Source organism: Sarcophilus harrisii, chromosome 1 (genome assembly GCF_902635505.1).
Source record: "Sarcophilus harrisii chromosome 1, mSarHar1.11, whole genome shotgun sequence".
In the NCBI taxonomy this organism is placed as follows: Eukaryota; Metazoa; Chordata; class Mammalia; order Dasyuromorphia; family Dasyuridae; genus Sarcophilus; species Sarcophilus harrisii.
The window spans coordinates 430,236,135-430,304,752 of NC_045426.1; the positions used below are offsets into that span (position 1 = coordinate 430,236,135).

General features: G+C 36.9%; 2 protein-coding genes across 4 annotated transcripts; both read left to right on the forward strand.

Annotated features, from left to right (window-relative positions):
• Positions 1-7,377: 7,377 nt before the first annotated feature.
• On the forward strand, positions 7,378-25,185 carry LOC100914021 (serpin B6-like). The gene is made up of 5 exons (XM_031946396.1): positions 7,378-7,794; positions 9,117-9,234; positions 13,318-13,460; positions 22,618-22,767; positions 24,293-25,185. The coding sequence occupies exons 1-5, from the start codon at positions 7,438-7,440 to the stop codon at positions 24,689-24,691; spliced, it is 1,167 nt and encodes a 388-aa protein (XP_031802256.1). The 5' UTR covers positions 7,378-7,437; the 3' UTR covers positions 24,692-25,185.
• Positions 25,186-35,878: 10,693 nt separating this feature from the next.
• Positions 35,879-54,730, forward strand: LOC111719513 (serpin B6). Of its 3 annotated transcripts, XM_031946191.1 has the most exons (7): positions 35,883-36,003; positions 39,263-39,440; positions 40,010-40,147; positions 40,874-40,991; positions 49,446-49,588; positions 51,909-52,064; positions 53,854-54,252. In XM_031946191.1, the coding sequence occupies exons 2-7, from the start codon at positions 39,273-39,275 to the stop codon at positions 54,250-54,252; spliced, it is 1,122 nt and encodes a 373-aa protein (XP_031802051.1). In that variant the 5' UTR covers positions 35,883-36,003; positions 39,263-39,272. The 3 variants fall into 3 exon arrangements, with proteins under 3 accessions (XP_031802053.1, XP_031802051.1, XP_031802052.1); XM_031946193.1 differs by lacking the exon at positions 39,263-39,440 and having other exon boundaries at positions 35,879-36,003; XM_031946192.1 differs by lacking the exon at positions 35,883-36,003 and having other exon boundaries at positions 39,273-39,440; positions 53,854-54,730.
• Positions 54,731-68,618: the final 13,888 nt, after the last annotated feature.

The window sequence follows — 68,618 nt, forward strand, 5'->3', positions numbered from 1 at the left end:
CAGAAAATAATCTAAGCAGTAGGAGGTATTAGCCTCTATAGGACTCCTTCCCCAGTCCAAAGATATTTATCCCTAAACCCTGGGATGGCTCAATCTTCCAGGAATCATCCCATAGGGGTCCTCAAACTACAGTCCGTGGGCCAGATGCGGCAGCTGAGGACGTTTATCTCCCTCACCCAGGGCTATGAAGTTTCTTTATTTAAAGGCCCACAAAACAAAGTTTTTGTTTTTACTCTAGTCTGGTCCTCCAACAGTCTGAGGGACAGTGAACTGGCCCCCTATTTAAAAAGTTTGAGGACCCCTGCCCTAGAGCATAAACAGGATTCACCCAGGGTTTAAACAACAGGACTTCTATCCAAACTCTGAGATTAGCTGGAGCAGCTGCACTTAAGGTCTCCTCTACAGCAAAGGCAGATAAGTGGAGGCCGATTGAGCTACTCTACAATCATCTGTGATTCCTTCCTCCTACAGCTGAGTACTGGGAGGGAGTGAGTGTCAGAGCAGGATTCTCCGCAGTACACAGAGGGCCCAAGCGGAGAGGGACTCTGATTTGGAGTCTACCTCCCTGCGACTTTGGTGGCCCCTGTGTGTCTGGGTTTTGAAACCAGAGAGAAAGTTCATGGACCAGAACCCATCCCGGCGCCAAGAGTGCGATAGGTAGCTTGTAGCTTCTGATTGCGAGGACTTAGTAACACTAGCCTGGCATGGAAACCCAACAGAAGTGTGTGAGTTGTGAACGCTTTCTTAGAATCTCTCGATTGGGAATGAGGATAGTACTTTTCTCCACTTCCCAGCTTCTCTTGTCACACTGGGGCACGTCTTCCGAGCCTGTCCTGCTGTTCATGAATTATGCATGGGACTGTTGAGGAGCAGCCAGCTGAATTGAGGGATCCTCCAACCTTTCTAATATTGGGGTTCAGGGGTTTTGGAACCCACAAAATATATTTGAGTTACGGGCCAGTGTTGGGAGGTTTCTCAAAAGAATTTCTAGGTAAATCAAGAGGAAGAATTTTATTTATCTACTAAAAGAGGAATGTATCCATAAGGGTTTTAGCAATTAACAGGGGGAGAGGACAAATCCCCTGGAAGTAACAAGGAAGAAGACTCTTTAAGCTAGGATTACATCTACTGGAGGGTTAAACTTAAAGGGGACTTAGCAAGTTAGAGAGGTACAGTTAAGTTCTTTTATTGAAGAAATGTAACAGAGGGCTTTGATATAATTTGGGTGTCTGATTAGATAAGGTAATGATGGAATTGTTGGTTTCTTCCAACATCAAAGCTAAGAATTCTATCAGAATCAGAACTTAATCAGAACTTCATCTTAGAGTGTGGAACTGTCATAATGGTGCATTTAAAGAAACCCAATTAAGATCAAAATGTCTAGAAAATCATTCCTTCTCCTTGTTTGCCTCTGCTTTTGCAGCATCTCCTCTCTATCTTGCTAAGTTGTCCAAGATCTAGGGCTACACCCTAATCACTTCCTTTTTGTCAATGCTGTGGTGGGGGAGGAAAACCAAGGGGATTTCTGAAAGCCCTAATGGGGGCAGAGAAATGTGAGGAAAGAGGAAGTGAACCTACAGAAGACTCCTTATAGCATCGATGCATGGGGGGATAATTGGTTATTCATACAATTTTAAAGTTGTCCATAAACACAGAAGACATGGGGATGAATAGCTCAGAAGGGCTGAATAGTCTAGTCAAGGTTACACAGCTAGTTAGTAGCAGAGCCTCAAATAGAAATCATGTTCTGAATCCCAACCCTGGGCTCTTTCTGGCTTCAGCCCTATGGATCATATGAGGTGTCCCAGCCCTAAGTAGAAGCTGTAAATCCTAAAAGTGAATTGAACATAAAAATAGAAACTGAAGGCTTTGTGATTATGATGATCAGGTTTCACATGGAGACTATCTTTTGCCTCTTCTTGTATCCCTAGCACTTATTACACTGTTTGATTTAGTGTTGGACATTCAAAAATATTTATTGATTGACTAATCATTAAACTCTGGCTGAGGCATTGCCATAGAACTTATCTACTAAGAGGAAGAAATTCTTCCTGAGGAAATCACTGAGCCTTTTCCTGCAGGATAAAATTAGCACAATTTTGTGGCTTTGACCAACATATTCTCAGCAGTTGGGAAGCAGAATTTCAATAACTAAATGTTTAAAGTTATCAAAGATTAGGGTTTGAGAAGCTGTAAATGAAAAATATTCAAGGGAACAGTTTTAATTCCTTAAAGAATTGCTGTGGTGTGAGTTGAGAATTATATAGAAAGACAAGTAAAGTCAGAGTGAGGAATATACATTGGAATCAGAAGAAAGGGTTAAAGGATTGTTGGAGAAAGAGCGACGTCAAAGAGGAGCTCCCTATAAATTGTTGGCTGTCTTAAAAGATTAATGTATATGAGCCCTTTGATCTCAGAGGTGAGATGAATGAGGCAGGAGACTCAGAGAGTGTGAAAAGAGCTCCAATTGATTATTCCCTACAAGCTTATTAATATACATTTTTGCAATGGGAATCAGCAGGTAAACAGTATGCAATCCCCAATCAACATTCAGAGAAGCAGCTCATGGGCTTTGCCTATGCATGGTATCTGCCAATGGGATGAGAGTCAATCCAGCAATTCACCACCTGGATCACAGGCAAGAAGCCCTGTTCTGGCCCCTGCTTACAGAGCCACTAGCTGTGACCCTCAAACCAAACCCATTCCTATGGTCACAAATCATTGTTCCTTGCTCAACAAGGGCAGTTCTGCAATGTGGCAGAAAACTTATTGTGCACCAAAGGTCGAGGTGGTCTCTGTACTCCTTCTCGGCAGAGTCCCATACCTCAGCAATAAATGGAGTTTGGGGGTAGATAGGAAAGATAGGAGCTGTAATTAGGAAGTAGAATTTCAGAGGGCTACATTTATTTGGAGTGATGTTATATGGTTATAAAATAGTGTGGAGATGGAGATTGTGGGAGTACAAAAAGTTGAATTGTAATATTAGTATCACAAGGACTGGTATGAATATATATGAAAGTTTTTGAAAATCATGGCAGGAAAAGTGAGTCAGGTGATCCTAGCAGTATAATCCAAATTAAAGTGTCAGGGAAAAGAGCGGTCCAAAAGAAAACTTTAAAAGAAGAAAGGCTAACAATTGCTATTCTGGAATGGTTCACAAACTGCAGTGGAGACTAACTTCTAGTCCTCCCTGGAAAGTCAAATTCTAGTTTTTGCTAGGAAGTGTGAAAAGATGTTCTAGAATCCCAGAATCACTGATTTAGATATAGATAGGTCATTTAATGTAACCTTATTTTTCAAATGAGGGAACAAATGCCCAGAAAGATATCACTTCCCCAGAGTGACAGATTAACAGGAACAAATGCCCAGAAAGATAATATCACTTCCCCAGAGTGACAGATTAATAGGAACAAATGCCCAGAAAGATAATATCACTTCCCTAGGATGACACAGTTAAAGGGAACAAATATCCAGAAAGATAATATCACTTTCCCAGGGTGACACAGGTAGGAAGTAACTAAACCAGGACATGAATTTTAGGTCTCCGAATCTAAAGCCAGTGCATGTCACACTGAAGAGAAATGTAGGGAAATATGAAGTGTTCAAGAAAACAGTGAACCCAGGGAGAATGGGACTAGGAAAGAATAGAGTTGGTACAAATAGGTTTATAAGGATACAGAGGAAAATAATAGATGCATATCATTTCTGTCTGTAGCAAAACACTCTGAAAGGGTGGAGAAGAATTAGGTGAGAGGGTTTTGTTAGCAGCAGCAGGGGAAAATAATTAAATTGCTTACCAAATAGATCATAGTTTGGAGGAGCAAAAAGAATTACTTGGAGCAAACATTCTAATTTGATTATTTGTAGGGCAGGATGCTGACATGAACCAGGATTACTGAAGTGAGTTCTGCTTTTTACCATGATTTTAAAAATATCACAGATTGTGACTCTGGAATTCCATCAGCCAATTATTTTGGGTCCTAAGGGTATAGTTTTCCGGACTGAGGAATAGGCCCTCATCTAGAGCAGCTGAGTGCTCTTTGCTGTCTCCATCAGTTGTTGTGCTTCATTCCTGAAGAAGTTCAAAGGGACATCACTATGTTAGAGTCTTTAGTGTTGCTGACTGTGGCTGATCAAACCAATATGAATGTGGAACTTTCTGCCAGGGGTTGGACATAAATAGATCTTTTGAACAATTGGAGTGGATTCTCTAACTTTGCACATCTCACATGTCTTCTGAGCTAAGTCAATTCTGCTCTGCTCAGCTCCTTCTCTGATGATGGCAAGACACATTGAGTGGTCCCGAGCCAATGTCTTCCATGACAAAAAGTGTCCTTGGATTGCTTTTCTGACCACCTTGTGAGTACTTGCCCTGTGTGAGCTCTCCATAAAAAAGTCTTTTTGGTAAGCATATTTGATATTCAAAAACTGTGAGCAGCCCAACAGAGTTGTGCCCTCTATAGCAAAGTCTAAATGCTAGGCAGTTAAGTTTGAGAAAAGATCTCAGTTTCTGGTATCTTTCCCTGCCATGGAATCTTCAGGATCTTCCCAAAACAATTCAAAAGGAAGTGATTCAGTTTCTTGATTCAGGTACACTGTCCAGGTTTCACAGCCATGCAGCAAAGAGATCAGCTCTGTAGACCTTCAGTTTGGTAGTCAGTCTAATCCTCCTCTTCCACACTTTCTCTGTTGACCTCCCAGACACTGAGTTAGATTCTGCAACCTTTGTGTCAAGCTCATTATCAGTATTTGCATCTCTGCAATGTATACTGTCATAGAAAGTCAACTTATTGACAGCATTCAAAACTCCATTTGCTATAACAAATGGTTCCTCATGTGGAGGCTGTGGTGCTGGCTGATGGAGCACCTGGGTTTTCTTGGTGTTACTTGTTAGGACAAAATTATTCCAAGCAGCATTGAATCTATCCATGCTTTGTTGCATTTCAGCTTCAGAGTCTGCACTGAGTGCCCAGTCATCTGCAAACAAAAAATCATGCACCCAAACTCCCTCCACTTTAGTTTTCTTTTGTGGCCTTTTCAAATTGAAGAATTGACCACTAGAGTAGCAGCTGACTTTGATGCCATGTTCCTAAAGGCTTTTGAAGGCTTTTGACACTATGACGGAAAGCATCATGCTAAAAAACATGGGAGCAAGCTCACAGCCTTGTTTCCCATCCCTGGTGACAGAGAAAGCTCAAGAGCATCGTCCATTGTCCAGAACCTGGGCAGGGATGCCATCATGTAATTTACAGACTATTGCATCATCATCTTCCAACTGACAATTTTTGTTCTGTCATTTACAAGTAGTGCAAGAAATCAAGTTCATCGATACAAGAAAAATTTGTAGAACTAGTTAGTGGTTCCATGAAAAAAAATCTGAGGATTTTGTAGATAGAGAGTTCAATATGAGTCACCAATGTGTACAAACATTAGAAAAACTAATACAAGCATAGGCTGCTTTAGGAGAGGCACCTCCTGCAACGGGAAGGCAGTAACAGCTACACTTTGGCGGTGATCGTGTTCAAGCTCCTCATTTTGCAGATAAGGAAATTGAGATGAAATACCAAGTCCAAGGACATATTGATAGTGAGTGCAGAGCTGGGACTTGAAACCCCTTCTCCTGACTGGATCTATCCCACTGCTATGCTGCTGCCTTCCTGCTCTGGACAGGCTACATCTAGAACACTGTCACTGGTTCTGAGGATCACATCTGCATGTCCAGGGGGAGGTGAACTGGGTAGAAAAAGGAAGAAGGTACTTGCAAGAAGGAACTAGGGATGTTTAGTTTGGAAGAGAGAGGGTAGTAGACACAGGAGAGCTATCTTCAAGTGTTTGAAAGATTGGTAAGAGAGAATGATTAGACTTAACTCTGCTTAGTCTGAGAGGGCAGAACTCAGAGTAAAAGTTGAGGTTACAAAGAGGTAGGTTTAGGCTTAATGTAGTAAAAACATCACAGCAACTGAAATTGTCTAAAATTGCAATGTGTTGCACTGAGAGAAAATCATTCCCTCCAGTGAAATGACAACTTTTTTGATATGGGTTTGACTGGATAACTATAGACTTCTCTTCTATCTCTTCTGTGATTCTTTGATTCTGTGATTCTTGGCTTTGGGCTGACATAGATGCTGTAAGAAGTGTGACTTATCTCAGTAATCACTCTGGTTCTGAAGAGAGGAATGATTCCTCCCTGACTTTGCTTCCTTTTCTATACATAATACATGTCCAGCTTTCAGTATATAACAATACAGGGAGTAAATAGCTTCTTTGCTAAAATCAGAATTCCCTACTCCTGTTAGTTATTGAGACTTCTTTAGACTGTCTGATTAGTCTAGACTCTGCTTTCTGACCTTAACACAAGTTTCTTTCTGCTTTTGATTTGCCTGGTGTCCACCTTATACGTACTTACACCTGTGGTTTGTTTGTTTGTTTTTTTCCTTTTATGATACAACTTTCTGAACTTGACTTTTTTCTAGCAGCAGAAGAGAACATTGTAAATCTTTTCTATTCTTTTGCTACTTTCCCATTTGTTGACCCAAGCTATAATATCTGCCCAATTCCCACAGTGCCCTTGTCCTTACCCTCTTGGACATATAATCCTGTTGCTTCCCTTGGGGCAAAAGAAATAGCCCTTGCCTTTCCAGAAGAGATCTTACGGAAGTGTTATCCACCTAAGTATTAACTAGACAAAAAATTGTGGAGTAAGTGCCAGATGATGTATCTAGGCACTTTTTGTAAGTAATTGTCCAGGTAATTTTTGTAAGAGCTCAAGTAGAGACTATTATTAACTAAAGGGATTGGGGAAGCTTTGTCATAGAGATACAGTTTGAATTAAGCTTCAGCAGAAAGTTAGGCTATATGCAGTTAGTATGAGTGACATTTTAGGTAACAGTTGTAAACTTCAGGAACATATACAAAGAAATAAGGAAGCTGAGAGGTTGTTTAGATGATCAGAATGAAATATTAATCAGTTATATTTCCATTTGGGGAGCAAGAAATTGATAAAAAAAATCTCGTAAATATCAAAGCATTTTCTAGATATGTCATAAAGATAATAATAAGGAACAAAGCTGAGATTATTCGCATTTCTCCAATGTCCTATTCTTAATTTGTATTATTTTGTTCATTTACAGAGGCAACTATGTACTGCAGTGAATATAATAGTGGACTTGGTAGTCAGGAAGACCTGAGTTCAAATCCGTCTTTGATCCTAACTACTTGTATGACTCAGGGCAATTTAATTCACTCACATTTGCCTCAGTTTCCTAATCTGTAAAATGAGCAAAATAATAGCATCTACTTTGCTGGGTTGCTTTTAAAATGAAATGAATTAATATGTCAAATGTTTTATAAACATAAAGCCCTTTGTAAATGCACTTTATTATTTGTTTTTAAAGGTCCATTATTGGAGATGATATAGATTCAACATGGAATAATTGGATGCACGCCAAAATGTCCTATGTTCATGTATTATGTCTCTTTGTCTTCTCATTTAGGTTTGATGTGATGGCTGTGCTCTCTGAAGCAATCAACACTTTTACCTTGAATGTTTTTAAAGAAATTAGTGAAAAAGATAGCTCACAGAATGTGTTTTATTCCCCCCTGAGCCTTTACTGTGCCTTGGCGATGGTCTTAGAGGGGGCCAAGGGAAATACTGCTGCACAGATACAACAGGTACTGGGGACTAAGAGAAAACAAATAAACAAAAAAGCAAACCATATGAAATATTGTACTTCTCCAAAGTCACATCTCAAAGGGGCTGAGCTTTGTCAGCAGTGTAGCCATAGAGAGTTGGGGAAATGAAGCACAATATGTGGGTGATCTGTCTAGCCTCTGTGTTATAGATAGTAGGTATTTATTGTGGAAATGTGCCCAAAGTTACTAATGCAGAATAATCTTATCTTCTTACCATGATCTGAGGAATGACTAGAAGGTCACTTTTTGGGAAGATGGTGGAAGGAGTGAAGAAGGGAAAGATAGGAAGTGCAATAATGTATAAGTCTGGAAAGGTAGATTGGAACCAGGTTGTAAAGGCTTTAAATGCTGAACAAAAAGGATTAGAATTTATTCCTAAAGGCTATAGAGGGCTAAGAAAGCTTATAGAACAGCTGAGTGATAGCCTCCAATCTTATTTTTAAATGCTTTTAGTATCTATGAAATTTTCAGTTGATTTTTCTTTGAGGATTTCTTTTTTGTTTTAAAAGAAAAGAAAACAGTACTAAAATTCTATTTTTTTTCTTTCTAAACAGGTTCTTTCTTTAAATAAAAGTATAGATGTCCGCCACAGTTTCCAGTCTTTTCTTGCAGAAGCTAATAAATCTATTGATCATTGCCTGTTAAGAATTGCCAACAGGCTCTTTGGAGAAAAGACTCATGATTTTATCTCAGTAACTCTTGTTTATTATTTCTCTCTGTATAAACTTAAGGAAATTAATGACATTTTCAAGTGAAGGAAAGATGACGAGTATCTCATCTATTGTCATGCTACTAAAAAATCATTTAGAACTGTTTGAAAAAGTTATTCAGGTCTGGGAACACAGGGTTATTTTCCATACCTTTTAGGGATCAATAGTATGGTCCAGGAGACATAGCAAATTTCACCCCTGTTATTTACTATTAGGAAGAGTCATCTCACTGGACTTCAGTTTTTTCCTCTATAAAAATGGAAGAGTTGGACTGGATGTCTTCTAAAGTTTTTCAGTTCTAAATCTGTGATCCTGTGATGCTCTAGAAAATGAATACTAGGAATAATCATCTCAATCTGACAGTTGATTTTTAAATAATTATTTATTCATTTATTAGATACTATTGGTATATCATTTAGTTTCCTCTAAATTTCCTGATTATAGTCACTGATTTTTAAGTGACCTTTTTGTGGTAATAAAACTTAAATGGATTTAACAAGCCCTGAAGTCTAATTTTTAGGTCTTTAGCTTCATTAGATTGAAGACTTAAAAATCCATCCAAGTCAAACACAAAGATTAGGAGTCAATTCATAGAGATCTGTAACATGATTGTGACAGTTAGGAAGAAGGGATCCAAAACTTCCTGGTAGTGTACTGATGCAATTTAATTATGGACTTGTGACAATTGGTTATGTTGCTTATCTTATTGTTTAGTCTTTTAAGGAATCCTGTCAGAAATTCTATCATTCAAATGTGGAAGAACTTGATTTTGCCAATGCATCAGAGGAAGCAAGAAAATATATAAATAAGTGGACAGAAGAAAAGACTGAAGGTAAAAAAAATAGTGGGATTTCGTTTTAGCTATTTCAAAAATGTTGAGTATTGATTTTCTTGACTCTTTTGTAAATTATTAAAAAGGAGTGATTTCTAAGCAACAAAAAATGTGTAAAAATCTGTCGGTGAAATGTTATTAATTTTCTTTGTTTTTCTCCTCATTTTCAATGTCCTCGGTATAAATAATTCTTCTGAATATAGTAATTAGCCTAAATAATAAATCATTTCCAATCACAGTACATTCCTCTATTGGTTGAATGACTCAAAAAACATTTAAATCTTAGGAGTCTGAGACTTCCCATTTTATGATGCTGTCTACAGTTTCCCATCCACCTCAACAATATTACCATATTCTCATTCAAACCAAAGTAAAACCCTATTCTCCTATCTTTTTGTGTCTTTTAAATATCTGTGCTTACATTCATTCATGCTGTACATATTTTATTATCATGACCATATTTAAATTAACTCATTTTTTTCTTTTCTCTAAATTATGAATAATGCACTGAGAATAAGATACTATTTTGGCGCCATGTATTTTGTGGAAACTCACAGAATTATTTTTGTGATTGGAATTGTGATTTCAACAGATGGTATAGTACTAAGTCGGGAGGTTAGAAAGTTCTAGGGGCAGAAGCAAGATGTTAGAATAGAGAAAGCTTTGGCCCTCCCAAGATTTCCCTCTAAACAATCTTAAAAGAATGCCTCAAATTAACTTTTAGAGGGGGAGAACCAAAAAAAAATAAGAGTGAAACATTCTTCCAAGAAAGGAAAAAAAGGCTTTGAGAAAAGACTAGAAACTTTGGTGGACATCTGTACCTTTCTTTAAAGAAAGAACCTGTTTAGAAAAACAAAAAATATAGCTTCAGTACTTATGGGGTCAAAAAAAGAGATTGTGACATGGGGATAAGGACTGACTTAGAGCCCACAACTTCGTGATAGAACCAGATGGTGGTAAGAGAAGCATCAGCAGTTTCAGGAGCTTTCAAGTCAAAGATGGAAAGGAGACTTAGTAACTGGTCAAAACGAAGTTACAAAAGACACCCACGTCAGCACTAGATGCTGAACGAGATACTATTTGAACAACACTATAACCTATACCCACTTCTGAGTCATAGCCAAAGGGAGAATAGGAGTCCTGTCAGTGAAGAGGAAGCAGGAGCCCTAAGGAGCACTATCATTACTGGTTTCAAGGGATCAAGAACCCTGAGGAAGAATATTGTTTGTGGTCCCAAGAGAACAAGGGTCCTGAGAAGCAATGTTGATTGTAGTCCCAAGGAATCAGGAGCCCTTGTGGGATACAGAATACAGAATACAGAGAAGGAAGCACACCTCTGACCAGATCATACCTCCTTTGAAACAATGAAAATTTCAAACCCCCAGAGCTTGCTCTGAAAAATTGTAGTTCAAACAGACTCTGCTTTAACGTGAAATTTCAAATTCGGAGCTAGGGTGGAAAATAAGCAAAAAATAAAAAAGAAAGTGATCATAAAAGGATCCTGTGGTGACCAGGAAAATCAAGATACAGATACGGAAGTCAAAGCAATTATGAGGAAAGCTTTAAAAAAAAAAAAAAAAGCAATTGGATACAGTCATAACAAATTTCCTAGAGCAGGTAAAGAATGATTTACAAAGTAAAATAAGAGTTGTAGAGGGAAAATTTAGGTAAAGAAATGAAAATAAATAAAAAATTTGTGAAAAGAAAATAGGTTGGTAAATGAGACACCAAAAAATTTGGACCACTTTCCATAATGAATATTGGTGCAAAAATAAAAAAAAAACATTTAGAAGAAGATGAAGTTTATATCCCGAATGTAACACTAGCTCAATATTAAGAAAATTATATTATTAATCATATCCATAACAAAATCAATCAAACAAAATCAAAATCCAAAACAAAATCAATCACATGACTTTCTCAATAGATAAAGAAAAGGCTTTTTTTTTTTAAACAAACACCCATTCCTATTAAAAACTCTAGAATGTATTGGAATTAATGAAGCCTTTCTTAATAATAAGTTTTTTATTTTCAAAATGCATGCATAGATAATTTTTAATATTCATCTTTGCAAAACCTTATGTTCCAAATTTTTCTCCCAACTTTTGCCTCAGCTCCCTCCCCTAAACAGCATATAGTCCAATATGTATAAAACATGTCCAATTCTTCTGTACATAATTCCACATCTATCATGCTGCACAAGAAAAATCAGATCAAAAAGGGAAAAAATGAGAAAGAAAAATGGAATTAAACAAAAACAAAGATGAAAACACTATGCTCCATATTCAGTTTCCACAGTTCTCTTTTTCGGATTCAGATGGCTCTCTCCATAATGAGTCTATTGGAATTGGCCTGAATCACCTCATTGTTGGAAAAAAAAGACATATCCATCAAAGCTGATCATCACATAATCTTGCTGTTAATTATGTATAATGTTCTCTTGGTTCTATGTACTTTACTCCACACAGCATCAGTTCATTTAAGTTTCTCCAGGCATTTCTGAAGTTACCCTACTGATATTTCTTATAGAACAACAATACTCCATTACATTCATATACCATAACTTATTCAGCCATTCTTCAATGGATGGACTGCCACAAGCATTTTTGCACATGTAAATTCTTTTTCTATTTTTATAATCTCTTTGTTATAAAGACTCAGTAGAGACTCTGCTTGATCAAAGGGTATGCACAGTTTGGTAGTTCTTTGTGTATAGTATAGAGTCTTTCTTAAAATGACAAGTAATATCTATCTGAAATTAAAAAGCCTTCTAATAGGATTGAATTTAATTCCTTCCCTTATGATTAAGGCTGAAACCAGGACATCCATATCACCAGTATTATTAAGCATTATCTTAGAAATGCCAACTTTTGCAATAAGAAAAGACAAAAGAAATTGAAAGAAGAAAATCATGCAATGAGGAAAACAAGATGATTTTCTGATCTAGAAAATCAGAAAAAAATTAGTTGCAACAATGAACATATTTAGCAGTTAAAAGATAAAAAATAAACTCAAGTAACTCAGCCATCTTTTTCTGTTCTCCCAACAAAACCCAATTGAAAAGCAGAAAGACAAATTCCAGTTAATAAAATGGCAGATGAAATAAAATACTCGGAAATCTATCTGGGAAGACAAACCCAGGAATTTAAATGATTATAATTACAAAACTCTGCATTCAAATTGATTGGATTTGGATTATTAAAAAAAAATTTTCTCTTTTATAATATGGCTAATATGGAAATAGGTTCTGTATGTCTTATCATTATAATTAATATCAAATTGCATATCTTTTCAAGGAGGGCACATGTGGAAGAAGGAGGGAAAGAATTTGGAACTCAATTTAAAAAAGTTAATATAAAATTATATTTCTATGTAACTGGGAAGTATTTTGGTGAAATAAATTAAAAACATATAAAGGAACAAAAGCTACCTACAATAACAAAAACTGAAAAGCCTTGGGGTCAGAAAACCCAAATCCAAAACCTGTCCCTTACTAACTCTATGAATTTGAATAAATATCCACACTTTTCCCGGCTCAGTGTCTCCATTTATCAAGGGGTATTATCCTGATGTATCAAAAACCTCTTAAGGTTTTTGTGAATCTACATAAGATCCTAGATCTTAACATATTTGGGAGTTGTAAAGAGGATTTTTCTTTAAGATACGCACAGAAAGGAGTGATGCTGTGTAGCTGAAAGTGTTGCTTTCTTGCAAGCTGATCATGCTATTCAGAAGTACTTTTGTTATCATTGAAACACAGAAAAGATTTCATTAATGTACTTTTCCTTGATAACATTTAATGGAGAGAGGTTGCAGTCTTTATCACTACGAGACAGTGCTATGTGAAGGTGAATGACTATACTTGACTAAATTGTAAAGGCTGGTCCCCTACATAGTGTATTCCCTGTTAGATCATATAATCACTGTTATAATGATGATGAAGAAGAGGAGGATCAGAAGGGGGAGGCTAACTTGAACTATTTAGGGTTTATAAAGTGCTTCTATATGATATCTTATTGTTTTAGATGTGATCATGGCTACATCTTTGATGAATTTAATCTCTAATGTTTTAATTCAGGCAAGATTTAATTCAGGAACTTCTCAGTAATGATTCAATCAATCCATGGACCTCTCTGGTACTTGTGAATGCCATCTATTTCAAAGGGAAATGGGAGAAAAAATTTGACAAAAATAGGACAAGAGAAGAGATGTTCAAAATCAGCAAGGTAAGTGGCAATTTTGCCATGTCCTGGGACCTCATTAGAAATTGGGACAATGGGAAAGAATCAGCACATTCCCTTTGTTTCTTAAGATAAACATGAAGCTCTAACAACACATGGCCAAACTCTTCCTTTTCTTTACTTAATTCTTCTTCCTCTCTTCATTTTTGTTTTTCTCCCTTGAGAGGCTCTCCCTCCATCTTTTCTTCCTGTATTCTGATAGAATAAAGAGTTCAATCTTATACCTCAGTTTTCCTTTACTTCATCAGTTAGCCCAGCCATTTTTCTTATTTCCAAACCTTAGAACCTCTCATAACAATATCCCTTGTAAGGCAGCTTCTTTGCCATTTCTGTGTGTTTAATTACTTAAAAATTTACCATGGTAAATCATGGAAGAAGAGAGCATGCTCTTAGACTTGTGTTTTTCTGTTTGACAATAGCTTTTGTCCTGGTAAGTGGGTACATATGTGGGAAATTACTTTGAACCAAGGCAAACCTAAGGGAAGTGAAAAGACCCTCTTTGGAAATAGTTGTTATTTTTTCAGCTAGATCACTGTCTGACCTCCTGTTGTTCAGGTTCCTCTTTCTTCAGGAGACTTTTGCTACTTCCTTAATAAGAAGTCTTTTGGCCTAAGGTCAACAGAGTTTATCAGTGATCTAAAAAAATCTTCATTTATATCCGACTCTGAATTTAACTCTTTCCCCTTTTTTTTTTCCTTAAGCATACTTTCTCTCTTCATCCTTTTAAATCCCCTACTGGGGATAAATATAAATTCTGATATAATAAAGAATTATCTCATTGAGCTCAGAGGCTAGAAAAGTATTGAACCTTCCCATTTCATAGAACATACATAGAATGTAAAAGAACTTAGAGGAGAGAGATCAATGTGAGTTTGTATCATCAAGTAATAAAAGGTGTAACAAAGCGTAGAGACTTTTTGGGATGTTGATATATATGTATGCATCTATGTATATGTAGATGTATAAGGATGTGTGTTGTGTATACACACAAATCTCCATATATGCATACATATACAGAAATTCAGAGAAAGCATTATTTATTTGAATATTTTTCTGTTAACTGTTAAACCAGCTGTTAAATACTTCATATTTCAGGGAATAAAAAAATTCTATGAACAAAGAAGATTTTCTCCATTAATGTACTGTTATGTCAGAAACTTCATTGGTAATTAAAAGAAGAATTTTTGAATATCAGTTGAAGTCGAGATATGATACAGGATATTATTAAAAAGTGCCTGAATATGTGGAAGTATCCCTATGATTAATGTCTATTTTCTATAACTTACATTACCAGGGAGATGCACTGGATATAGATTAATCCATAATAAGTAGACATATTTATCTCAAGGGTAATTCCACAGGACCTATATTGAATTGTTTACTATCTTTAGGAGAAGGGAGGGAAGACAGAGAGAAATACTGGAAACACAAAATTATGTTTTAAAAAGAATGTTTAAAATAGTCTTTACATGTAATTGGGGGGGAAAGTGCTATTTCTAAGAAAAAATATTTTACAATCCAAAACAAAACAAAAAACCACACACATACTAGTTGAAATAATGTAAAATGTTCTACAAAATTTAAAGAGAACATATAGGGATTTGGAAACTGAGAATCGTTAGGAATAGACTCTTCTCTCTACTTCCTGTAATAATTACCACCTCAAAAATATGTAAATCTTATGAGTATGAATAATGCATTTTGAGTGAAATAAAAGAATTTGCAGTTTGTTTTTCAATTGTAGTGCACATAGATTGGTGACATATGAAAGTTCTTTCAGTGGGAATAAAGTTTGCAAAACACTATCAGTTTAGATGAAAAAGTATTAAAACAATTTGAGTGAAACTCATTCACACTGAATATTAATTGAGTATTTGATTGTGGACTTTGTATAATTTTCAGCCTTTTTTGTTTTTGTAGGAAGAAGGGGAAGAAAAAAACAAGAGAACAATAAGTGCTTTACTTAAAAGAAGTCCCATACAAAGAAAAAGACTTAGAAAATCTTTAGTTTTAAAATTATTTTTGTTCATATATATCTTCCAAGAGCTGCTCTATGTCAGAGGAAAGAATAAAAGAATAAAAAAAGTTTTCTATGAATAAATATAGCCCATTTCCCTTTAAGGAAAAAAGCCCCAGGACAAGAAAGCATCAATTCTGTAGACACTTGATTTATACCCTCAGAGGGTTTATAATCTAGAGACATGAAGTAAAGGCACAAAAATGTGTTTTTTTAGAAAGTTGTGTTGATTTTCTTTGTCTCCTTTAGTTGCCCTGGATTCACTTTGATGTGCATTCATTTCCTTTTAGGAGTAGCAGAATGTGAAGATCATGTATTTTTAAATCGACAGGAGTCAGGAATTCAGGTTAGGGGAAAACCGTCAGTCTTTATTCTCAGTGAAGAAGGATCGGAGGTGGAAGAGAATCGGCGATAGCAATGTGTGCAGCTGAGACAAGAAGCTAGCTCGACCAGCAGCCACACAACCAGCAGCTCGGAGTCTCGAACCCAGGCCCAATCTCTCCAGCTTCTCTTCCTGTCTCTCTCTCTGCCTCCACCCACCAAAATCGTCATTTCCTATACAACACATCAGGACTTGCACAGAGAGTGGGTAGGGACCATTCTTTATCCAATCATGTATATTAATAGAGTATAGCCCAATTACTATCTAGCCTCATGTACTTGGGACCTCAGTGCATCAGCTCAAACCTCAGCCCATTACATCTCCCGCTTTTTTATTTAGAACACAGGTGGTCATGCCATCCCTGACTCCTCAGGGAGGTCAGAGCCCCCAAGGGGAGGTGATCACAGCCTCCCTAACTTCTCAGGGAAGGAGGTGAAAGCACTAAAAAGGAGATGATCATGCCCTACCTGACATCTCAGGAAGGGAGATGAAAAGCACCAAAGGGAAATGGGGGTTGCTAGCGGGTTTCTGGGCTGAAGGGGTCTTATTATGCACAAACCCATCAGCATGGGAGGTATTACACAAGCACATAGCAATAACGCAGAGGCTATTAGGGATGACCCTCCCCTCAGTCAGTGCAGGCTCGATGTGGTGAACAAACATGAATTTTACACGCAAGTAGCGGAATAGCAAACAATATAAATCAACATGGTGTTGGAAAAGATCACCAGAAGTCCTAGAAGGTGGGTATGTTACACACCTTCTTCAGCAGCCAAGAGATAGTCCAAAACCAATCTATTGTCCATTGTTTCACGTGTCAGGGAATCCAATGATCCCCCTGAGTTTTTGAAGTCCTGCAAAAGTCTTTTTATGTGTTAGGGAATCCAATGATTCCAGCAGATTTTGAAGTGTTGTAACAGTCTTATCATTTCTCAGAGAATCCAATGATTCCTGAGAGTTTTCGAGTCCTATGTCTCAGAGAATCTAATGATTCCTGAGGGTTTTGAAGTCCTATGTCTCAGAGAATCCAATGATTCCTGAGGGTTTTTGAGTCCTATGGCTCAGAGAATCCAATGATTCCTGAGGGTTTTGAAGTCCAACAATCTTTGATGTCCATGAGTCAAACGCCATAACTGCCACGCTCTTTCAATGGTGAGCACAATCAGCAACAGCACATCCAATATTTCTTGGGTTCTTCCTTTGTTTCAAAGGTCTGCTCAGTCTCTCTGCGATGGACAAGGCGAATATGGCTCGTTGGCACCCATCTGATTCCTTCTCCACCTGTAGAGATACAAGCAAACCCTCTCCCCAAAGCAGTTAGCCTATCTGGTCCTTTCCATTCACCACTTTCTGGGTCTCCACATCACCTGGCGATTATCTAAAGATAGTGGAGCTGCTCATGGACACTGACCTTCCGTGGGTTATAAAACCTGTCTGCTGGAGCCAGTCCATCTTTGTCAAAAATCAAGAAGTTAATAGTATAAAGGGCTCGATTTAGAAGTTCTCTAGGGTTACCTGTGGCTCCCCCTTTCTTTTGTTTTTGGAGGAGCGTCTTAATATCTCTTTTTCTCCTCTCCACTATCACCTGTCCTTGAGGATTAAAAGGTATGCCTGTGGTGTGTAAAATCTTATACTGTGCACAAAAGTGTGCAAAATGTTTCGAAGTATAAGCAGGACCATTGTCTGTTTTATTGCTTGGTCACACCCATAATGGCAAATGCTTGGTGAGGGAATTCAGTGACCACTGGGCTGTCTCCTTTGCTGCTGGCATTGCAAAAGTGAATCCCTGAAAAAGGTGTCTACCACAACATGGATGAAAGACAGCGACCAAAATACTTATAATGGGTCACATCCATTTGCCAGATTTCATTGGGTCTCAAACCACAAGGGTTCTTCCCTGGAGGCAGTGTAGGACCGTGGAAAGGAAGGCACGTACAGGCTTTTACTATGCTCTAGCTTCTCTCTTGTTATTCCAAATTGTAAACGTAAAGCTCGAGCAGCCTGATGATATTTAGAATGAGATGTAGGGAGCTTCTTGGAACAAAGGGGTATTGACTAACATAGTTAGAAGGCTATCTGCCTTTGAATTGCCATCAAATATGGGACCTGAAGTCCACTATGAGAATGGACATGTAATATATAGATCTTACCTGGATGCTTTTATTACTTGCTCTTGAAGTTTCTTAAAGAGCTGATATATATTAGAGGCTGCAAATTTTATTTGGGCTGTGGCAATTCTTTGTACCACACCTACTGAATAGGCTCGAATCAGATATTATATTTATGTCTCCTGGATAATAAGTAAGGGCTAGAATGATCAGCACAATTCATTCTGCTGAGTGGACTAGAAAAGGAGTTCTGACTATTCTCTTTTATAGTTAGATCATGAGAGTACACAGCACAAATATTATGTTTGGATGCGAACCGTGAAGATAGTTGGTCCTTTAAGAGGAACTTTAGAAACTTTTTCTTCAAGAATCCATTGCAATTATGTAATAGTCTAGTTATCTTTAATGGAGACCCATGTAAAAATTTGGAGCCATGGCTAATAAAATTTGCCACTCTGGATGGTCTCACAACACACATTAAATTTGTGTATTGGTATAAAAGGTGTATATCTTGTCAGGTCTTGTCCCAGATAATTGTACTGCTCGCTTAGTGGCCTTTAATAAAATTCTAGCCACAAGCACTGGGTAGGTGTAAGGCTTTGTTCTGGTTGTGCCGGAGGTTCACCTACTCTATCACACTGTGTCCTTGATGAAGGACTGCTGGGTGCCTCTTGTGTGGCAAAACTGATATTCCAAGGGTTTTGAGTGACTCAACCACATTGGATAAAGGAGTTCAACTTCTCTCAAAGCCTCTTGAGCTTCTTTTGTAAGCTAGCATGGTGAATTTAAAGCACTGTCTCCCCTTAAAATGTCATATAACGGTTGTAACTGATAGGTAGTCAAACCTAACACTGGTTGCATCCATTGGATATCTCCCTATCAATTTCTGAAAATCATTCAATGTGTTTAGCTTTTCTGTTCTTAAGGAGAGTTTTGAACTGTAAGCACCTTTAGGGGTATACTTCATATCCTAAATATTGAAAAGGAGCATGTCTTTGAATTTTTCTGGTGCTATGTATAATTTGTAATTCCTTAGTGTTTCTATGGTCTTTTGTAGACATGCCTCTAACATTTGTTCCTCAGGTGCACATCCCAGAATGTCATCCATGTAATGTTATAGCATAACTTTTGGGAATGCTTTTCTTACTGGAGCAAGAGCAGCAGCAACATACATTTGACACATAGTAGGGCTGTTTTTCATTCCCTGTGGCAAAACTGTCCATTCATATCTTTATAAGGCTCAGCTAAGTTAACAGCTGGGCACTGAAAAAGGCAAATCTTTTCACATCCTTCTTATCCAGAGGGATAGAATAGAAACAATCTTAATATCTATGACCAAAGAGGCCATTCTCTAGGCAACTGAGTAGGAGATGGAAGTCCAGGCTGAAGAGTTCCCATAGTTTCCATCTGTTCATTCACTTTTCTTAAACCGTTAAATCCTCCATTTTCCAGATTTCTTTTCACAACAAACACTGGGGAATTCCAAGGACTTAGAGAAGGTTTTAAGTGTCCTTGGTCAAGCTGCTCCTGTACTGTATCTAATAAGGCCTGAATTTTATCTTTACTTAAGGGCCACTGTTCTATCCACATTGGTGTATCAGTTTTCCATTGGATAGGAACAGGTGAAAGTGTTGGCAGGCCTTCAACAGCAGCCCTGCTTAAAAAACCAAAGTACTCATTTTTAACCCTAATTGCTGTAAAGAGACTGTAAAACGTCTCTTCCCCACAGATTGATAGGGATTTTTTCAACTATAAAAGGAGTAAAAACTCCTGTTTTGCCTTCAAAAGTCCATCTCATAGGGGCAGCACTAACTTCAGCTGCTATTGATCTCTCCTCACCAGACATGTAGGTGTCTGCTTTAATCTTTGGCCATGTGACTGGGCTCAGCTGGACCTCTAATGACAGTCCGATCTGCACTAGTGTTCTACCAATCCTTCCAATGGAAGGCCATTTATATAGATTGTGAGCATAGGTCGGTCAGTGTTCAAGCTGCTGTCCAGTAAATTGCTGGATTTTGTGATCTGAATCAGAATCTGGGTGACTATCACCAGGCTGCTTATTAGGATTCTGTATGAGTAAACCTGATGCTACTTATTTTCGCCTGGGTGATAAGTACACATTGTCTGCCTGTATTGGTGACTGGGATATTATCTATACATTCCTCAGTTTCCACATCAGTATGTGGATGGACACTGTTTTGTACAGTACTCTCAGGAGGTAAAATGGTCAAGCCTACTGTGCCTGGAGGCAAGTGATCCATAGGCTGGAGGAACAGATTTCACCTCTCCGGGGGTATCTCAGTTGTCTCAGCTGCATACAACTCTATTCTCCCTAATTGTAATCCCTTTCTTCCATCAGGTTGCTTCCTGGCTGATTGTGTAATCCCTTTCTGCCATCATATGGCTTCCTGGCTGATTGGTCATATTGGGGTATTGGCCTTCTAGGCACTCTCTGGGTGCACCATTGGCTGCCATCATGCCCGAAGTGTTTTTTGCCTGGGGCCCTGGGCCTGGGCCCCTCATCCGTTTCCCTGAACCTGTCTACATTCTGAGGCCCAATGGAAGCCTCTGTTGCATTTTGGACATGGGATACTGGGTCTTGTTCTCCCACCCTGTTTTCTCACTCTGCCTCTATACCAACATTGAGCTTTCAGATGCCCTACTTTACCACACTGAAAGCATTGACATGTCTCTCTAGAAGTCCCTTGCCGGAAGGGGCCCTGTCTACCCATGTTGGGATCTTGGGAAGTCTGCATCATAGTCTGGCTATAAAAGGCATTTGTGCCCACTGTGGCACAGCGTCTTATGAACTCTTCTAAAGGAGCATCCTTGTGCAGTCCTAGTATAATCCTTCTGCATACCTTATTAGCATTTTCCTTAGCAAGTTGCCTTATTAAAACATCTGTTGTTGGATTTTCCCCATTAGTTCTTATGATAGCAGTCTGCAAACGCCCCACAAAGTCAGCAAAGGGCTCATCTGGCCCTTGCATTATTTTTGTGAAGGCCTCACCTTTGTCATTTTTATTGTGAATCGAAGCCCACGCTTTGATAGCATTAGCAGCAATTTGCTCATATGCTGCTACTGAATAATTAACCTGTGCTGTGACGTCTGCATATGGACCTATTCCTTGTAGTAGGTCATAGGTGATCTAGCATGAACACATTTTGACTATTTTGTTGGGCTTGTATCCTACAGAACTCACTTATATTTCGGAAAGCCACATGTAATTTTGTCCAGGTTCTAGGCATACCCTTGCTATAGATTTCCAGTCATCAGGAGTCAAGATTTCAAAAGCCAAATTCTGTAACAGCATCTTAACATAAGCTGATGTAGCCCCATAGAGAGTGCAAGCCTTTTTAAGATCTTTAATGATTTCTACATTAAAAGGGGAGTATCTTTGACTTTGTTGACCTGAGGCATTAGACTGGGAAATTACAGGACAGATAAGTGGCTGAAGCTCCCGGATGTCCACACCCTTTTCTTTGGCCTTCATTAAGCCCTCTTGCAGTCTGCTCATGATTGGATGCTGGGGGGGAGGTGCTGGTGCTGTCACTGCCCCCCACTGCCCCTCCTCCCTCCATCCTGGAGGGTGGAGTTGGTGGAGGAGAGTCAATCACTTGCTCCTGGGGTGGGGCTGAAGCTGCCTCTTGAGGGGGAAGGTCACCACACCCTTGCTCATTTAAATCTCCATGCCCTGTGGGGACATGGTCATTAATTTCTTCATTGTCTTCCTCCTTAATATCATGGCTAATTTGAGAAGTAGAAGAAGCCAGGGGTTTTTTCTTTCTTCTAGGGATTCTTAGTGCTAACTGAAATATATTGTATAAATAAAATGCTTCTATGGAAATTGAATGAGGACCACATTCTCTGAAATGCATGGACATCTCTTGTCCAACCCGGGACCAGTTATCTCGAGAGATCTGCTCCTCCTCTAGGAACCAAGGGGAGATGCAGTTTAATATACCCACAAATCTTGCTCTCTGTTCCCAAGTTATAAGTAACCCTTGTCTTTCTATCAGCTTAAGCATGCTTTCTATAGCACCACTCTTGGGTGGGGTTGGGGACCGGGATGGAGAGTCTTTAGCTAGCATTTGTCCCATTTTAGCCAAAAAAGGATTACTGGTTTAGTTTTTAAGAAAATAAGTTCCTTATTTGTCTATTAACAATACTCACCCAAGTTTCTGGTCACCGGAGACTTCTTCAGTCCTTGGTTCCCACCGTTGGGTGCCAAATGTGAAGATCGTGTATTTTTAAATCGACAGGAATCAGGAATTCAGGTTAGGGGAAAACCGTCAGTCTTTATTCACAGTGAAGAAGGATAGGAGGTGGAAGAGAATTGGCTATAGCAATGTGTGCAGCTGAGTCAAGAAGCTAGCTCGACCAGCAGCCACACAACCAGCAGCTCGGAGTCTCGAACCCAGGCCCAATCTCTCCCAGCTTCTTTTCCTGTCTCTCTCTCTGCCTCCACCCACCAAAATCGTCATTTCCTATACAACACATCAGGACTTGCACAGAGAGTGGGTAGGGACCATTCTTTATCCAATCATGTATATTAATAGAGTATAGCCCAATTACTATCTAGCCTCATGTACTTGGGACCTCAGTGCATCAGCTCAAACCTCAGCCCATTACAGCAGAAACCAGTACAAATGATGTTTTTGAAATCTAGATTTAGGATGAGACACATAGAAGATGTGTCTACCCAGGTGCTAGTTCTGCCTTATGTTGGAGGACAAATGGACATGGTTATTTTCCTTCCAGATGAGAACACAGATCTAAAAATGGTAAGAGAATGCGATATGCTATCTACTCCTGGAAAAATTTGGAAAAATAATTATTCAGAGCTAGAGTCATTTCATCTGAATTTTGGTTTAATAATCCAATCCCTTAAAATGAAGCATCTAGTCCTAGATCTATGACTGAAGGTTACAGGGTGTTATCTCGGTGTTATATCACAAGCAGGTGGAGTATGGAATTGGAGGAGCCCTTGTATTCAGGAATAGTGCCTGAATGTGGAAAGTTATAGCAGCAGGATGAACCTGAGATTAGTTAATTTAGAATTTATTATAATATTTCAGGGTCTGGAATTACTGCAATGAAAGGGGAGAGAGTTTCCTGATCCTGCTGAAGTGGGCAAGGAGAGCAGAATGGGAGCCAGATAAGCAAGAGCTCCAGATGTGATTGGGAATCCCTGAGACTTAAGAGACATTGTTGGGGAAGGAAGTCTGGGTAAATAAATAGATCAGCAACAATCCCAGATTCTAGTCTTTGATTGCTTCATTGGAGGAGAACTGCCATGTTAGCAGCTCAGAGAGACCAAGGACTGATTTTCAGTCTGGTCAAGATGAGCTCCTGTCATGACTAGGAGCAAGCCCAGTTTTGGAAATCCATAGTACAAGTAAAACCTAGCATAAAGTCATGTTGAGTACAGCCTTGCCAATGGAAAAGCCACTGTTTTGCCTTTCCAGGAAAATTTAAGCCATTTTCCCCATCTGTAAAATGAAATAATTTCTGCCTGAAATAATTCAGTGAGTGGTTGTGAAGGGTGAAGAGAAAATGTGATAATCTGTGAAAGTACTTTGAAGGCTACAAAGTGCTAGAGAAGTTTAAGAATAGAAATTAGTTAATGAAAAGTAGAGTAGGAAAATGAAAGCTATTTTTTGAGGTAACTAGGATGAGGTAGAGTGTAAGTGTCAAGGTTGTAGGGTAGAGATTTGGTGTAGGAAAGAAGAGGCTATATTTGGAGTCAGGGTCCAAGATCTCAGTTGGAATTTTAACTCAGCAACCTGAGGGCCCTGAAGCAACCTCAGTTTTCTCATCTGTTAAATAGTCATATATATTATATGGTCTGTAATGCCCCTTTCAGCTCTGAATGTAAGGTCATCTGAAGGAAATTACAGAAAAGAGACATTTCAGAGAGAGAGCGAGCGAGAGAAAGCGAGAGAGAGAGCGAGAGAGAGACAGAGCGAGCGAGAGAGAGAGCGAGCAAGAGAGAGACAGAAAGAGACAGAGAGAGAGAGACAGAGAGAGAGAGAGAGACAGAGACAGAGAGAAAGAGACACAGAGAGACAGACACACACACATACACACACACAGAGAGAGAGAATGAGAATGAGAATGAATACATGAATACATGTCTTTGGCTTCATTCTGCATTTATCACTTTCCTAACTTTTCAAGTATAATAGAAGCTCCCGGAGGCATGAACATTTTTCCTCAGGATACTTCATATATAACACAGTAACCTCACAAAATAAAATAAATCCTTTGGGACTTATAATATGCATCTTTTTTTTTTTAAATTTCTAGTTGGAACAAGGACTTACTCCTGAGAAATTAACAGATTGGTTAAAACCAGAGAGGATGAAGATGACTGAGGTGGGAGTTTATCTTCCCAGATTTAAATTGGAGGAGAATTTAGACATGGAAAACATTCTTCAAAAATTGGGCATGTCAGATGCCTTTGATATGTCCAAGGCTGACTTCTCTGGGATATCAGCTGGAAAGGACCTATTTCTATCCAAGGTTTCACATAAGGCTTTTGTAGAAGTTAATGAAGAAAGCACAGAAGCAGCTGCTGCCACTGTAGTAGGGTTGAGGGGATCTTGTCTTTGTTCTTTTTTTGTGGTTGACCATCCTTTCCTTTTTCTTATTCGAGATAACAGCTCAAAAACCATTTTGTTTTGGGGTAAAGTGATCTCTCCATAAAGAAATCATTTATTGGGGGTGGAGGGAGATCTGCTTTTCTTTTACAACATGTCTCTTATGGAAACGTTTTGTATAACTTCACATGTGCCTTCTTGCTAAGCCATGGGACCCTGCTGACAGGGAGTACAGAGGCCATCTCAACCTCTGGTGCACAACCAGTTTTCTGCCACGTTGCAGAAATGCCCTTGTTGAGCAAGGAGCAGTGATTTGTGATCATGGGAACTAGTGTTGAGCCACAGGGTCACAGCTACTTGCTCATGAGCAGGGAAGCCTTGACAGGACCTCCCTGTGAGCAGATGCTGAATTGCTGGATTGGCTCTCTTCCCATGGGTAGATACCAGCATATGTAAAGCCCATGAGCTGCTTCTCTGAATGGTGAATTGGGATTGCCTACTGTTCACATGCTGACCATGCTTGCAGAAATGTATATCAACAAGGCTGTACAGCATAATAAACTGGAGCTCTTTTCATACTCTATGAGTCTCCTGCCTCATTCATCTCACCTTTAAGATTGAAGGGCTCGAATGCTTTGAGGTCTTAAAGATGGCCAGACTTTCTCAAGGGGTAGGGGGCAGGTTTTTGAGGAAGCAAGGGAGAAAATGCAGAACTTGTATTTCCAAAAAATATTTTTAAAAAACTTGTTTTACATGAAATTGAGGGAAAATAATAAAAGGAGAGAGATCATTTACTCTTGATGGAGTTTTTACCTTCATGCTCTTTCCCTCAGGTCCTTGTGGAAAATTCTCTACCTGGTGTATGATTTTGTGGATTTCTGCACAATGAGTGATGTAATTTTCAAAGTGGGTCCCAGGTACTCTTATTTGAGGGCATGAAAACCAAAGGAAGGTTGGAAGCCTGTGTTCCCTAGTACATTTCATGATCAATTTTTGTTAATTACTGATAGAGTCCCTCCCTTTGCCCATCATTATGCCTCAGTCCTCTGCCCACAGCCCAATTCCAGAAAGGTATTACATATATCAATTTCCCCCCAAGAACAGTGTTTAGCTCCTGACATGTTCTACCCCATTTTCCCTCTGTCACCACATCCTCAGTTTTGTCCCTGGGTACAAAAAGAAAACTAAATATTACTATCTGCTACTCCTTTATCAATAAGATAGACACCAAGTGCCATTTCTTTTTTTTCTCTTAGAGGAAGAGGTAGAAATTAAAATGGAATGGTAAGAGCCTAGGGAACAGGATTCATGAAATAATGAAGGAGGTCTCTGGGAACAAAACCTTTTTGGACCTCAACAATAAAATAAATCACACAATTGCCATCTTAGTGTAGATTCTCATTCATTACTTGCAAAAATTATCCTCATTCCATTTCATCCTCTATTCTTTTGCCAAAATAATTTTCCTTAAAAGTAGATCTGATCAAGTGACCTTTCTGTTTGGTATCAGTAAAAATTTTCAAGAGACACAGGTTTCTGGATAAATTACAATCAATCAGTTTTATCAACCATTGCTAGCAGGTAGGTTAACAAAAAGAGCATATTTATCCTCTCATAGGCAAAGTGACCTAATTTGTAAAACCTTCAATATTTCTAAAGGTGGAAATCAAATCTCGTTAACAAGTAATGAGACAAAGGAATATAATGAGAGAGATATGCTTCTTCTAAGGAAGGGCTGGGAGACATGACTGATCATTCTGTTTTGCTCCTGTTGAATTATCTGTAGCCATATCACTGGTCTGACAAAAGGGAAAACCCACATTTTTCCAGAACCCTCTGAGTAAAACAGAATTGGCTGGAATTCATTGATTCACCTAAACTAAACTTTTTTTTTTAATCTTTTGAACAGGTCTGAGTTTTTCCTCTCTCAGCTTCAAATGAACAGTTCAGAAGAACTGATTTCTGAATGACAAAGTAGAAAAATGGGAAAACCTTGCTCCCAATTAAATAATTACTTATTAGAATATGATTTTTTTCTTTCATACTCAATGAACTCCACTGGCTTCCTACTGTCTCTTCACATAAATACAAACTCCTCTTTTTAGCTTTTAAAACCCTTCATGTATGTTTCCAACCATTTTCTAGAGTCTTGGGACATTATTCTCCACAGAACTGTGGTTCAGATTCTGTTCCTCCATACTTTTATATCAGTCATAACATGTACCTAGATTGCAATATTTCTTTACGCCTGCCTCATAGGTTCTCTTTCTTCCTTTAAGGTACAGCTTATACACCAACCTCTTTAATAACCATTTCTTGATTACCGGCAATTGAGAGTGCTCTCTCTCCTAAATTATCTTGTATAATTATTTTGTTAATTGTGTTTTAGTTCTAGCCACAATAGCTTTATTAATGTCATTGTATCCTTTATATAACTTAAAATAGGCACAGTAAGATTTTCTTAAGTTTTTCAATGAAATGACTTGAAATAGTTTGGAATAATGCAGTATAGTATTTATAATGGAGTAATATAAATAAGTTTTAGTTTATATATTTTCAGAATATACTGTAGTTTAATACCACATTACAAATACTTCACCAAAATGATTCAGCCATTCTGAGAGCAATTTGAATGCTCTCAGGGCTCAAAGGGCTATAAAACTGTGCAATAACCTTTGATCCAGCAGTGAAACTACTAAGTCTGCATCCCCATGACCAACAAGGTCATGAAAGAGGAAAAGGAAGACATGTGCAAAGACGTTTGCAGAGTTCTTTTTATAGGGGCAAGGAATTGGAAATTGAAGGGATACCCATTGAATGACAATGGCTGAATAAGTGATAGTAGATAAATATTAATGAAATATTATTCTTCTATAAAAACTGATTAGCAGGATGAGAAAGACCTGGAGAGATTTACATGAAATGATGTTGAGTGAAGAGAACAGAACCAGGAGAACATTGTATAGAGTAACGGCAAAATTATATCATAATGAACTATAGTAGACCTAAGTCTTCTCAGCAATACAGTGATCCAAGACAACTTCAATGGATTGGGATGGAGAATGCCATCTTCATTTAGAGAGAAAACAATAGAGAGTGAATGCAGGTTGAAGCATACTATTTTCACTTTTTTTGTTGTTTTTTTCTCATGGTTTTTTCTCTTTTCTGGTTTTTCTTTTACATGACTAACACAGAAATACTTTTAAAACAATAATTGTATACAGGTTATTTACTTTTTTGGGAATGTAGGAAAAGAGAAAAAAACTGGAACTCAAAATCATACCAAAATAAATGTTGAAAACTCATTACTTATATATGTAAAAATAAAATATTATTGAGAAAAAACTCAAGCCTTTCACAGAACATCAGTTATTAACTTTTTTGTCAAGTGAATTAAGTGAACAAACCAAATCCTTGCTAATAGCATCTTCCTGGGTTATTGAGGTTCAGATATGTGGTCAGATCTCAGGGATGACATCTATTTGGGTCTGCCCCTTGAATTTCATCTGCAGGTAACTGCTTTTGCCTTCTTTAAAATACTTTTCCTCCTCTTCAGTCTCTATTCAGGGATTATTGTCCTGTCTTTGCTCAGGGACTCCTAAGTGAAGAAATCATTGACAGCATGGTATCTCTCTTGGGAATGCATGGGGAAAGGATCAGCAACTACCAAGCTTTTAATCTCCATGGATTTATTGCTCATGAAGCTTATGAATTAAGGAGATGAATGGAATTTTACAAAATTTAGATATGTTTGTAGAGAATAATAAATGTTAGTAGAAAGGAATATGCCTTTTCTCACCTTTATATGGCATGTGCACAAAAATGACTTATGTATTAGGGCATTAGATTAAACTCCCTAACACACAATTGTATCATTTCACTTCTTTCCTCAAAATGATTCCCTCCTTCCTTATTACCTAAACAATCTGCTTCTAACTTCCCTTTACTTTCTTTCTTGTTGTTGTACATGTGTTTCAATTGTGTCTGACTTTTTGTGACCCCATTTGGGATTTTCTCAGCAAAGATATTGGACTTGTTTACCATTTCCTTCCTCAGATCATTTTATAGATGAACAAACTGAGGCAAACAGGGTTAGGTGACTTGCCCAGAATCACAGGGCTGGTTTCTAAGTACAGATTTGAACTCAGAAAGATGAGTTTTCCTGATTCTGGGACCAGCACTCTATCCAGAGCACCACCTATCTGTCTTTTTTATTACCTAATCAATCACTAATTTTTATATCAGGGCTTCTTAAACTTTTTCCACTTGAGACTCTTAATAAGATATGTAAAATCATGCAAAACATATTTTCATAATGGCCCCAGAAAGGAACAATGGAAAGAAGAAAGGAAGGAAGGAAGGAAGGAAGGAAGGAAGGAAGGAAGGAAGGAAGGAAGGAAGGAAAGAAGGGAGGGAGGGAGGGAAGGAGGGAGAGAGGGAGGAAGGAAGGAAGGAAGGAAGGAAGAAACAATACTACAATTTCTGCTCAGAATTAACAGTGCTTTTTGTGGAGGGGGATACTGCAGGGACCATGGAGGTTGGTAGATCACAGCAGTTGTTGGGTGTGGGGGGCAGCAACTGGTAGCATCTAGAATTGGTATAATTGAGGGGAGAGTATATCACTTGGCTCTCTCACCTGGACATCTGCTTCCATGCTCTATAACAGTCCTGGGGGAGGAAGGGAGGAAGGGAGCTATGGGTTGATCTGAGTAGTTGAGAACAAGGAGGAAGGGAAGTCAGTGAAGGGATTGCAAGAAAAACAGGGAGAGAACCGACTGAAGCAGAATAGTCTTTCATTTATTGCCTTAGATATCATCTTCCTTCCTGCTCTGCAGAGTAGCTCTAGATGGCCACCCATTTGGTCGATACTTGGTGACCATCAAGCGAGCTTGGCAGGGAGCTAGGGGTTTTGGCTACTTTGAGGTTTTCATTTATTTTGTTTAGTTCTGGCTTTATTGAACTGGATATTATCTTACTTTGGAAGCTCTTTTTGTGATTTTCAAGAGTAGGATGTATAACTTTTAGGAACTTTTAACTATTAAGGCCAGAACTTTTGAAAAAATAGACCTTCTAGAGTTCTCCTCCCCACCTGCCTTCTGTCACTTCCATAGAGCTGTACTTTTGTGTGGCCCAAAGTACATTGGAACTGTTTAGTATTACAGACTATGAACCTAGATGAGGAATCATATTTTGTGTGTTTGGACACAGTGGACAAAACGAGAAGCAACAAGTTTTAAAGTTGTGGAATTGCAATTCTCAGTTTCAAGTAACTTTCTAATTCTCAGATTTTTTAAAAATTAGTCTTGGAAAGGGAAGGGAAGAATTGTATAAATCTCTCTTTTATAATTTTGAAAGAAAGGGAATAAGAATAATCACACATACACACATACAAAGACTATCTTAGAAGTATAAGTATATATCTGCACACATAGATATATAACACATATAGAACATAGTATATACATATATATCATCTACTAGGTGCCAAGCAGTCTACAATATCATTTAATAGGATAGTCTTGGTGACTTCAAGCCCACTACATGTATCTTACAAGTTTTCTAGAGATCTTTATCCAGAGGCTTTCTGACCTTGGAGACTTCTCCTGTCCTAATGCTGATTAATACTCTTATTAATTCCTTGTATGAAAGCAGATAACATGTCCCAACATTTTCATGATTCTGTGATTCTAGACAATAGAAGTAAAATCCCCAAAGAATGTATCATGTTTTATTGATTGGCTAAATCTAGAAGCATGAAATATAAGAGTATTAAATGTAAAATACTGCACTTCAGTTTTTCTTTTTTTACACTATTATTTAAAATTTATTTAAAACTAAATACAAAATAAGAACAAAAATATAATAGAAAAATAGAAAAGGAAAAACAAATAAACAAATAAAAATCCAAAATATTTTCATGTTCATTAGAACATCATTAGATTATTAGAACATTAGAGAGGATTCAAAATTTTAGGTAACAAGAAGTTTCCATTTCAAGAAAGCATATGTAATAATTGTAGAGATTATATATTCATGACTGTCCTTTTTTTTTTTTTTTGGCTCCCTTATAAATTAAGGCAAGAAAGTAAGGCCATGGCCTATTCTTTTATAGAAAAGTAGACATATTGAGGGTCTAAGTTTTTCCTTTGTGACTTGAAGGTTATTTTTACATAAATATAAACAACGTCTATAATGGAAACTATGTAAAGATTTTAGTATTAGAAAATACATTAAAGAGGGGTGGAGCCAAGAGGGTGGAGAGCAGGCAGGAAATTGCCTGAGTTCTCCCCACTTGCCCTCCTGTCTAACAGAAAGAGAAACCCATTCATCTTATAACTACCTAGTCAGTAAAAAAAATTTTCTTTTTTTTCACTTAATAGTATTTTATTTTCTCCAGTTACATAAAAGAGTTTTTCAGCATTCATTTTGTAAGATTTTGAGTTCCAAATTCATTTACCTTCCTCTTTTTCCTCCTCCTTTTTCCAAGAAGCAAGAAATCTGATAAGATTATACATGTACAATCATTTTAAATATATTTCCATATTAGTAATGCTGTGAAAAAAAGTCAGAAAAAAGGGAAAAACCATGAGAGTGGAAAAACAACAAAAAAGTGAAAAATATTATGCTACAGAGACAGATTAGTATCTATAGTCTTTTCTCTGAATGCAGTGGCATTTGCCACCCCAAGTCTATGGGAGTTGTCTATTGTATGGCTGGAAAGAGCTAAGTCTATGATAGTTGAACATCACACAATGTTGTTGTTACTGGTTCTGCTCAGTTCATTCAGCATAAGTTCATATAAGTCTTTCCAGGCTTTTCTGTTATCAGCCTAGTATCATTTCTTATAGAACAGTGGTATTCCATTACATTCATAGACTTCAACTTACTCAACCATTTTCCAATTGATTGGGCTACCATTCAGTTTCCAATTCCTTGATACTCAGTGGAGATTTTTCCTTATTTCATTCTACTCATGTCTTTGCTAACACAAGATTTCGCTTATTTTAGCCTTTACCTCATATGGCTACCAATGGAATTATTCCGTATTTAGTATAGATGTTCTTGAACATCCGAATATCTCTGAATGTCTTGTATCTAACATTGCGAGGACAATCTAAGATCTAGTTTATTAGAGGGGATCATATACCCTTAAATAAAGTGACACTGGCTCAGAGCTCTGCCTCAGTCTCTTTTGTTGTAAGTGAAACAATTTTATTTGCCCCAACATTTTGCCACTCTGAAAGCAATCTAAAAGTCCATTAGTTGGTATGTCATGTTGTTGACACAAATTGAGTTCACAATTCATCAAAGGCCTAAATCACTTTCAGATAGCTTTTTCTGGAGTCACGTAATACCTGTGAATGTGGTTTGGAGGAACCAAATTGTACTTTTTAAATTCCTGATATCATTAGCAGGCAAAAGGAATAAGATGCTGGTCTGGATTCAAATCCTACTCAAGTAGTCATTAATTGTATGATCATGGTCACTCAAGTGATCAATTGATAATAAGCGTCTACTATGTGTCAGGCACTGTGCTAAGTGCTGGAAATACAAAAAAGATGAAAAAGGCAGTCTCTGGGGGAGCTCACACTTTATTGGGAAGACAAAATTAATATGTATGCCCCAGAAAGCTAGAAGATAAGAAAGGAAAGGCACTAGAATTAAGAAGTTTTGGGAAAAACTCCTGTAGCAGATATAATTTTAGTTGGGACTTAAAGGAGGCCATAGAAGTAACAAGTTGAATGAGAAACTTTTTAGTCCCCCATTTTAATAATGAAGGAATTGAAAATTAGAAATGTTCAATAATTATCCTAAAGTCAAATAGAGTGCAAAAAAAAATTTAGTGTTAGCATTTGAATCTTGATTCCAAGGTCAGTGTTTTGGTTGATGCTTTATTCACTATGATGACAAGTTGCTTTTCAATGAGGGGATAGACACTAGTGCTTCACTCCTAGGGAAACTATGTTGTAGAACAGAGAATTGGGCACAATAATTATCCTGAAAAGGATTAATACATCTAAATATATATAAACACATACACACACATATATATTCACAAACAAAAGTACACACACACATATATATGTATTATGGGAAAACAAAGAATTTAATATAGAATATAGAATAAGTTCTGTCATTGTTGTTTCCAAGAATTGATCTCATTTTTTTGGAAATTTGTGATGCACTTGATTTATTGCATGTCACAGAATATTTTCTTATGTTTTGGCAAGCATCATTTTGGGGCATCAGACTAGGGGAAAAGAAACCATTTTGGTTTTTTACTCTCCTGATTTCATTAGAAAGTTTAAGGATCTCAGCGGATATCGTTTATTTTCTCTATTATTTGTCTCATTCTAAGCAGTCAAATTCAGTGTGGACAGATAAGACAACATTTTGATCCATTTTATCTTTGAACTGATGACTTTCATGTGTTACTATGAATAGCAAATGAATGTCTGTAGTAATATTTCTGGCTTTCACTTTCCTCCTCTGTACAAAGAAATATTGTAATCTGATCATGTTTGGATCGATGAGTCTCAGTCCTTATTTACTATTCCTTGAAATAGCTGGTATCTCGTATCTGAATTTATTTGTCTGTTCCCTCTTTCTAGCATGTTCTTGCTATGCCCTTAAGCTAAGTAACTCAATGTATTCAAATCTTAAACATCTTTCAAAACCAAATGTCATCTTCTCCATAACATTTTACTTTATTTTTCTCAGGTGAAAATTGGTTCTCTTTACTATCAATTATAGCAATTTATTCATATCTTTCATGGACACTTACAACATCCTTCTTTGTACTATATTCTAAAATGTATGTATGTATGTACATATACACACACATATATAATCTAGTGGCATTATCATTATATATTTAATATTTATGTGTGTATATGTATATAAATACATATACACACCCTTTCTATGTACACACTCCTACATATATATATGTGTGTGTGTATAGTATATGTGTGTGTAGATATATTCATATACACATATAAAATGTATTATAACAGAGCATAAAGGTTAACACCTATAAGCCTTGATACTAGGAGAGGCTGAGGTTGGTGAATCTGTAAGGTTTGGGAGTCCTAATGTATAATAGTACAGTTGATTCCGTGTCCACACTAAATCTAGTGCTCATAAGGTAAAACTTTAAAAGTGAAACACCAAGAGGTTTCCTAAGGAAGGGCAAGTCAATTCAAGTCAAAAAATGGAATAAATTAAAACTTCAATGTCCATGTGCATTTGGATTGGACCCCAGAATAATTAATCATTGTGCTTCCAGCTTGCACAAAATACAGAGAAATCTCTCTCATTCTTTCTGTCTCTATTTTTTACTCTTTCTGTGTCTCTGTCTCTCTGCCTCTCTCCCCCTCCCTTTCTGTCTTCCCTAATCCCTTTTTTCTGTAATGTCCAGAATGAGAATTCAAACATTATATCATCTTTCAAAGCTTTAAGCTTTCACTTTTTTTCAGTTTTTCTTTTGGGCCAGATAGACTACAGGGAAACAAAAGATATTCTGATATCTGAACAGAACGCTGAAATATAAAGGACTAGAAGCATAATCTTGTTCTATAACAGTTTGAGTTTTCCTGAAGAGTGAAGGAGTCAAATATGTGTTTCAGACATTTGGACAAATTGTTTAACATGGTTTTTCCTTCCCTTTTCCCCTCCCTCCCTCCATTTCTCCTTTTCTTTTTTCCTTCTTTCCTGGAGAATTATTCTTCCCAAATCTCATATTACCAGGGGAAGCTTTAGAAGTGCATGGACTGACTAGGAAAAGGTACTGGGACTAAAGCTGTTATTTCAATGGTGTAAAAAATTTCCTATTCCAATGAAGGTTGACACCTTCGCTGAAAATTATATTCTAAGAGAGTTGCCTAAGACACTTGAGAGGCTGACTATCCTGGTGTCACACAAGCAGTATGAACCCAGATCTTTGGCAATAAGGTGGGTGGCTCCAAAGGATCCTAATGCCATTTTAGCTCTGTGGGCATCAGATTTCCAGTATGCCCCAGAAAATAGTTTAAGCAGTAGGACCAGTCTAATGATGCTTATTCCCAAACCCTGGGTGTAGCTCTGGCTTCTTAGAATCATCCCTTAGAATGTATATTTTTTCATATCATTCATGGGCTCTTACAAGATTCTTTCTGTACTATATTCTAAAATAGATGGACATATATACATATACACACACATATATAATCTGTTGGGATTATCATTATATATATTTACTATAACCATTTATAATCCTTTATACTATGTTTGGGAGTTTTAATGTATAGTAATATGGGATTCTGTGTCCATACTAAATCTAGTGCCAACATGGTAAAATTTTAAAAGTGAAGCACCAAGAGCTTGCCTAAGGATGGACAAATCAATTCAAGTCAGAAAACTGGAGTAAGTTAAAGTTTACATGTACATTTGGATTGAACCCCAGAATATTAATCATTTTACTTCCAGCCTGGACAAGATATGAAGAAGCCCGCTCTCTGTGTCTGTGTCTATCTGTTTCTCTCTATCTCAGTCTCTGTCTGTGTCTGTCTGTTTGTCTGTCACTCTCTCCCCTCCCCCCCTTTCCCTCCACCCTCCGCAATCCCTGCCTTATATCATTTTTGAAAGCTTTAAGCTTTCACTCCTTTCACTTTTTCCTTGGGCCAGATAGACTATAGAGAAAGAAAAGGTATGCTGTCATCTGAATAAGAGCCAGATATACAAAGAACTATAAGAATAACCTTGCTCTGTAACAGTTTGAGATTCCCTGAGGAGTAAAGGAGTCTGATGTGTGCTTCAGAGATTTAAGCAAATCTTACAGCATGGTTTTCAGTCTCCTTTCCTCTCCCTCCCTCCATTTCTCCTTTTCTTTCTTCCTTCTTTCTCTAGAGAATTATTCTTCCCAAATCACATATTACCAGGAGAAGCTTTAGAAGTCTATGGGCTGACTAGGGAAAGGGATCGGGAATTGTTGTGTAAACAATTTCCTTTCTAATGAAGTTTGACACCATCTCTGAAATTTACTGTCTAAGAAAGTTGCCTTAGGTACTGAAGAGCCTAAGTGACTTTCCTAGTGTCACACAGGCAGCATGGATCATAAGACAACTTGATTCGAGATCTTCCGAGATGAGGCGGGTGGGCTCCAAAGGATCCTAATTCTATTTTCATTCCCTTGCCACCACGTTTCCAGTATGCCCCAAATCAAGAAATAATTTAAGCAGCAGGAGGTATTAGCTTCAGTAGGACTCCTCCCCCAGTCCAATGAGGTATATTCTCAAACCCTGGGGGAGGATCAGGCTTCCAGGAATCATCCTCTAGAGCATAAACAGGATGCACCCAGGGTTTAACAGCAAGTCTCTCTGCAAAGTGTGGAAGGAAGCTGCAGCAGCTGCACTTACGGCCCCTCTACAGTTAAGGCAGGTAAGCAGAGACAGACTGAGCTACTCGCCAATACTGTGGTTCCTTCCTCCTACAGCTGAGTACTGGGAGAGAGCGGGTGTTAGAGCAGGATTGCCCGCGGGGCCCAGAGGGCCCAGGAGGAGAGGGGCTCTGATCTGCCTAGTACACCTTGCTATTCAGCCCAAGGTGGGCGCAGCCCAGCTCGGGATTTGGAGTCTCCCTCCCCGCAACTTGGTTCGCGGCCCCTATGTGTCTGGGTTTTGAAACCAGATAGAAAGCGCACGGACCAGCGCACGCCCCGGCGATAAGACGAGAAGCAGTTTGTAGTTTCTATTTTCGAGGACTTAGCCCTAGCCTGTCATGGGAACTTGCCAGACGTGTGGAATTCTGAACGCTTTCTTAGAATGAATGTCTCTCGGTTGGGAAAGAGGATACTACTTTTCTCCACTTCCCGGCTTCTCTTGCCACTCTGGGGCATGTCTTCGCAGGCTGTCCTGATGTTTATGAATTATGCATAGGATTGTTGGGGGGCAGCCAGCTGAGGGACACAATATTCCCGGAAGCTGAGACTCCATTGAAATCTCCGCATCCCGAGCTTGCGAGCATCCCGAAACTGCGAAACTGAATTGAGGGATGCTCCAACCCTTCTAATGTTGAGGTGCGGGGCTTTTGGACCCGACAAAGGGTATTTGGGTTGCGGACCAGTGTTAGGAGGTTTCTCAAAAAAATTTTTAGGCAAATCAAGAGCAAGGATTTTATTTAGAGGAATACATCTATAAGAGTTTTAGCGATTAACAGTGGGGAAGACAAATTCCCTGGAAGCAATAAGGAAGAATACTCTTTCAGCTAGGATTATGTCAACTGGAGGGTTAAACCTAAAAGGGAAGTTAGCCAACTTAGTGAGGTACCGTTAAGTTCTTTTATTGAAGAAATGTAACAGAGGGCTTTGACAACATAATTTGGGTGTCTGGTTAGTTAAGGTAATGATGGAATTGTGGGTTTGTCAAAGCTAAGAATTCTATCAGAATCAGAACTTAATCAGAACTTCATCTTAGAGTGTGGAACTGTCATAATGATGCATTTAAAGAGACCCAATTAAGATCAAAATGTCTAGATAATCAATCATTGCTTCTCTTTGCCTACCTCTGCTTTTGCAGCATCTCCTCTCTATCTTGCTGAGATGTCAAAGATCTAGGGCTACACCCTAATCGCTTCCTTCTTGTCAGTGCCGTGGTGAGGGCAGGAATCAAGGGAATTTCTGAAAGCCCTGACAGGAATCCAGCTACTGGGTTCCAGATAATACTTGCCCTAGAAGTGTGAGGAAATAAGAAGTCAACCTACAGGAGACTCCTTATAGCATGTCTACATGGGGAGATAATTGGTTGGTTATTCATATAATTTTAGAGTTGTCCATACCCACAGAAGATGAGGAGATGAATAGCTCAGAAGGGCTGAGGAGTCTAGTCAAGGTTACACAGATAGTTACTGACAGAGCCTATACAAGACCTCAGGTTCTGAATCCCAATCCTGTCCTCTTTATGGCTTCAGCCATATGCATAATACCAAGTGTCCCAGCTGTAAGTAGAAGCTGTAAATGCTTAAAAGTGAATTGGAAATAAAAATAGAAACTGAATGCTTTGTGATTATGATGATCGGGCTTGGCTCATGGGAAGAAATGGTGAAATGTACTTCCTTTCATTGGAAAGATGAGGATTCTTGGGTGTGCAATATTGTGGGGAACTGATGTTTCTCCTGGTTTTGCAAAAGCTTTATTCTTCTAAGGGAGGAGCTTACTGGATAGGGAAGTAGATGGAGTTCTGGCTTGAAATCACAAACACTGAGTTCAAATATGAGCAAAATCACTTGACCTTATTTTCTCCAAAAGTAAAGTGGTGATAATAACAGCTCATAGCTCATAATAGCTCATAGCTCTCAAGTAGGATCAAATCTGAAAATATTTGTAAATCACTTAGCATAGTTCTTGGCTCATAGTAGATGCTATAGAAATCTTCTTCCTTACTATTCTCTTATTTCCTGTTGGAAAGGGTAGATGCTTTAGGAAAATTTCATGTGGACATATGATTATCCCATATTTTACACAAGAAAGGCCCAGAAGAAACTCAAAATTTCCCACCTAACTGAGGGAATTATTTCATCATATCCCTAAACCAAGTACCCTAACTCCTTTCTTTCTCTGGCCTATAGTAGGCACTTAATTAATATTTATTGACTATCAAACTCCCTATTTGCTTTAACCTAGTTTCATCTTGGTTTTGATTGTACCCTTTAACTCTAGTTAAAGATTCTATTTTTCCCACTTTATTCTATAAACTGGTTACATGGACTTCTACTTTGGTCTCATGAATTCTGACTTGTGGCCCAGTCAGATTTTGTCTCACCTTCCTGTTTAGAATTTTGCTCCATTTCAGTCCTCTTTGATTGGTTGGGACTAAGGAACTATGTGACTGATCCTGTTGATATGTAGCCTTTCAGCTCTGGTCTTGCATCAGCTGTTCTGATAGACCTTTGATTTCTTCTAATGGACCATGTGAAAAATAGACTCACAGGGGCTTTGAGTCATCTTATTGCTGACAGAGGTAGTGAGTTAGGCTATATGCAGTTAGTATGAGTGACATTTAAGGTAGCAGTTCTAAACTTCAGGAATATATACGCAAAAATAAGGAAGCAGAGAGGTTGTTTAGGTGATCAGAAAGAAATATTATTAATCAGCTATATTTCCATTTGAGGAGCAACAAATTGATAAAAAAAATCCCTTGTAAATATCAAAGTATTTTCTAGATATGTCATAATGATAATAAGGAACAAAGCTGAGATTATTATCATTTCTCCAGTGTCCTATTCTTAATTTGTATTATTTTGTTCATTTACGAAGGCAGTGTACTGCAGTGTATATACTGCAGTGTATGTACTGCAGTGAATATAATAATGGACTTGGTAGTCAGGAAGATCTGAGTTCAAATCCATCTTAGATCCTAACTAGCTGTATGACTCAGGGTAATTTAATTCACTTACATTTGCCTCAGTTTCCTCATCTGTAAAATGAGCAAAATAATAGCACCTACCTTGTTGGGTTGCTTTTAAAATGAAATGAATTAATATGTCAAGTGCTTTCTAAATATAAAGCCCTTTGTAAATTCACTTTATTATTTGTTTTAAAAGATCCATTATTGGAGATGATATGGATTCAAAATGGAATAATTGGATGCACACCAAAATGTCCTACGTTCATGTATTATGTCTCTTTGTCTTCTCATTGTAGGTTTGCCGTGATGGCTGCTCTCTCTGAAGCAATCAACACTTTTACCTTGAATGTTTTTAAAGAAATTAGTGAAAAAGATAGCTCACAGAATGTGTTTTATTCCCCCCTGAGCCTCTACTGTGCCCTGGCAATGGTCTTAGAGGGGGCCAAGGGAAATACTGCTGCACAGATACAACAGGTACTGGGGACTAAGAGAAAACAAATAAACAAAAAAGCAAACCATATGAAACATTGTACTTCTCCAAAGTCACATCTCAAAGGAGCTGAGCTTTGTCAGTAGCACAGCCATAGAGAGTGGGGGAATGAAGCACAATATGTAGATGACCTGTCTAGCCTCTGTGTTATAGACAGCAGGCATTTATGGTAGAAATGTGCCCAAAGTTACTAATGCAGAATAATCTTACTGTCTTACCTTGATCTGAGGAATAACTAGAAGATCACTTTTTGGGGAGGTGGAGGAAGGAGTGAGGAAGGGAAAGATAGAAAGTGCAGTAATGTATAATAAGGCTGGAAAGGTAGATTGGAACCAGGTTGTAAAGGGTTTTAAATGCTGAACAAAGAAGATTTGAATTTATTCCCAAAGGCAATAGGGGACTAAGGAAACTTATAGAATAGCTGAGTGATAGCCTTTAATCTTATTTTTAAATGCTTTTAGTGTTTAGTTGATTTTCCTTTGAGGATTTCTTTTGTGTTTTACAAGAAAGGAAAACAGTACTAAAATTCTATTTTTTTTTTCTTTCCAAACAGGTTCTTTCTTTAAACAAAAGTACAGATGTCCACCACAGTTTCCAGTCTTTTCTTGCAGAAGCTAATAAATCTGGTGATCAATGCCTGTTAAGAATTGCCAACAGGCTCTTTGGAGAAAAGACTCGTGATTTTATCTCAGTAAGTCTTGTTTATTTTTTTTCGCTCTATAAATTTAAGGAAATTAATGACATTTTTAAGTTAAAGAAAGATGACAGGAGTATCTCATCTGTAGTCATGCTACTAAAATCCATTTAGAACTGTTTGAAAAAGTCAGGTCTGGGAACACATGATTATTTTCTATAATTTTTAAGGATTAATAGTATGGTCCAGGGGACATGGCACTACCTATCTTCAAATTTCACCTCTGTTTTTTACTATTAGGAAGAGTCATCTCAGTTATCTCCTCTGTAAAAATGTAAGGGTTGGACTGGATGTCTTCTAAACTTGTTCAGTTCTAAATCTGTGATCTTATGATGCAATAGAAAATGAATGCTGGGAGTAATCATCTCAATCTGACAGTTTTTAAATAATTATTTATTGACTTATTAGGTACTGTTGGCATATCATTTAGCTTCCTTTAGATTTCCTGATCATAGTAACTGATTTAAGTGATCTTTTTGTGGTAATAAAGCTTAAAGGGATTTAAGAAACCCTGGTGTCTAATTTTTAGGTCTTTAGCTTCATTAGATTATAGACTTAAAAATTTGTCCAAGTCAAACACAAAGATTAGGAGTCAATTCATGGAGATCTATAATATGATTGTGACAATTAGGAAGAAGGGGTCCAAAATTTCCTGGCAGTGTACTGATGAAATTTAATTATGGACTTGTGACAATTGGTTATGTTGTTTATCTTATTGTTTAGTCTTTTAAGGAATCCTGTCAGAAATTTTATCATTCAAATATGGAAGAACTTGATTTTGCTAATGCATCAGAGAAAGCAAGAAAATATATAAATAAGTGGATAGAAGAAAAGACTGAAGGTAAAAAATAATGGCATTTCATTTTAGCTATTTCAAAAATGTTGAGTATTGATTCTGTTAACTCTTTTGTAAAGTATTAAAAAGGAGTGATTTCTAAGCAACAAAAAATGTGCAGAAATCTGTCCATGAAATGTTATTAATTTTCTTTTTCTTCTCATCTTCAATGTTTTCGGTATAAATAATTCTTCTGAATGTAGCAATTAGCCTGGAGAATAAATCATTTCCAATCTCAGTGCATTCCTCTATTTGTTTAATGACTCAAAAAACATTGAAATCTTTGGAGTCTGAGACTTCCCATTTTATGATGCTGTCTACAGTTTCCCATCCACCTCAACAATATTATCTTATTCTCATTCAAATCAAAGCAAAACCCTATTCTCCTATTTTTTTGGGTCTTTTAAATATTTGTGTTTACATGCATTTAGGCTGTACATATTTTATTCTAATGACCATATTTAAATTAACTCATTTTTTCCTTCCTTTAAATTATGAATAAGATGCACTGTGAATAGCATACTATTTTGAGGCCATGTACTTTGTGGAACCTCACAGAATTATTTTTTGTGATTGGAAAGTATTTCTTTCAACAGTTGGCATAGTACTAAGTAAGGAGGTTAGAAAGTTCTAGGGGCATAAGCAAGATGTCAGAATAGAGAAAGCTTTCAGTTTGGCCCTCCCAAGATTTCCCTCTAAACAACCTTAAAAGAATGCCTCAAATTAACCTTTGGAGGGGGAGAACCAAGAAAAGGTAAGAGTGACACATTCTTCCAAGAAAGGAAGAAAAGGCTTTGAGAAAAGACTAGAAACTTTGTTGGACATCTGTACCTTTCTTTAAAGAAAGAACCTGTTTAGAAAAAGAAAAGTATAGCTTCAGTACTTATGGGGTCAAAAAAAAGATTGTGACATGGGGATAGTGACTGACTTAGAGCACACAACTTAGTGATAGAGGCAGATGGTGGTAAGAGAAGCATCAGCAGATTCAGGAGCTTTCAAGTCAAAGATGGAAAGGAGACTTAGTAACTGGTCAAAAAGAGGTTACAAGAGACACCTATGTAAGCACTAGATGCAGGAACAGATACTGTTTGAACAACTCCATAACCTATACCTACTTCTGAATCATAGCCAAAGGGAGAATAGGAGCACTGTCAGTGAAGAGGGAGCAGGAACCCTAAAGAGCAATATCACTTCTGGTTTCAAGGGATCAAGAACCCTAAGGAAGAATATTGTTTGTGGTCCCAAGAGAACAAGGATCCTGAGAAGCAATGTTGATTGTAGTGGGATACAGATTAAAGAGAAGGAAGCACACTTCTGACCAAATCATACCCCCTTGGAAACAATGAAAACTTCAAACCCCTAGAGTTTCCTCTGAAAATAGCAGTCGAAACAGACTCTGCTTTAACATAAAATTTCAAATTAAGAACTAGGGTGGAAAATAAGCAAAAACAAAAAAGAAAGTGATCATAAAAGAATGTTGTAATGACCAGGAAAATCAAGATGCAGATTCTAAAGTCAAAACAATTATGAGGACAGCTTTTTAAAAAAAAGCAATTGAATACATTCACAACAAATTTCTTAAAGCAGGTAAAGAATGATTTACAAAGTAAAATAAGAGTTGTAGAGGAAAAATTAGGCAAAGAAGTGAAAATAAAGAAAATACTTGTGAAAAAAACAACAGATTGGCAAATGAGGCACCAAAAAATATGGAACAATTCCCATAATGAATGATGATGCAAAAATTAAAAAAAAAACATTTGGAAGAAGATGAAGCTTATATCTGGAATATAAGACTAGTTCAATTTAAGAAAATTACAGTATTAATCATAACAATAACAAAATCAATCAAAATCATATGACTTTCTCAATAGATAAAGAAAAAGCTTTTTTTTTTTTTTTTTTTTTTTAACAAAATTCAACACCCATTCCTATTAAAAACTCTAGAAAGCTTTGGAATTAATGGAGCTTTTCTTAATAATAGCTTTTATATTTTCAAAATGCATGCATAGATAGTTTTCAATATTCACCTTTGCAAAACCTTATGTTCCAAATTTTTCTTCCTCCCTTTGCCTCAGCCTCCTCCCTTAAATAGCATATAGTCCAATATGTGTCAAACATGTCCAATTCTTCTGTGCATAATTCTATATTTATCATGCTGCACAAGAAAAATCAGATCAAAAAGGGAAAAAATGAGAAAGAAAAATGGAAGCAAACAACAACAAAGGTGTAAATACTATGTTATGATCCACATTCAGTCTCCACAGTTGTCTTTTTTTGGATTCAGATGGCTCTCTCCATAACAAGTCTATTAGAATTGGCCTGAATCACCTCATTGTTGAAAAGAGCCATGTCCATCAGAGCTGATCATCACATAATCTTGTCATTGCTATGTACAATGTTCTCTTGATTCTGCTCATTTTACTCCACACAGCATCAGTTCATTTAAGTCTCTCCAGGCATTTCTGAAGGCACCCTACTGATATTTCTTATAGAACAACAATACTCCATTACATCCATATACCATAACTTATTCAGCCATTCTTCAATGGATGGACTGCCACAAACATTTTTGCACATTTGGGTTCTTTTTCTATTTTTATGATCTCTTTGTCATAAAGATTCAGTAGAGACACTGCTGGATCAAAGGGTATGCACAGTTTGGTAGTTCTTTGTGTATAGTATAGAGTTTTTCTTAAAATGACAAATAATATCTATCTAAAATTAAAAAGCCTTCTAATAGGTTTGATCTTAAAGCCTTCCCTTATGATTAAGGCTGAAACCAGGACATCCATATCACCAGTATTTTTCAGCATTATCTTAGAAATGCCAGTTTTTGCAATAAGAAAAGACAAAAGAAATTGAAAGAAGAAAATCACGCAATGAGGAAAACAAAAAGGATTACTCTTCACAGATGATATGATGATATATCTAGAAAATCAGAAAAAAATAGTTGTAACAATGAACATATTTAGCAGTTACAAGATAAAAAATAAACTCAAGTAACTCAGCCATCTTTCTCTGTTCTCCCAACAAAACCCAACCGAAAGGTAGAAAGAGAAAGTCCAGTTAAAATAATGGCAGATGAAATAAAATACATGTAAGTCTATCTGTGAAGACAAACCCAGGAATTTAAATGATTATAGTTACAAATCTCTGCATTCAAAGGCAGTTTTAAATAATTGGAGAACTTCCAAGTGCTCAAGTGTTGGCCCCAATATCAGAAAAATGATATTTCTCCTTGTTAATTTACTTATTCAGTGTCATATTAAATAAACTAGCAAAGAATCATTTTATATAGCTAGAAAACCAATAACAAAATTCACATGGATGAACAAAGTGTCAAGAATAAGGGAATAAATGAAAAAAAAAAGAATGATAGAGATTTAACTGTACATGATTCTAAATTATAAAACAGTGTTCATGAAAACAATCTGGTACAGGGTAAGAAATTGAGTGATGGATAAATGGATGGATTAAATATACAATATATAGTAAAAATGAACATAGGTAATATTGAATGATAAATCCAAAAATGTCCAAGATTTTGTAGAAAGAATTCAGCATTTTAAAAAATTTTCTGGGAAAACTGGAAAGTAGTTTCAAAGTAACTAGGGATAGATGTATGCCTCACAGTGTATATCAAGGTAAGATAAAAATGGACAAATGATTTAGACCTCAAAGGTGATATCATAGGCAAATTAGAAGGACGTGGAAAAATGTACTTGTCAGATTTATACCTACCTAAAGGAAAAGTTTGTGACCCCAAGAAAAAGATTATGGTGGGGAAGCTAGATGGCCCACTGGATAAAGTACTAACCCCTGGAGTCTGGTGGACCTGAAATTATATCTACTTTCAGACATTTAACACTTCTTACCTTTGTGACCTTGGGGAAGTCACTTAACTCCGATTGCTTTGCCCCCTCCACCAAAAAAATTAAAAAGAAGAAAAGAAAAAAATAGAAAGAGAAAGACTATGGTAAGTAAAATGGATAATTTTGATTCCATGAAACTAAAAACTATTTGCACAAAACAAATAAAAAAACAAAAAACTTAACAACCTTAATGCAGCTAACATTAGAATAAAAGGAGAAAGTAGAAGAAATTTTTATATCACTTTTTTCAGGTAAAGGTCTTATTTCTCAAATGTTTAGTTGTCTAAACCAAATATATGAATTAGACCCAAATGATAAATGGCCAAAGGTTTTGCATAGGGAGCTTTCAGAAGAGGAAATCAAAAGTATTGTCACATTTTAAAAGTGAACCACATCACTACTGATTAGAGGAATACAATTAAAATGATTCATCTTATGAGTCATTATCTTTCAGATTAGCTAACATGATAGAAAAGGAAGAAACAAATTTCTGAGGAAAAGTGGAAAAATAAGGACACTGTTGTTAGAGTTGGGAACTGGTCCAACCATTCTAAGGAACATTTTTGAACTACATCCAAGGAACTATACAATGTTGCATACCCTCTTACTTAGTAAGACTACTAGTAGGTCTGGATCCCAAAGAAATGAAAGAGAAGGGAAAAGGACCGATATGTATAAAAATATTTATAGAAGCTTTTTTTGTGGTAGCAACAATTTGGGAATTAAAGTATTGACTATTGATTGGATGAAATTGTGGTATATGATGTGATGAAATGCTCTTGTGCTATTATTAGTGATTAACTAATTAGGTTAATTTCAGAAAAACTTGGAAAAACTAACATGAACTCTTTTTTTATTATAGCTTTTTATTACAAGATATATACATGGATAAATTTTCAGCATTGACAATTGCAAAACCTTTTGTTCCAATTTTTCCACTCCTTCCCCCCACCTTCTCCCCAGATGGCAGGTTGACCAATACATGTTAAATATATTAAAGTATAAGTTAGATACAATATATATCTACATGTCCATACAGTTATTTTGCTGTACAAAACGAATTAGAATTTGAAATAGTGTACAATTAGCCTGTGAAGGAAATCAAAAATGCAGGCGGACAAAAATAGAGAGATTGGGAATTCTATGTACTGGTTCATAGTCATCTCCCAGAGTTCTTTTGCTGGGTGTAGCTGGTTCAATTCATTACTGCTCTATTGGAACTGATTTGGTTCATCTTATTGTTGAAGAGGGCCATGTCCATCAGAATTGATCATCATTTAAAGTATTGTTGCTGAAGTATATAATGATCTCCTGGTCCTGCTCATTTCACTCAGCATCAGTTCATGTAAATCTCTCCAGGCCTTTCTGAAATCATCCTGCTGGTCATTTTTTACAGAATAATAATATTCCATAATATTCATATACCACAGTTTATTCAGCCATTCTCCAATTGATGGACATCCACTCAGTTTCCAGTTTCTGGCCATTACAAAGAGGGCTGCCACAAACATTCGTGCACATTCAAGTCCCTTTGCCTTCTTTAAAATCTTTTTGGGATATAAGCCCAGTAGTAACACTGCTGGGTATGCACAGTTTGATGACTTTTTGAGCATAGTTCCAAATCGCTCTCCAGAATGGCTGGATATATTCACAATTCCACCAACAATGCATCAGCGTCCCAGTTTTCCTACATCCCCTCCAATATTCTGCATTATCTTTCCCTGTCATTCTAGCCAATCTGACAGGTGTGTAGTGGTATCTCAGAGTTGTCTTAATTTGCATTTTTCTGATTAATAATGACTTGGAGCACCTTTCTATGGCTAGAAATAGTTTTAATTTCTTTGTCTGAGAATTGTCTGTTCATATCCTTTGACCATTTATCAATTGGAAAATGATTTGATTTCTTATAAATTAGAGTCAATTCTCTATATATTTTGGAAATGAGGCCTTTATCAGAACCTTTGAGTGTAAAAATGTTTTCCCAGTTTATTGCTTCCCTTCTAATCTTGTTTGCATTAGTTTTGTTTGTATAAAACCTTTTCAATTTGATATAATCAAAATTTTCTATTTTCTGATCAATAATGATCTCTAGTTCTTTGGTCATAAATTCCTTCCTCTTCCACAGGTCTGAGAGGTAAACTATCCTATGTTCTTCTAATTGATTTATAATCTCACTCTTTATGACTAGGTCATGAACCCATTTTGACTTTATCTTGGTGTACAGTGTTAAGTATAAATCAATGCCTAGTTTCTGCCATACTAATTCCCAATTTTCCCAGCAGTTTTTGTCAGTGAGTTCTTATCCCCAAATCTGGGGTCTTTGGGTTATCAAACTCTAAATTATTAAAGTTATTGATTGTTTTGTCCTTTGAACCTAACCTATTCCACTGATCAACTAGACTATTTCTTAGCCAATACCAAAATGGTGTTAGTAACTGCTGCTTTATAATATAATTTTAGATCTGGTACAGCTAGGCCACATTTATTTGATTTTTTTTTCATTAATTCCCTTGAAATTCTTGACCTTTTGTTTTCCCATATGAACTTTGTTGTTATTTTTTCTAGGTCATTAAAATAGTTTTTTGGGAATCTAATTGGTATAACGCTAAATAAATATATTAGTTTAGTTAATATTGTCATCTTTATTATATTTGATTGCCCTATCCAAGTTATTTAATATTTTTTCTAATTAGTTAGATCTGACTTTATTTGTGTGCAAAGTGTTTCATAGTTTTGCTTATATAGTTCCTGATTTTCCCTTGATAGATAGATTTCTAAATATTTTATACTATTGGTAGTTACTTTAAATGGAATTTCTCTTTGTAACTCTAACTGTTGGATTTTGTTAGTGATATATAAGAATGCTGATAACTTATGTGGGTTTATTTTGTATCCTGCAACTTTGCTAAAGGTGTGGATTATTTCTAATAGCTTTTTAGTAGAATCTCTGGGGTTCTCTAAGTACACCATCATATCATCAGCAAAGAGTGATAATTTAGTTTCCTAATTACCTACTCTAATTCCTTTAATCTCTTTCTCAATTCTTATTGCTAAAGCTAGTATTTCTAATACAATATTGAATAGTAATGGTGATAGTGGGTAACCTTGTTTCATTCCTGATCTTATTGTGAATGGTTCCAGTTTATCCTCATTACATATGATGTTTATTGATGGTTTTAAATAGGTGCTACTATTTTAAGAAAAAGCCAATTTATTTCTATACTCTCAAGTGTTTTTAATAGGAATGGATGTTGAATTTTATCAAATGCTTTTTCTGCATCTATTGAATTGATCATATGATTTTTGTTAATTTGGTTATTAATAGGGTTAATTATACTAATAGTTTTCCTAATATTGAACCAGCCCTGTGTTCCTGGTATAAATCCTATTTGATCATGGTGAATTATCCTGGGGATGGTTTTCTGTAGTCTTTTTGCCAATATCTTATTTAAGATTTTAGCATCAATATTCATTAAGGAGATTGGTCTATAATTTTCTTTCTCTGTTTATGAACTCTTATAAAGCAAAATGACCAAAAGGAGGAGACTGTTGTACACAGTAACAGCAGTATGGTAATTTTCCCAATTGAAATGTGAAAGACTTAAGTACTTTGATAAAAAAAAATGATTCAAAACAATTCTGAAGGACCCATGATGAAAAATTCTATCTATCACCAGAGGCAAAACTTAGGAACTTTGAAATTGATTGAATTTGGATTTGGATTATTTTTTTTTAATTTTGTCTTTTATAATATGGCTAATATGGAAATAGGTTTTGTATATCTTCTTATTATAATCAATATCAAATTGCATATCTTTTCAAGGAGGGCACATGTGGAAGAAGGAGGGAAAGAATTTGGAATTCAACATTTAAAAAAGTTAATATAAAATTATATTTCTTTGTAATTGTGAAGTATTTGGTGAAATAAATTAAAAACATATAAAAGAACAAAAGCTACAACAACAAAAACGGAAAAGCCTTGGGGTCAGAAAACCCAAATCCAAAACCTGTCACTTACTAACTCTATGAATTTGAATAAGTATCCTCGCTTTTCCAGGCTCAGGGTGGTATCATAATATATCAACAACCTGATAGGGTTTTTGTGAATTTACTTAAGATCCTAGATCTTAACATATTTTGGAGTTGTAAAGAGGATTTTTTTAATGATACTCACAGAAAGGAGTGATGCTGTGTAGCTAAAAGTGTTACTTTCTTGCAAGCTGATCATGATATTCAGAAGTATTTTTGTTATTACATCAAAACACAGAAAATATTTCATTATGTATTTTCCTTGATAATATTTAATGGAGAGAGGTTTGCAGTCTTTATCAGTGCATGACAGTGCTATTTAAAGGTGAATGATTTTTTATACTTGATTAAATTGTAAAGGCTAGAACCCTGCATAGTGTATTCCCTGTTAGATCATATAATCACTGTTATATTGATGATGAAGAGGAGGAAGATCAGAAGGGGAAGGCTAATTTGAACTATTTAGGGTTTATAAAGTGCTTCTATGTGATATCTTATTGTTTTAGATGTGATCATGGCTACATCTTTGCTAAATTTAATCTCTAATGTTTTAATTCAGGCAAGATTGTGGAACTTCTCAGTAATGATTCCATTAATCCACAGACCTCTCTGGTACTTGTGAATGCCATCTATTTCAAAGGGAAATGGGAGAAAAAATTTGACAGACATAGAACAAGAGAAGAGATGTTCAAAATCAGCAAGGTAAATGGCAATTTTGCCATGTCCTAGGACCTTCTTAGAAATTGGGACAATGGGAAAGAATCAGCACATTCCCTTTGTTTCTTAAGATATACATGAAGCTCTAACAACACATGGCCAAACTCTTCCTTTTCTTTACTTAATTCTTCTTCCTCTCTTCATTTTTGTTTTTCTCCCCTGGGGGGCTCCCCCTCCATCTTTTCTTTCTGTATTCTGATAGAATAAAGAGTTCAATCTTATACCTTAGTTTTCCTTTATTGCTCCATTTAGCCCAGCCATTTTTCTTATTTCCAAACCTCAGAACCTCTCATAACAATATCCCTTGTGAGGCAGCTTCCTTGCAATTTCTGTTTGTTTACTTACTTGAAAATTTGCCATGGTAAATCATGGAAGAAGAGAGCATGCTCTTACACTTGTGTTTTTCTGTTTGACAATAGCTTTTGTTCTGGTAACTAAGGACATATGTGGGAAATTACTTTGAACCAAGGCAAACCTAAGAGAAGTGAAAAGACCCTCTTTGGAGAGAGTTATTATTTTTCCCAGCTAGATCACTGTCTGATCTCCTGTTGTTCAGGGTCCTCTTTCTTCAGGAGACGTTTACTACTTCCTTAAAAAGAAGTTTTTTGGCCTAAGGTTAACAGAGTTTATCAGTGGCCTAAAAAAAAAACTTCATTCTTTTCTGACTCTGAATTTAACTCTTTCCCTTTTCTTTGCTTAAGCATACTTCTCTCTTCATCCTTTTTTATCCCCTACTGGGGATAAATATATATTCTGATATAATAAAGAATTATATCATTGAACTCAGAGGCTAGAAAAGTGTTGAACCTTCCCATTTCATAGAACAGACTAGAAGTATAAAAGGACTTAGAGGAGAGGGATCAATGTGAGTTTATATCATCAAGTAATAAAAGGTGTAAAAAAGCAAAGAGACTTTTTGGGATGTTGATATATATGTATGTGTCTATGTATATGTAGGTGTATAGGATGTGTATTGTGTGTACACACAAATCTCCATATATGCATACATATACAGAAATCCAGAGAAAGCATTATTTATCTGAAAACTTTTCTGATAACAGTCAAACCAGCTGTTAAATACTTCATATTTCAGAGAATAAACAAAATTCTATGAACAAAGAAGATTTTCTCCATTAATGTATGGTTATGTCAGAAACTTCATTGGTAATTAAAAAAGAGTTTTTGAATATCAATTGAAGTCAAGATATGATACATAATATTATTAAACAGTACCTGGATACATGGAAGTACCTCTATGATTAATGTCTGTTTTCTATAACTTACATTACCAGGAGATGCACTGGACATAGATTAACTCATCATAAATAGACATATTTATCTCAAGGATACTTCCTCAGGACCTATATCAAATTGTTTATTCTATTAGAGAGAAGGGAGGAAACAGACCAGAGGGAGAAATTTTGGAAAAACCAAATTATATTTTTAAAAGAATGTTTAAAATAGTCTTTACATGTAATTGGGGAAAAAGTGCTATTTGATAGAAAATATATTTTATAATCCAAAACAAAACAAAAAACAACACGCATACTAGTTGAAATAATGTAAAATGTTTTACAAAATTTAAGAAGAACATATAAAGATTTGTGAACTGAGAGAGGTTAGAAATAGACTTTTCTCTCCACTTCCTTTAATACTTATCACCTCAAAAATATGTAAATCTTATGAGTATGAATAACGTGTTTTGAATGAAATAAAAGAATTTGCAGTTTGTGCTTTTCCATTATGATGCACATAGATTGGTGATATATGAAAGTTCTTTCAGTGGGAATAAAGTTTGCAAAACACTATCAGTTTAGATGAAAAAATATTAAAATAATTTGAGTGAAACTCATTCACACTGAATATTAATTGAGTATTTGATTGTGGACTTAGTCCAGTTTTGAGCCTTTCTTGATTTTATAGGAAGAAGGGGAAGAAGAAAACAGGAGAACAATAAGTGCTTTACTTAAAAGAAGTCCCATACAAAGAAAAAGACTTAGAAAATCTTTAGTTTTAAAATTATTTTTGTTCATATATATCTTCCAAGAGCTGCTCTATGTCAGAAGAAAGAATAAAAGATATTTTTTCTATAACTAAATATAGCCCATTTCCATTTAAGGAAACAAGCCCCAGGACAAGAAAGCATCAATTCTGTAGATACTTGATTTATACCCTCAGAGGATTTATAGTCTAGAGACATGAAGTAAAGGCACAAAAATGTGCTTTTTTTAGAAAGTTGTGTTGATTTTTTCTTCTTCTGTCAATTGCCCTGGATTCACTTTGATGTGCATTCATTTCATTTTAGGAAAAGCAGAAACCAGTACAAATGATGTTTTTGAAATCTAAATTTAGGATGACCCACATACAAGATGTGTCCACCCAGGTCCTAGTTCTGCCTTATGTTGGAGGACAAATGGACATGGTCATTTTGCTTCCAGATGAGAACACAGATCTAAAAATGGTAAGAGAATGCAATATACTACCTACTTCTGGAAAAATTTTGGAAAAAAAAATGATCAGAGCTGGAATCATTTCATCTGAATTTTGGTTTTAATAATCAATCCTTTAAAATGAATCATTTAGTCCTAGATTTATGACTGAAGGTTACAGGGTGTTATCTCTGTGATATATCACAAGTAAGTGGAGTATGGTATTGGAGGAGCCCTTGTACTCAGGAATAGGGCATGACTGTGGAAGGTTATAGCTGCAGGATGTACCCAAGACTAGTTAATTTAGAATCTCTAATAACATTTCAGGATCTGGAATTACTGCAATGAAAGGGGAGTGAGTTTCCTGATCCTGCTGAAGTGGACAAGGAGAGCAGAATGGGAGCAAGATAAGCAAGAGCTCCAGATGTGATTGGGAATCCCTGAGACTTAAAAGACATTGTTGGGGAAGGAAGTCTGGGTAAATAAATAGATCAGCAACAAGCACAGAGCAGATAATCTATTATTGTAGGAGAACTGCCATGTTAGCAGCTCAGAGAGACCAAGATCTGATTTTCAATCTGGTCAAGATTATCTCCTGTCATGACTAGGAGCCAGCTCAGTTTTGGAAATCTATAGTACAAGTAAAACCTAGCATAAAGTCATGTTGAGTACAGCCTTGCCAATGGAAAAGCCACTGTTTTGCCTTTCCAGGAAAATTTAAGCCATTTTCCCCATCTATAAAATGGGATAATCTCTCCCGGAAATAGTTCATTGGGTGGTTGAGAGGGGTGAAGAGAAAATGTGAAATCTGTGAAAGTACTTTGAATGCTACAAATTGTAGAGAAGTTTAAGATTAGAAATTAGTTAATGAAAGGGAGTAGGAAAATGAAAGCTATTTTTCTGAGGTAGCTAGAATGAGGTGGAGTTTAAGTGTCAAGGTTGTAAGTAGAGATTTGGTGTAGCAAAGAGAGGCTGTATTTGGAATCGGGGTCTAAGATCCCAGTTGGAATTTTGACTCAGCAACCCAAGGGACGTGAAGCAACCTCAGTTTTCTCATCTGTTAAATAGTCATATATACTGTATTATCTGTAAGGCCCCTTTCAGCTCTGAATCTAAGGTCCTCTGAAAGAAATTACAGAAAAGAGACATTTCACTCTGTCTGAATGGATGTGTGTGTGTGTGTGTGTGTGTGTGTGTGTGTGTGTATGTGTGTGTGTGTGAGAGAGAGAGAGAGACAGAGAGACAGAGACAGAGACAAAGACAGAGTGACAAAGAGAGAGAGACAGAGAGACAGAAACAGAGAGAGACAGAGACGGAGACAGAGAGAGAGACAGAGAGAGACAGAAAGAGAGAGAGAGAGAATAGGAGACAGAGACAGAGACACAGAGAGACAGAGAGAGAGACAGAGAGAAAGAGAGAGACACACAGAGAGAGACAAAGAGAGAGAGAGAGACAGAGATAGAGAGAGAGACAGAGAGTAGGATACAGAGACAGAGAGAGACAGAGAGAAAGAGAATGAGAGAGACAGAGAGAGAGAGAAGAAGAGAGAAGGAGAGAGAGAGAGAGAGAGGGAAAGAGAAAGAGAGATAGAGGGAGAGAGAGAGAATGAATGAATACAGGTCTTTGGCTTGATTCTGCATTTATCACTTTCCTAACTTTTCAAGTAGAATAGAAGCTCCTGGAGGCATGAACATTTTTCCTCAGGATACTTCATACTTAACACAGTAACCTCACATATAGTAGGTAGTAAAGGAGTATTTATCTAAATAAATTAAATCCTTTGGGACTTATAATATACATCTTTTTTTTTTTTTATTTCAGTTGGAACAAGGACTTACTCCTGAGAAACTAACAGATTGGTTAAAACCAGAGAGGATGGAGAGGACTGAGGTGGGAGTTTATCTTCCCAGATTTAAATTGGAAGAGAATTTAGACATCGAAAACATTCTTAAAAAATTGGGCATGTCAGATGCCTTTGATATGTTCAAAGCTGACTTCTCTGGGATATCATCTGGGAAGGACTTATTTCTATCCAATGTTTTACACAAGGCTTTTGTAGAAGTTAAGGAAGAAGGCACAGAAGCAGCTGCTGCCACTGCAGTAGGGTTCGTGGGATGTTGTCTTTGTCCTTATTTTGTGGCTGACCATCCATTCCTTTTTCTTATTCGAGATAACAGCTCAAAAACCATTTTGTTTTGGGGCAAAGTGGTCTCTCCATAAAGAAATCATTTATTAGGGGGTGGAGGGAGATTTACTTTTCTTTTACAACATGTCTCTTATGGAAACGTTTTGTATAACTTCACATGTGCCTTCTTGCTAAGCCATGGGACCCTGCCGACAGGGAGTACAGAGGCCATCTCAACCTCTGGTACACAATCAGTTTTCTGCCACGTTGCAGAAACGCCCTTGTTGAGCAAGGAGCAATGATTTGTGATCATGGGAACGAGTGTTGAGCCAGAGGGTCACAGCTACTTGCTCATGAGCAGGGATGACTTGACAAGGCCTCTCTCTGTGAGCAGATGCTGAATTGCTGGATTGGCTCTCCTCCCATGGAAAGATACCAGCATATGTAAAGCCCACGACCTGCTTCTCTGAATGGTGATTGGGGATTGCCTACTGTTCACATGCTGATCACACTTGCAGAAATGTATATCAACAAAGATGTACTGCATAATAAACTGGAACTCTTTTCACACTCTATGAGTCTCCTGCCTCATTCATCTCGCCTCTGAGATTGAAGGGCTCTTATGCTTTGAGCTCTTAAAGATGGCCACACCTTCTCAAGGGGTGGGGGCAGCTTTTTAAGGGAGCTTTTAAAAGGAGAAAATGCAGAACTTGTGTTTAAAAAAAATATTTAAAAAAAACTTGTTTTACATGAAACTGAGGGAAAATAATAAAAGGAGAGAGATCATTTACTCTTTTTAAAAATTTATTATAATAACTTTTTATTGACAGAACCCATGCCAGGGTAATTTTTTACAACATTATCCCTTGCACTCACTTCTGTTCCGATTTTTCTTCTCCCTCCCTTCACCCCCTCCCCTAAATAGCAAGCATCCTATGTATATTCAATATGTCGCAGTATATCCTAGATACACTATATGTGTGCAGAACCAAACAGTTCTGTTGTTGCACAGAGAGAATTGGATTCAGAAGGTAAAAATAACCCGGGAAGAAAAACAAAAATGCAAACAGTTTACATTCATTTCCCAGTGTTCTTTCTTTGGGTGTAGCTGCTTCTGTTCATCACTGATCAATTGAAACTGAGTTAGATCTTCTCTTTTTCAAAGAAATCCACTTCTATCAGAATACATCCTCATACAGTATCGTTGTTGAAGTATATAATGATCTCTTGATTCTGCTCATTTCACTTAGCATCAGTTCATGTAAGTCTCTCCAAGCCTCTCTGTATTCAATCTGCTGGTCATTTCTTACAGAACAATAATATTCCATAACATTTATATACCACAATTTACCCAACCATTCTCCAATTGATGGGCATCCCTTCATCTTCCAGTTTCTGGCCACTACAAACAGGGCTGCCACAAACATTTTGGCACATACAAGTCCCTTTCCCTTCTTTAGTATCTCCTTGGGGTATAAACCCAGTAGTAGCACTGCTGGGTCAAAGGGTATGCACAGTTTGATAATTTTTGGGCATAATTCCAGATTGCTCTCCAGAATGGTTGGATTCGTTCACAACTCCACCAACAATGCATCAATGTCCCAGTTTTTCCGCATCCCCTCCAACATTCATCATTATTTTTTCCTGTCATCTTAGCCAATCTGACAGGCATGTAGTAGTATCTCAGAATTGTCTTAATTTGCATTTCTCTGATCAATAGTGATTTGGAACACTCTTTCATATGAGTGGTAATAGTTTCAATTTCATCATCTGAAAATTGTCTGTTCATATCCTTTGACCATTTATCAATTGGAGAATGCCTTGGTTTCTTATAAATTAGAGTCAATTCTCTATATATTTTGGAAATGAGGCTTTTATCAGAACCTTTAACTGTGAAGATGTTTTCCCAGTTTGTTGCTTCCTTTCTAATCTTGTTTGCATTCGTTTTGTTTCTACAAAAGCTTTTTAATTTGATATAATCAAAATTTTCTATGTTGTGATCAATAATGATCTCTAGTTCATCTTTGGTCACAAATTTCTTCCTCCTCCACAGGTCTGAGAGATAAACTATCCTATGTTCCTCTAATTTATTTATAATCTCATTCTTTATGCCTAAATCATGGACCCATTTTGATCTTATCTTGGTATACAGTGTTAAGTGTGGGTCCCTGCCTAATTCTGCCATACTAATTTCCAGTTATCCCAGCATTTTTTGTCAAATAATGAATTCTTATCCCAAAAGTTAGGATCTTTGGGTTTGTCAAACACTAGATTGCTATAGTTGAATATTCTGTCTTGTGAACCTAACCTGTTCCACTGATCAAGTAATCTATTTCTTAGCCAATACCAAATGGTTTTGGTGACTGCTGCTTTAAAATACAGTTTTAGATCAGGTACAGCTAGGCCACCTTCATTTGATTTTTTTTTCATTAATTCCCTTGAGATTCTCGACCTTTTATTATTCCATATGAATTTTGTTGTTATTTTTTCTAGATCATTAAAATATTTTCTTGGAAGTCTGATTGGTATAGCACTAAATAAATAGATTAGTTTAGGGAGTATTGTCATCTTTATTATATTTGCTTGGCCTATCCAAGAGCACTTAATATTTTCCAATTATTTAAATCTGACTTTATTTGTGTGGAAAGTTTTTTAATTTTGCTCATATAATTCCTGACTTTCCTTTGGTAGATAGATTCCCAAATATTTTATGCTGTCAACAGTTATTTTGAATGGAATTTCTCTTTGTATCTCTTGCTGTTGGATTTTGTTGGTGATGTATAAAAATGCTGAGGATTTATGGGGATTTATTTTATATCCTGCAACTTTACTAAAGTTATGGATTATTTCTAATAGCTTTTTAGTAGAATCTCTGGGGTTCTCTAAGTATACCATCATATCATCTGCAGACTGATAATTTGGTTTCCTCATTGCCTACTCTAATTCCTTTCATCTCTTTCTTGACTCTTATTGCTGACTAGTGTTTCTGATACAATATTGAATATTAATGGTAATAGTGGGCAACCTTGCTTCACTCCAGGAGATCATTTACTCTTGATGGAGTCTTTACCCTCATGCTGTTTACCTCAGGTCCTTGTGGAAAATTTTCTACCTGGGATTCCCTGTGTATGCTTTTGTGGATTTCTGCACATTGAGTGATGTAATTTTCAAAGTGTGTTCCAGGTACTCTTATTTGAGGGCATGAAAACCAAAGGAAGGCTGGAAGCCTGTGTTCCCTAGTACATTTCATGATCAATTTTTGTTAATTACTAATAGAGTCCTTCCCTTTGCCCATCATTACACCTCAGTCCTCTGCCCACAGCCCAATTCCAGAAAGGTATTACATATATCAATTAATTTCCCCCCAAGCATAGTGCTTAGTTCCTGACACCCATGTTCTACCCTATTTTCCCTCTGTCACCACATCCTCAGTTTCATTCCTGGGTACAAAAAGAAAACTAAATATTACTATCTACTACTACTTTATCAATAAGATAGACACCAAGTGCCATTTTTTTTCTCTTAGAGGAAGAAGTAGAAATTAATGGTAAAAGTCTAGGGAACAGGGGGAAAAAAAGGAAGGAAGGAAGGAAGGAAGAAAAAAATACTACAATTTTCACTCAGAATTAACAGTGCTTTCTGTGGAAGGGGATACTGCAGGGACCATGGAGGTTGATAGATCACAGCTGTTATTGGGGTTAGGGGACAACAACTGGCAGCATCTACAATCCTGGTATAATAGAGGGGAGATTATATCACTTGGCTTTCTCACCTGGACATCTGCTTCCATGCCCTGTGACAGTCCTGGGGAGGGGGGGAAGGGAAGGAGGGAGGGAGCTATGGGTTGACCTGAATAGTTGAGAGCAAGGAAGAAAGGAAGTCAGAGAGGGGATTGCAAGAAAAACAGGGAGAGGACCGACTGAAGCAGAATATTATCTAATATTATCTAATAGGATAGTCTTGCTGACTCCAAGCTTATTACATGTATCTTATAAGTCCATTTTTTTGGAGATCTTTATTCAGCAGCTTTCTGATCATTTATTTGAGATATTATAGAGATTTACCTTGGGGACTTATACTGCCCTAGTGCTGTTTAATATTCTTATTAATTCCTTGAAAGAAAGCAGATAACATGTCCCAACATTTTCATGATTCTGTGACTCTAGACAATAGAAATAAAATCCCCAAAGAATTTATCATGTTATACTGATTGGCCAAATCTAGAAGCATGAAATGTAAAAGTAATAAATGTAAAATACTGCACTTGAGTTTTTCCTTTTTTTCCATTAGTATTTATAATTTATTTAAAACTAAATACAAAATAAGAAAACAACGCAATAGAAAAAACAGGAATGGAAAAACAAATAAATAAAAATCCAAAGTATTTTCATGTTCCCATTAGAATATCAGAAAGGATTCAAAATAGGAAACAACAAGTTTCCATTTCAAGAAAGTACATATAATAATTGTAGAGATTATATATTCATGCCTGTTCATTTTTTTTGGCTCCCTTATAAATTAAGGTAAGAAAGTAAGGCCATGGCCTCTTCTTTTATAGAAAAGTAGACATATAGAGGGTCTAGGTGCTTCCTTTGTGACTTGAAGGTTATTTTCACATAAATAAATATAAACAACTTCCATAATGGAAACTATGTAAAGATTTTAGTATTAGAAAATATATTGAAGAGGGGTGGAGCCAAAATGGTGGAGAATAGACAGGAAATTGCCTGAATTCTCCCCAGTTGCCCTCAGAATCAATGCTAGATTGAGTCTCTGAATGATCTTTGGAATATCAGAACCCACAAATATTCAGAGTGAAATCATTTTCTAGCTTAGTATATATTGTGAGGACTTCAGGAAACATCTGTCTCCATCAGACAAGGAGAACGTGGCCCAGCACTGGGCTGGCAAGGGGAGGCCTGGCTCAGGGAGGCCAAGTGAAAATCTAGAAGGAGACTCTTAGTTAAGCACTGCAGTGTTGGCTACTTTGTGCTGTATCAGAAGGCAAGTGGATCAGCGACCAATTATGAGACCTCCAATGAAAGGCAATTGTGAGCCTTTGAACCCCAGCTTAATAGGCGAGCCTAGGCCAGGCCCACTCAGGACAGTGGCAAAGCCTGCAGCACCACCAGCACAGTCAGTGAGAGGCCCTTGTCTCTCTGCAGAGGTAGTTGGGGACAATCCCCTCTGTGTCTCAGGAACTGAGGTCAACTTTTAAAGTGAGCAAAAAAAAAGCAAACACAAAAAAGCGCTGACCATAGAGAAGTGCTATGGAGATAAGATCAGAAAACACACCTCGTGCCAAAGAAGACAGCAATAGCAAAATGTCTACATGTGAAACCTCAGAGTGGGATATAAACTGGTCTCAAGCTCAAAAGATTGTCATGGAAGAACACCAAAAGAATCTTAAAAGGGAGATAGAAAAAAAAAATTGGGGAAAAGAAATGAGAGCTATGCAGGAAAGATTTGCATATGATGCTTACTGACGGTTTTAATATATGCTCCTGACTATTTTAAGAAAAAGTCCATTTATTCCTGTACTCTCAAGTGTTTTTATTAGGAATGGATGTTGGATTTTATCAAATGCTTTTTCTGCATCTATTGAGATGATCATATGGTTTTTGTTAGTTTGGTTATTGATATAGTCGATTATGCTAGTAGTTTTCCTAATATTGAACCAGCCCTGCATTCCTGGTATAAATCCTACTTGGTCATAGTGTATTATCCTGGGGATGATTTTCTGTAATCTTTTTGCTAATATTTTATTTAAGATTTTAGCATCAATATTCATTAGGGAGATTGGTCTATAATTTTCTTTCTCTGTTTTCAGCCTACCTTGTTTAGGTATCAGTACCATGTCTGTGTCGTAAAAGGAATTTGGTAAGACTCCTTCAATCCCTATTTTTTCAAATAGTTTATATAGTATTGGGGTTAATTGTTCTTTAAATGTTTAGTAGAATTCACATGTAAATCCATCTGTTCCTGGGGATTTTTTCTTAGGGAGTTGGTTAATAGCTTGTTCTATTTCTTTTTCTAAGATGGGACTGTTTAGGATATTTACTTCTTCCTCTGTTAATCTGGGCAAGCTATATTTTTGAAGGTATTCTTCCATTTCATTTAAGTTGTCAAATTTATTGCCATAAAGTTGGGCAAAGTAATTCCTATTATTGCTCTAATTTCTTCTTCATGGCGAGTTCTCCCTTTTTTTTAAAAAAACTAACAATTTGATTTTCTTCTTTCCTTTTTAAAATCAGATTTACTAAGGGTTTGTCTATTTTTTTGTTTTTTTCATAGAACCAACTCTTAGTTTTATTAATTAGTTCAATAGTTTTTTTTTTTACTTTCAATTTTATTTATCTCTCCTTTTATTTTTAGAATTTCAACTTTAGTTTTTGACTGGGGGTTTTTAATTGTTCCTTTTCTAGCATTTTTAGTTGTAAGCCCAACTCATTGACCTTTTCTTTCTCTATTTTATGCAAGTAGGCCTCTAAAGATATGAAATTTACCCTTATTACCGCTTTGGCTGCATCCCACACATTTTGGTATGATGTCTTATTATTGTCGTTTTCTTGGGTGAAGTTATTTATTATATGATTTGCTGTTTCACCCAATCATTCTTTAGTATGAGATTATTTAGTTTCCAATTATTTTTTGGTCTACTTTCCCCTGGCTTTTTGTTGAATATAATTTGTATTGCATCGTGGTCTGAAAAAGATGCATTTACTATTTCTGCCTTACTGCATTTGAGTTTGAGTTTTTTATGTCCTAATATACGGTCTATTTTTGTATAGGTTCCATGAACTGCTGAAAAGAAAGTGTACTCCTTTCTGTCTCCATTTTGTTTTCTTCAGAGATCTATCATATCTAACTTTTCTAGTATTCTATTTACCTCTTTGACTTCTTTCTTATTTATATTGTGGTTTGATTTATCTAATTCTGAGAGTGCAAGGTTGAGATCTCCTACTATTATAGTTTTGCTGTCTATTTCTTCTTGCAGCTCTCTTAATTTCTCTTTTAAGAATTTAGATGCTACACCACTTGGTGCATATATATTTAATATTGATATTGCTTCATTATCTATGCTACCTTTAAGCAAGTTATAGTGCCCTTCCTTATCTCTTTTTATTAGATGAATTTTTGCTTTTGCTTGATCTGAGATCAGGATGGCTATCCCTGCTTTTTTGACTTCACCTGAAGCATAGTAGATTTTGCTCCAACCTTTTACCTTTACTGTGCATGTATCTCCCTGCTTCAGGTATGTTTCCTGTAAAAAACATATTGTAGGATTCTGGATTTTAATCCATTCTGCTAACCGTTTCCTATTTATGGGGGAGTTTTCCCCATTCACATTTATGGTTAAAATTACCAATTCTGTATTACTTGCCATCTTGTTAACCCCTGTTTATGCTTTTCTCTCTTCTTTCCTCCTTACCCCCCCTTCCCAGTATTAAATTTGTGAGCACCACTTACTTCTCACAGCCCTCCCTTTTTAGTATCCCTCCCCCCCCTCGCCTTAGAGTTCCTCCCCCTATCTTACTCCTTTCCCTCACAGTTTCTGCATTCCTTTCTGCTTAGCTTATTCCTTCCCTTTTCACTTTTCCCTTCTCACTTTTTAATGAGGTGGGAGAAGTTTCACCATAAATTGAATATGTCTAAAATTTTTCTCTTAAAGCCAATTCTGATGGCAGTAAAATACCCACTATATTCATCCCCCTCCATTCTTTCTCTCAAATATAATAGGTTTCCTTTGCCTCTTTCGTGAGATGGCGTACTCCCACTTTACCCTTTTGCTGGTACAATGTCCTTTCCACCTCTAGTTTCTAGAACAAGGTATACATGTATTCTTTATACATCTTTACAGCAGAAATATAGTTCCCAAGATTTCTTTTTATCTTTTTAGGTTTCTCTTGAGTTCCATATTTATAGATTGAACTTTTTGTTAAGTTCTGGTTTTTTCATCAAAAATAGGTGAAATTCACTTATTTTGTTGAATGACCATCTTATTCCCTGGAAAAAGATGCTCATTCTGGCTGGGTAAGTTATTTTTGGTTGCATACCTAGTTCCTTAGCCTTTCGGAATATCATATTCCAGGCCCTTCGATCTTTTAATGTGGATGCTCCTAGACCCTGGGTAATCCTTATTGTGGCTCCTCTATATTTGAATTGGGTTTTTCTAGCCACTTGGAGTATTTTTTCCTTCATTTGAGGGTTCTGGCATTTGGCCACTGTATTTCTTGGTGTTTTGATTTTAGGATCCCTTTCAGTAGGTGATTGATGAATTTTTTCAATGTCTATTTTACCCTCTGTTTCTATGACTTCTGGGCAGTTCTCTTTGATAATTTCCTGGAAAATAGTGTCCAGGCTCTTTTTTTTCATCATATTTTTCTGGGAGTCCAATAATTCTCAGATTGTCTCTCCTAGACATATTTTCCAGGTCTGTTGTTTTCCCAAGAAAGTATTTCACATTTTTCTCCATTGTTTGATTTTTTTTGGTTTTGCTTGACCAATTCTTGTCTCCTTGAGTCATTCAATTCCATTTGTTTGATTATGATTTTCAATGAAGTATTTTCTTCACTCACTTTTTAAATATCTTTTTCTAATTGTCCAATTGAATTGTTTTGTTCTATGGAATTTTTTTCTATTTCGCCAATTTTGTTTTTTAGAGAGCTATTTTCTGTTTCCAGTTCACTAATCCTATTTTTCAAGGATTTGATTTCTTTATCCACTTTGTCTTTAAATGAGTGGGATGACTTCTCCAGACTCTCTTGCCAAGCCTCCCTCTCCTTTTCCCATTTTTCTTCTAGCTCTCTTGTGAGAGCCTTTTTAATTTCTTCTATGAGATTCATCTGTGCTGAGGAACAGATGATCTCCTCCTGTGGGGATTCACCTGGAGACAGTCTGTTTTTAGTCTCCTCAGGGTTTAGAGTCTGCTCTCCATGCATGTAGAAGCTGTCAATCGTTAAGGTCCTTTTCAGGTTTTTGCTCATTTTGTCAGAGAAGAATCAGAGACAAACTAGCAAAGAAAAAAACAAAAAACAAATGGAATCTGCTTTTTTGGGGGGAGGGGCTGGGTGGTGTTACCGAGCTTCCTCTACAGACTGCAGGGGGAGGGGAAGGGGGCAGCAGCAAGGCACTAGCAGGACTGTGCTGCACCTGAGCTCTGAGATTCTGAGGGCGTGCTGAGACACTATGAGGGAGAGATGGCGAGGTCTCAGAGAGACTCCAGCTGTTTGGGGTTGTATTCTTCATTCCCGGTGTTTTTAGCTTCTCTGCTGGGCTACTGGCTTGCTGCCAGGGCAAAGTATCCGATCCTGTAGCAAAGCTCTCCCTGCAGAGACGGCTGAGATCACACCCCACCCCGCCTCTGGTCTGCTTGGCCGTGAGCTGCCTGCCAAGCTCTTGCTGGAGCTACCTGTCCTCAGTCTGTGCCCGATCTAAAACCTTCCCCGCCCTCAAGAAAAAACAGATCTTTTCTGGAGAATTTCAAGGATGTCTTCTCTTGGTAACTATTTGTGGCTTTTTTTCAGTCAAGCATTAATTCAGAGGCTTGTCATGAAATGAGTTCTGAGAGAAAATACGGAACTTACACAGCTGTGTGCCTCCTCTCCGCCATTTTGGTCGGAAGTCCCCCTGATTTGTTTTTCTTAATGAAAGCATTGGCTACTATTAAGAGTCCCTTGCTTGTCCCAATAACTATGAGACACTCCCACTGTCTTCAGCCCAGTTCCAGATTTATATTGATTTATTTTGTTCCCAAGCATAGTACTTATTTTTGGAATTCAATATTCTATCCCATCTTCCCTCTGACACTACATCCTCATTCTCTTTCCTCTACTGAATACAAAAGAAAAACTAAATATTACTATTTGGCATTCCTATGTCAATAAAGCAGATACCCACTACCCTCTCTCTCTCTCTCTTTTTTTTTCTTTTTCTTTTTTTTTTTTAGAGAAAGATGTAGAATTTAAAATTGAACTTAAGAGTGTGGGGAACAGACTTCAGGAAATCTTGAAAGATCTCTCTGGGAACAAAACACTTTTGGTGTCTCATCCAGAAAAATAAATAAATAACACACATTTACAAGTTTATTCCAGGCTTAATCATTACCTCTTGCACACACAATTCTAACACACTCTTCTTTGTATCAAATATCTCCCTACTCCATTTCATCCTATATCCTGTTGCCAAAATAGTTTCTTGAACAAGTAGACCTGACCAAATGACTCTTATATTTCTCACAAAAACCAAAAAAACCCAAAATCTCTCTCTTGGTCTCTCATCATTACAATCATCATTTTGAAACAATAGGATTAAGTATATAACTATCTACATATATATATGCGCATAAAAATGTCATGTACATAATGTTTTTTCACTGGCATTTAAGTAACTGGATATTTTAAGAGGAAGTTACAATTAAGATAATTTTAAAATAAATTTTAAAATAATTAATTTATTGGAAATAATTTTCTTCATGTTAAAATCCAAAATGGTGACTTTTAAAACCCCAAACTGGTCATTATTGTTAGCAGAATGGGAAGAATAAAAACCTTATCTAGATTAATTTTGGTTTTTGGATCAGTTCATCTTAGGATCTGCAGGCAAAATGCATCCTTCCCTCTTCACTGGGACGTGAGATAAATGAACCAAAAAACCCAAACTCACAACCTGCTCTCGGTCCTCTCCCCACCCCTTCACTTGTTAGTAAAATGAAAGAAAAATGCCACAGTTCATATGAAAGAGCAAGCTCAGCCACATTCTGGGTCCCTGTTGAATTAATTTATAAGCTAGCCATATTTCTTAAACCATATTTGCTTAGCCAGGTTATCAGCCCTAGGAAAAGAACTTATTCTGGGAGATCAAATTCCCAAATAAAGAGTGAATATACTAAGAATCTATAAAAATGATTTATAAGGATAGGTTTTTATAACTGAATATGTATTTTAATATAATTAAGAATTTTTATATTTCTATATCTTAAGTCATCTTAAAAGCAAAATCATTTGTGTTATGTCAAACTTACGATCATCCATTAACTATTGATGATGAATTTACTTATTTAGAACTGAACCTGCAGCTCTGATGTGGGACCTACTATTTGAGAAAAATTCTAGGGAGTATAAGTGATATGGGTTTCTTTGAAGTTTCAAATTCAAATGTGAATAACGTATTATTAAATCAGTAACCCACAATTCCAGAGAAATAACCTTAACTACTCTGAAGGATATGATATAGATGGAAATTTGCATTTGGACAAAAAGGCTGGGAATTCAAGCTTTCCTTAAAGTGGGATCCTTCTGGTTCAGTTTCCAATTGTACTTTTTTATAATGTTTTAAGAATGTTTTCTACCTAATTATTCCTGAGTCCGTGAGATTGTTATTGTATGTTTGCTCATCATTTATGACTCATACTGAAGTCAGAGTTAAGGATGTTTTGTCCTGCTATAATCATATCCCTGTTTTTTCCTCTTTTATCAAATTTCTATTTCCAGTGTAAGTGGTCAGTATAGAGAGCTATAAGCACAATGTAAGTATAGCAGATCTTGCTGTTTTCAAACTGTAAATGTATAGTCATCTGCCTGTTACTAGATATATACCTTACTATAAATGTATACCTGTATGAAATATGGTCTTTAAAAGTTTCTTTTTTTCTTGTTTTAATTTCCAAAAAGAATAATTTGCTATTGATACAACAATTTGTGAGATCTAGCTTTTTTTCTAATGATTATTGAAACTCAACTTGAAACATTTTTAGTGTGACTTGGAGTAGAGAATTTAGTGCAATCAGTTTTCTTAGGAGATATAACTTGTGTAGTATTTTGTATTATAGCCATGTAAAAGTCAATTTTATTTAAGTTTATTTCTGATGTGGGAATAACATCTGCTTGTACTTTTTCTCTTATAAACACCTTATTTGAGGTGATGCAGTCATAAAAGAGGCTTCAAGTCAATCAGTCCATACTATTACAGACTCTTGTAAAGGAAAGGGATATACTCTTCCACCTTCTGGAGGATTTAACTATAGAAACCTACAAAGAACTCACTTCAGATCATTTTTACCGGTCACAAACTAAAAGAAATAACCCAGGATTGTTGGGTATGTTACCCATACTCACCATCTCCAACCAAACATAATTTTTGCTAGAACCCCTTTCTCTTTGCCACCCCATTTATGCTGTGGACTAGTCTTTTTATCTCCAATGCCTTGCCTTTTGACAGGTCATTATCTTCTTGCTTGAAGATCAAGCTGCACAGCAACTGAACAGACTACAGTCGCCCTGCTAAGGAAGGATTTATGAATGCTTCTGTTAGCTTGGTGGGATCTTCTTTTCTGAAAATTGCTTTTGAGCAATATAACCTCAGCTCCTCAAAATAATCTTTTTCATGGGGATCTTTTTGCTTTATAACCCATTTCTAATCATTCTCTACAGGCCCTCACTTTCCTCTGTTCTACAAATAAATGTTGGAATCTGATAATTTTTCAGATTAATTATTCTAAGGTCTTTTTCCTATCTCTTGAAATACTCACTTGTTTTTCAAATTCCTATTTTTAATTTCTCTATCTCCTCTTTCTAATATGTTCTTCTTATGCTTTGACTCCAGGCTACTCACTCTATGATAATCCAAACATATTTCAAAAGTAAAAATCATCTCATCCATGATATCTTACTTTATTTTTCTCTGATGACAATTGGCTCAGAAAGATGTGTGTGGCCCCTGACTGGGAACAAGGAATAAATAGCAAAAAGACCTGAATTCATTGGATGGATTGTAAATGAGGTAAAAATTAACTCAGCAATGCTGTGTACTTCCTGAAGCTTAGACCTAGGTTTGACCTTTTCTGTTTTACAACCCTCTGAGAATAGGGATCATGTAACTTCTTGAAATTTAGGCCTAGGGTTTGACCCACTATATCTCATACACTTTTTGAAAAATCTTCACCTGGTCCCATTCAGAGGGCAAGAGCCTGTCTAAGGAGGAGCATACTAATACAAGTCAAAAAAAAATGCATTAGGATAAAATTTACACATCCTTGGGCTTGTGGATTGAACTCTAGTCTAATTAATTAATTAATCATTGCTTCTAGACTGGACAAGTTATGGAGATATGGAGAAATCTCTCTCTTTCTGTCTTTTTGCCCCTCTCCTTCCCCTTTCTCTCTCTCTCCGATGACTATCCCTTTCCTACTAATACTCTGCCTCCCTCCCTCCCTCCTTCTCTTCCTTCCTTCCCTCCTCCCTCCCTCCCTTCCTCCCTCCTTCCTTCCTTCCTTCCTTCCTTCCCTCCTTCCTTCCTTCCTTCCTTCCTTCCTTCCTTCCTTCCTTCCTTCCTTCCTTCCTTCCTTCCTTCCCTCCCTCCTTCCTTCCTTCCTTCCTTCCTTCCTTCCCTCCCTCCCTCCCTCCCTCCCTCCCTCCCTCCTCCCTCCCTCCCTCCCTCCCTCCCTCCTTCTCTTCCTTCCTTCCCTCCTCCCTCCCTCCCTTCCTCCCTCCTTCCTTCCTTCCTTCCTTCCTTCCCTCCTTCCTTCCTTCCTTCCTTCCTTCCTTCCTTCCTTCCTTCCTTCCTTCCTTCCTTCCTTCCTTCCTTCTTTCCCTGGAGAATGATTCTATAACACGTTATCAAGAGGTTTAGAAGTGCTTGGGTTGACTAAAGACAAGGATTGGCACTGAACTTCTTATTTCAGAAGTGTAGAAAATGTCATGTCAGGAAGGGTTGACACCCTTTCTGAAATTTACAATGCAAGAGAGTGACTTTTCTAGCGTCATACAGGCAGTGTCAACAGAAAGATTTGAACCCAGGTCTTCAAAGATGTGTCGGGAAGGCTCCAAAGCATCCTAATGCCAGTTTGGTTCCCTTGGCATCCGGTTTCCAGTTTTCCCCAAATCAGGAAACAGTTGAGTAGTTTCTTTCGGACTCTTCCCCCAGGCCAATGGTGTGAGGGTCAGGCTTCTCAGCCATCCCCTAGAGTTTAAACAGGAAGCACTCTGGGATTAACAACTGGATTTCTCCCAGGGATTGAAAACTAGCGGTGTGGAATGGAACTGCAGCTACAACATTTACGGTCCTACAGCCAACACCGGTAGAAGGTAGCAGACGAGGCTGCTTCGTTGTTTGCTCTGTGCCCTTTCTCCTATGGCAGAGGACTGGGACCGGATGGATATTTAGGGCAGGAATGCTACCCTTTGCTGGGGTCCAAAGGCGAGGGATCTTGGCTCCGGCGTGCACACTTTGCAAATTGGTCCTGAGGTCGGGGCCAACCCGCTGGTGTTTTGTAGAGTCAAGTTGCCTGCTGGTTTGGTTCCGGCGCTAATATCTGGATTTTGAAAGGAGAAAGGAAATCGGTGGATCCGAGCACGCCCGTGGACCTAGAGCGCCAGCAGCTGCGAATACGACCATTCGTGCACTTTATCAGAGCGTGAAAGACAACAGGCTTTGCTTACAAGGATTTAGAAGCTCGAGTTTA

Coding starts and splice junctions, on each gene's coding strand:
- LOC100914021 (XM_031946396.1), top strand. CDS start 7,438: ATGCACGCCAAAATGTCCTATGTTCATGTATTATGTCTCTTTGTCTTC. Junction 9,235..13,317: donor GACAGAAGAAAAGACTGAAG/GTAAAAAAAATA, acceptor AATTCAGGCAAG/ATTTAATTCAGGAACTTCTC. Junction 22,768..24,292: donor AGAACACAGATCTAAAAATG/GTAAGAGAATGC, acceptor TTAAATTTCTAG/TTGGAACAAGGACTTACTCC.
- LOC111719513 (XM_031946191.1), top strand. CDS start 39,273: ATGGCTGCTCTCTCTGAAGCAATCAACACTTTTACCTTGAATGTTTTT. Junction 40,148..40,873: donor AGACTCGTGATTTTATCTCA/GTAAGTCTTGTT, acceptor CTTATTGTTTAG/TCTTTTAAGGAATCCTGTCA. Junction 49,589..51,908: donor AGATGTTCAAAATCAGCAAG/GTAAATGGCAAT, acceptor ATTTCATTTTAG/GAAAAGCAGAAACCAGTACA.